Source organism: Pecten maximus, chromosome 6 (genome assembly GCF_902652985.1).
Source record: "Pecten maximus chromosome 6, xPecMax1.1, whole genome shotgun sequence".
In the NCBI taxonomy this organism is placed as follows: Eukaryota; Metazoa; Mollusca; class Bivalvia; order Pectinida; family Pectinidae; genus Pecten; species Pecten maximus.
The window spans coordinates 37,154,244-37,226,332 of NC_047020.1; the positions used below are offsets into that span (position 1 = coordinate 37,154,244).

The 72,089-nt window shown below is 38.3% G+C and overlaps 2 protein-coding genes across 4 annotated transcripts in view; one reads left to right on the plus strand and one right to left on the minus strand.

The window, feature by feature from the left end:
* The first annotated feature begins 251 nt into the window (after nt 1-251).
* LOC117329688 (telomeric repeat-binding factor 2-interacting protein 1-like) lies at nt 252-31,654 on the plus strand. Of its 2 annotated transcripts, XR_004533251.1 has the most exons (13): nt 252-394; nt 2,798-2,844; nt 3,189-3,293; nt 4,320-4,433; nt 5,844-5,961; nt 7,261-7,387; nt 10,862-11,439; nt 26,168-26,312; nt 27,385-27,432; nt 28,537-28,643; nt 29,436-29,550; nt 30,182-30,839; nt 30,890-31,654. XR_004533251.1 is itself a non-coding variant. In XM_033887761.1 (12 exons), the coding sequence occupies exons 1-12, from the start codon at nt 275-277 to the stop codon at nt 30,310-30,312; spliced, it is 1,755 nt and encodes a 584-aa protein (XP_033743652.1). In that variant the 5' UTR covers nt 252-274; the 3' UTR covers nt 30,313-31,654. The 2 variants fall into 2 exon arrangements, 1 of the variants encoding a protein (XP_033743652.1); XM_033887761.1 differs by having other exon boundaries at nt 30,182-31,654.
* A 28,287-nt stretch (nt 31,655-59,941) lies between these two features.
* Nucleotides 59,942-72,089, minus strand: part of LOC117329689 (circadian locomoter output cycles protein kaput-like) — a 19,956-nt gene continuing 7,808 nt past the window's right edge. Inside the window, exons 8-15 of one of the 2 annotated variants that reach the window (XM_033887763.1) lie at nt 71,709-71,883; nt 71,021-71,127; nt 70,012-70,159; nt 68,963-69,090; nt 67,794-68,044; nt 67,247-67,333; nt 61,508-61,715; nt 59,942-60,482 (exon numbers count right to left, since the gene is read on the minus strand). In XM_033887763.1, coding sequence (XP_033743654.1) covers nt 60,289-60,482; nt 61,508-61,715; nt 67,247-67,333; nt 67,794-68,044; nt 68,963-69,090; nt 70,012-70,159; nt 71,021-71,127; nt 71,709-71,883 — 1,298 coding nt within the window. In that variant the 3' untranslated portion in view covers nt 59,942-60,288. Of the gene's footprint in view, nt 60,483-61,507; nt 61,716-67,246; nt 67,337-67,793; nt 68,045-68,962; nt 69,091-70,011; nt 70,160-71,020; nt 71,128-71,708; nt 71,884-72,089 lie in introns of both variants that reach the window. The other variant, XM_033887762.1, reaches the window with a different exon arrangement.

Consider the following 72,089-nt stretch of genomic DNA (forward strand, 5'->3'; position numbering starts at 1 on the left):
ATTTACTGCACTGTACAATATGTTAACTTTATTTTTTCTCTCTCATTCTGTCGTTAACATTGATTCATTTTTTTATATGAGCTCCATTAAGTATAATATTAAAAAATAGTGGAAGTTCAAAAGGAAACATCAATACAATAACCTATAGTTTAAAAATATACAGTTAAACCACAAATCTCTTTTATTTCCGGAGTTAAAAACCGGAACCTACATCGCTACAGTTTATTAGAATCATTCAAACGTCCCATTGATGCTGATCACTCTCTTTAAAAAGATGGCGGCAGAAAAGAAAAAGCCTCACAGCAGATTCTTGTTTACCGATGATAACGGAGAACCCATCGTATTTTACATGAGGCCATGTGCCCAAAAAATAACACTCAAGCCTTTGATAGAGGTAACGACCAGTAATGCTAACAACGCCAAGTTCCTAATGAAATTATATTGAAATATTGGCAAACAAATTTTTATACCTAAAATAATTGTCTATAAGAAAAAATCTCTCGTAGATTGTTTAGTCGAAATCGTGCAGTCATCATAAGTATGTTTCGTGAATGAAACAACGTTTATTACCATCGTAACAACAATACACGGTTCTGATAGTGCTGCTATGAAAGATTTTAAATACTATGGAATCTCGTCCCAGTAATACTGTACACTACACTTGAACTTAGTTCAGTACACTTGTACCGAGAATCGAAAGATTTGAGAAATAACCTAACAGTTTGTAATCAATGATGAACCCCTCCACAAATGACTTAATGTTTTGATGTGATATATCTTCAAGTATGTTACAAAAACATTAAAACAGAAATTTTATTATAAAATTATTTGAATTGGATAAAATGAGCTAGTTTATAATTGGTATATATTATATAATCAGAAACTATAGATTGAGAGAGCTTACCTAAAATATTTCTTAGTGAAACAGTTGCAATGATATCATTTTATTAGTGTTTATCTATGTCGTGCTAGGCTTGCTTTTGTTCAGGTGATCAAAATAGTGTTGTATTGATAATTTTCATAATAAAACGTCTATTTATATTCATGTACAACCATATAAGCTGTCTAAATTCGAGCTTTTTCACATTTTTTTTTTACATTACACACAAAAAAGGCGTGTAAGTTAACCAGACAAAGGTAAGCATGTGGCTAACCTGTGTAGACTTAATCAATGTGTGTCTCTTGATATAGTCCCATTCAAACCCAACGTTCTTCGGCAAGTCAACTTTTCTCAAATTTTTGTACAAAAGTTTTTTGCCAATTACTAATCAACACCAGGCATTTATCAATATCAACTAATTGGCATCAATATAATAATTGTATACTCTTTTAGGATTTCATCATTGTATTTGATGATATTGAATATCGATAGTGTTGTAATAGGGGAGTACAAGTCATTATCCACCTTAAGGCGTATTCCATACACTTGAAGACTCCATATACTGTCCTTCGACGTTATACATTATAACACACTGTCACATACACTTTTATATAACCATTATCTTACTGTACAGCACCTAAAAACCATAAATAATCCCTCCTTTCAGTGATTGGGACTTGTATATTTAAAGAAATCAGATCAGCATTCTTTCCGGCAAAAGAAAGGAAATTCATGGAAATGCAAGCTGAATAATTTTCTGCAAATAAATGATATATATATCAAAACACTTCTGTTTTATGACATACATCACAACACATGAATGTGAGTTTCAGTGCATCCTCTCAAATATGAGACAATATTCCCAAATTGTCTGGCATGGGGTACATTCAACCTGAGTTTCCTCTGGCCCTGATATCAGCTGATCTGATGATAAGCTTGGACATACTCGAACCTTCACTAGACATCTCTCTGTCAGATTGTGCAACTCTAGTGTCATGGCCAGAGGAATTTCAGAATACCTAGAACCCATATAGAAGAGCCTGAGGTCTAAGTCCGCATCAGTAGATGTTACACTGCATGCACTGTCAAAATGTTTTTTCACCATATGGAACCTCTTACGTTGTTGTACCTGGAAACTTGCTAAAGGTTACCTTTTGCTTGATTAGTAAAGTGACAGACTGGAAATTTTAAGGGATGAAACTGAATCTTTATTAAATGCAAGCCAATCCAACCCATTCCTTTTAAACTTCTAAGGCTTGACACACTAGTCATGACTACACATGCACAGTATTCACTATTCCAGTACATATAAGCGATTACAGGTATGGGGCTGGCCGGCAGGCAGTCAGTGCTACAAGTTTGATCCCATGTGAAAGCAAAATAACTCAAATTCCTATTACATTTGGTAGCATTGATTGACCAATTCATGTTAAGCTGTACGTAGTAGTGTGAGAGTTGATGTACATGTGTTTGGATGTGATGGACAGTGACATTTAAAAAGGGAGGGAGGGATCAAATTATGGCAGAATTTTGTGTAAGTGTATAGGACTGGATCTCGTTTTCCTGTGGAAGTACAAATTGTGCTGTACTACACATTGTCACAATGAATTTGTATGAATGCAAAAGAATTGTACAAAATATTAGTAAACTTGTAACTAGTTAAAAAAAATCTGAATTTTTCATGCATGGTGTATTCGAATTTGTGGATGAAAGTGATGGTCTTAACATATCTTGAATGACTGGTAAATTGTCAATATGGTAGAACAAAGAAAGCTATTGTACATTACTTTATCATTTTAATTTTGTTTTTTTGGCCTGTGTATAATGTTTATTTTCCCTTTTTTTCTTATGTTACATATATAGTGTACTACACAAAGTTCCTTCTCATATTTCGTCTAATTGTGAATATTTTTGCAGGATGGAGGTGGAGGAATGACAGTGAAGGTAACAAGGAAATGCATCAAGTAAGTAGTCTGCTATATGATTTTCCAGGTAAAACTTTATTTCTAGGATTTTTTAGTGAACCTATATTTCTAGGATTTTCCAGGTAAACCTAGGATTTTCCAGGTAAATCAATATTTCTAGGATTTTCCAGGTGAACCTTTATTTCTAGGCTTTAATCAAAGCTTTTGAAATTTTCCTTTTTGATTTCACTAAATATGATGATGTAGCCTCATTGTAATGTAACAAATGTCTTCATCTACATTGCCATTCTCCAACAAACTTTGAACTTTTAATTTAAAAGAAAAAAGGCTTTGGTTCATTCATTGCTTCAGTATGTGTACCCAGTACATTTTCTGTTGTACAGACTGACTGTGGAAAGCGACCAAATTTCCTCTGATGATTATATATCTACAAAATACATCCTGGATTGTGTGGAGAGTAATAAGCTGCTGGCTATGGATAAATACAGGTGAGTTCCGAAAGACAAATACAGGTGAGTTCTGATGGACAAATACAGATGCGTTCTGATGGACAAATACAGATGTGTTCTGATGGACAAATACAGATGCGTTCTGATGGACAAATACAGATGCGTTCTGATGGACAAATACAGATGCGTTCTGATGGACAAATACAGATGTGTTCTGATGGACAAATACAGACAAGTTCTGATGGACAAATACAGACAAGTTCTGATGGATAACTACAGACCTGTTCTGATGGACAACTACAGACACGTTCTGATGGACAAATACAGACGCATTCTGATGAACAAATACAGACAAGTTCTGATGGACAAATACAGACGAGTTTTGATGGACAAATACAGACGAGTTCTGAGTGTACAGAATCCTCAGAAATTATACCGACTCATTTTACCATAGAGGGATCAATTCATGATAGAAAACATTTTTCAAAGATTTTCTTAGTTTTTGTTTTTGTTTTTTGACATAATCAATTTATAATTGCCTAAATATTTCAGATATATTGATTCAATTACCAACATATTAATACCAGTAAGAATGATTGATAAAGGTGATATTACTTTTATGGTATAAATATGATATTGATGTTCTTAATTGGAGTTTAACAAGTATATTTCGGATTTACACAAATGGCCTTTTGACTTTTGAAATTAGATTGATGAACTATTATGTGACCAATATTCTATCAAAAAGTTCACCATCTTGTATTTGTTTTAAATTTAAAGTAGGGGCCGCGGTGGCCGAGTGGTTAAGGTGTCCTGACACTTTATCACTAGCCCTCCACCTCTGGGTTGCGAGTTCAAAACTCACTTGGGGCAGTTGCCTGGTAATGACCATAGGCCGGTTGTTTTTCTTCGGATACTCCGGCTTTCCTCCACCTCCAAAACCTGGCATGGATTTAAATGACCCTGGCTGTTAAAAGGACGCTAAACAAAATAAACCCAACCAAAGAATTCAAGGTGATAACAGGGTAATTGATTAATCATACTTAAATAATGTTTTGTTTTCAGATTAAAACCAAAGAGATGTAGTACTGATCATAATTATGCTGTTAATGAAGTGGACCCTGTAGATGACCTCAGTCCAGCCTCCAAGATACAGAGGACAGAAGCTCTTCCATTAGGGTAAGCATGGCAGAACTTTCTGTAAGGCCTTAGGCCACACTAAACAAATGTTTGTTTCAGTAAGGCCTAATTAGGCCACCCTTAAAAATGTTTGTTTCTGTTAAGTCTAATTAGGCCACCTTGAACAAATGTTTGTTTCAGTAAAGTCAAAAAAAGCCCAGGCTTAACAAATGTTTGTTTCAGTTAAGATTTATTAAGCCACACTTAACAAATGTTTCATTCAGTAAAGCCTAATAGGGCCACCTTTAATGAATGTTTGTTTCAGTAAAGTGTAATTATATAAGCCACGCTTAACAAATGTTTGTTTCAGCAAGGCCTTATTGGGCCACCCTTAACAAATATTTTTTTCTGTAAGGCCTAATTGGGCCACCCTTAACAAATATTTTTTTTCTGTAAGGCCTAATTTGACCACCCTTAACAAATGTTTGTTTCAGTAAAGCTTAATTAGGCCACCCTTAACAAATATTTGTTTCTAATTCCTAATTAGGACATAGGTCATGCTTAAAAATATTTGTATCAGTAAGACCTTAGGCCACCCTTTATCCAGTGTTTGGTACATCACCAGACAGCGTTGTACAGTGTATATACTTTACACAAGCTCTGATTTTTGGGTTGAAATATTGTGTTCAATGTTGACAACATAAAATATATTAAACCTGCTTGGACAATGATTCTATTTTTAATAGCACATTCTTTATAATTCGCCAAGTTCTTCAGAAAAATTTATAAGTCTTTTCTTCCACATAATACTGGAATATATTTTAATATACCATCCTGTATATATAAAATATGTGTATTTTGATAACCTTATCTGAATATTTTACAATATTGAGAAAGAAAAACTATCCTTACTTTCGTGATAGGACGATCTCTGATTTATGCCTCAACATTTCAAAGTAACAGAAGCCAGAATGAAGTGTTAATCTTTCATTCCAACACCCCAACTCAGATAGCATAGTTTCCAAAAAAGAATTTTAAAACATTACCACAGCAAAAAATGGTGTATAGAAGGGTACACAACTAAAATCAAAGCAAAGAAAAGAAATTTGGATACTACAACCTAGCTAGGTCAAGTTTTCAGAATTAATGACAAGAAATCCTCCAAAATACATATAACAGATGTTGTGTAAATTTTCTTAAGTTTTATTTTTTTAAATTTTTTTTTTGAGGGGGGAGGGGGACATTTTCGTCCCAGTGATGGAGGAGAGTTATATAATTGGGTGGAACTCTTGTGTAAATGATGGAGGTTATATTCTCACTGGGATGATACAGGTTGAGAAATTTAGAGCAAAGAAGAAAAGATGCAAAATTATTTCATGATTTTCATTGAAATTACCTTACTGGTAATGCATCTTGGTAAAATTACTTAGTAACTTTAATTGAATAAGAAACATCTTTTGTATTTTTTAGACGCACCAAATATTCCTTGGCAGATGACTTAGCTATTTTAAAACACTTTGAGAAGAACAGAGAATTGGTTTCCATGTGCAGTGGCCTAAAGATTTGGCGAGATATGAGTTTGGTAAAGGTAAGTTTGTAGCTTATGTTAAGAGATTCCATCTTATGAAAAAATAAGTTAAAGTGTAGTAAAATGCAAAACATTTCTGAATGTTACCCTTTGCCCCATCTCCTTATAAGGAATACATAAAATTGTCTTCCTTTGACATTTGTGTTAATATATCAAATTTTTAACACAAAAACAGGGTATCATAATATTATACACTGTGTTGTTGATCGGAAAGTTCAAGATTAAAATTTCCTGTGTGTACAATTAACATCTGTCTACTGTTAGACATACTCGGTTTATACTCAGTACAATGTATATATATTGTGGTCCAGATACTCATATAGTCTAATAAAGGATTTGAATGTGCCAGAGTTTCGGGGCCATTCATCATTGCAACATTGAAACATCCTTTTTTGAGGATGTGGACTTGGTGCAGTGGTGTATAAAGCTTCAGGTGTTTTTGGCTTGGCAACCAGGTGCAGCAGAACGTGAGTTTGTGGCCCGGTCAGGGTATACGTATGGGTTATCAAATTGTCTTCCTTCATCATTTGCATTACTAATATATCAAAACAAGAATTGATATATACATACATATTCATCAACAGCGCAAGTATACCTCCTAATTACTGAAAGCGAGTTTATATAGTAATTCCTTTGTGCATTAGTGTGCACATGCATGCGTCCATGCAAAGCTTGTTTATTTTGTGAAGCTTCAGACAGATTAACACCATATTTACACTTTAACAACACACCATCAAGTTTGTAGGGAAAACTGGTGTAGGGTTATCACCGGCCTTCTCTAGAAGACTAATTAATGCTCCCATACATTGTGGTGACAAGTACTCACGTTTAGTGGCTTCATGTTCACATTGTGGGGTTCAGGATCAAAGAGACTGCTCTCTGACACCCGGCAGGATTAAATTCTAGCTCATGTGCGGAATGAGTTCCAACCAAGGGAGATAACTCCCCCGATTTTCACTACAAGTTCCCCTGAATAGATTTTGGTGATTATCATTCAGTTTAAACATCAAAGATCACACTTAACCACTATTAGGGGGTGAGGGGTATGTGAGCCTTCACTCAATTTGCTATCCAGCAATTTATTAGAAATCTTATATAAATGTATCTAGAAATGTTGAATTTTATAATTTGATTTAATTCCATAATGTATATATATACTGGTAAATCAGGACTTCCAAGACTAGATCTTAATTTTCTAACAAATCTTTCATTACGAAACCCAAAGACAATTTACCATGTAAAGGAAAAGGAAAATGTTGATTTACCTTTTTTTTAACCTGATGCACATATCCATTGCAGGTGACAGACCACTCAGCTGAGTCCATGAAGGACAGATTTAAGAAGCGAATCCTGCCGAACATTGATTCATATGACGTGTCCAGAAACATAAAGTTTCTGTTAACCAAAAATGCAAAATATCTTGCAGGTATGTACCAACATTTACGATTTTTATAGTCATCTATATTGTTGAATCTGTACATCAAACCCGCCTCAGGACTCCAGGTTTTGTTAGGGGGTACCACATATAGAATTTATTTAATAAATTACACAGAGATGATATGAAGGAAATCCAACCATGGATAGAAAGGATTTATTTTGGAGTCCCGGGGTCAGGTAGATATTTAATAATAGCCCTTAGGTGACATTTACTGACAGTTTGTTTTCATTAAGAGAAGCGATTAAGATATTTTCATCAAGGGAAATAACTCTGACATATTTAATAAATTACATTGCTGTTTTGGTTTTTGCGGTCCAAGCGGTTGGACCAGTGTTATTTGTTTATGAAATAAAGACAGACCTGGTGATTTTATATTGTTTTCAGACGAGCCTTGACAAAGACTTCTAAGGCCTGTATTAACATTTGCAAGTCTGTCTAGATATATGTTAGAAGTACATGTATTACATTTAAAAACTGACAAACTGGTTTGTCCGCATAAACAAACATGCCTTATACAGTGGACCCGCGATAATCCGGACGCCGATAGTCCGGAAAACTCACAGTCCGGACGGAAATGCACGGGAACGGATTTCCGTAACGTTATTTGTACTCACCAGTCCGGAAATTCGGATTCCGATTCCGGAAGCCCATTTTGGGAACGGAATGTACTTTTCATTAGTAAATTTCCCTCAATAATCCGGACGATTTTTCACCACGAGGAGAAAAAAATGTCGGGGCAAGTCACCCGTGTTGACAGCTGTACAGACTATCGCTTGACACTGTGCGTAGTCATAGCGACCGCTGCCAGGTCATAGCCCCGGGTGTTTACCTGTGATACAATGTGTAGCTTTTGTTTTTATAACGGTACAATGCTTTTTCTCTACGACCTAAATGTTACAGAATTTATGCACAAACATACAGTACGTGATACGATAATTAATCAATCTCAAATACATGTAATACATTTATGATCGGTAATTAACATCATTAACACGGCTTTGTAACACCGTTACGTGAAACGACGACTCATTGAAAGATGCATGTTATTAATTGCATACACATTTACGTATTAAGCAGTGATCACAAGAACTGGGTTGATTACACAAAAATTAGTCATTAGTCGTCTGATACTTAACTAAGCTTCACATGGTTAAGTGAATACGGGTTTAATAATTATCGAACATCTTGGGTAGTTCTCGCTGGTGTCGCATACTTTTAAATAGATAGCTTGGGGTTTCTGATACGTAAAAATCATTAAAAAAAACATGGACTGATGGTAAGTTGTAAAATCCGGGTATTTTATTTAAGGTATTTAACGTTTGTAATTTCTACTTGTTTGTGAACCTCCGGGACGTGACACATGTGTGTTGTTTGTAGGTCACATATGCCCTCTATAAATAAAACAACTTTCACTTTACATGTTCTTTTAAAAACATAGTTTATTTTTTACTTTCTACAAAACAAAACAAGAATCATATCAGAAACATAAGTATATTTATTGTTAAAAAGTCTGACAATTAGACGTGTTTATGAAACGTCCCGGATTGTATATAATCAAGGGAGATAACTCTTACACGACAATTTTTTTGACCTGGTACACGAAATTCGGCAGTCCGGAAAACTCGTAATCCGGACGGTTTGGACTGGGAACGAAGGTGTTCGGATTATCGAGGGTCCACTGTATATGAGTCAGGACTTAATCAAGGGAAATAACTCTAACATACTGAATTATTACAGGTATGAGTTGGGTAACATACATCCTTAAATCATTAGTAACAACCATTGTTGTTTTGATGGACTATTTTGGAATAACTGTAGCAAAGCAGGGCATTCATACTCTTAAGTTGTTGCCTCTTTATTTTGTAGCATTTATATTGTCGTTAAATCTCAAATCTCTTTTGGTCTGTTATATTGAAAAATATTTCACACTGTATACTTTTCTTGTTACTATTACCCGTAGTGTAAATGTAAAAATTAACACACGGTGGGATTTTTACTTAATACACAATGGCAATTTGGCCAGAAGATATGTGAAGTATTTATTGAACAGCTGCTTAACAATTTACAAAAATAACCCCTACGTGTATATTTTACTGATCAAAATTGCGAAATTGGGAAAATAATCATGCTTACAGTATACCAGACACAATTGTGAATTAATTCCAATTTGAAGCAACAAATCCATATAGAAAACAAAGTACATGTACACCAGTATACCAAAGATATAGTCTAGTGGGGATATACCCTAGTAGACATGTAAATGAAAGTGCTAGCAAATGAAACTGAACTCTTCATCTTTAATCATTTGTTTTATATGAAAGCCATGACAAGCTAGCTTAGTCAAGACGTCAGTTTTACAATGTTCAGTGCCATCTTTTCAATCAGTTTTAAAAACAGCTTCTTTATTCTTTTATTTTCCTAAATTTTCTGGTGAAATTTCAAATTGAAAACTGGCTTTACCAGAATTCTCAATAATTTATGTATCAATATTTACATTCTGTGTGACAGTCTTTCATTACTCCTGTGTTAAACCAGATGGTATTAATCACAGTATAAATGCAGCCCAGATCACATGACGTCACTTCCGTCAGCGTCAAAAAAATGTTTGGCAATGCGTTGCGGGTGAATCAAACCTAGCAAAGATTTGACATAGAACAATCGAGTAAATATGACGTCATTTTGGTGCTTTGTTGATCATAGTCACGACGAGGCTTTGTATTACACATCAATTTGAATGCAAACCAAGCACTACAATGAAATAGATTTAACATGTGTCATTCTTTCAATTGAACAAACAGGAGAATAGCTGAACTTCAACCCCAGATTTAGATTTATCTTGATGTAAATATAACAATTAACCCTAACAGGAGTCATTCTATTTATCTGTCACCCACATTGCATTGATCTTGCCAATAAATACAATCTACCAAGCGTTTAATTGTTAATTCAATCATCAGTGTTAATGTCCGATCCTTGAAATATCTTCTTTTGCTCAAATTTAATATGGATATACAAATTATTTAAAAAATACTGAATTCAGTATTAATGCTAAACACTTTCATCCATGTTGTTTTGCAGTCCTGATGCTTTCGTCTGACATTTTTTATTATTGCAGAAAAAAGCATGTCACATTTGTTTCGCAGGAATAAAAATAAACCGTAAGAGATCTGCATTTCACATACGTATGTAACATGTACAGTCTGTTGATAATTTGAATGAGTCGACAGTACTTACGATATACATACGGTCACAACTTTTTACCGCAGTATACTGATAAAGTGGGTTTTTATCAGTGATTTTAATTCCTCAAATGAAGGACTCACAAAATGGTATTTTTGGAAATTCACAAAATTTGTGCTTCATGAAAAATATATGATTTTCCAGTCTTCATTGACAATAGCCCTGTATTTTATAGAACTGCATATAAAAATCATATCTGAATATTCTCCTTTCATATTACAGATTCAGATCACCTTATAGAAGAAAATAAAGAAGTTTCGAAAAAGCCTGCTACAGAGAGTTCTCGTGAGCTAAATCAGACTTTGAGTGACCAAAGAGATTCATTTGATGAATACTTATTGGGTAGTATTGTCATTTCTCGTAAAAAGCGAAGTAACTCTCAGAAGTCTCTTCAGGTTGTGTTAAGAGACTTAAGCCTAGAGTCTGATAAAGGAAAATCCTCTCCAGTTAAGCAAGCCGTACCTAATTCTCCATCACTGAAGGAAAATAAAGCAATGAAAGAAAAACAATTAAAGCCGAATTTGAAACCACATTGTGATAAGTCAAATGACAATGAAAAATCAGAAAACATTTCTAAGGAAGGGTTAAGAAATTCCTCACAAGCATCCAAATCGCCAAAAGTCAAGTGTCCCAGAAGACCTGAGGAAGCCGATAGACATAATGGTATTGACTTTAAGAAAAGAAAGTTAACTGTTGTCGAGCATTCAACAGACTCGGATTCAAAGCAAAATAAGGAAGGAGATCGGTCCAGCACTAGATTGAAAAAGAAACCCAAGACCGGGATGAATCAGCCCAACATGGTAGGTTTTTAGGTGCTGTGAAATAGCAACCTTAAGCGGTCATCACCAAATTTCGCTAGAACATATTCATTCGGAATTCTTGGAGGAATCAAAATGTTGCTTGTTTCAATGATAAATCCAGATGAGTTCAGGATGGGACCAGAAATAATTTTGCCCAAAAAATGCTAAACAACACACTAGACAATCTTATCTCCTTCCGCAAAGTATTTGTTTGTGATTAAGTAATATGATATACGCTTTTATATATTTGAAGACATTTGTTGAATTCAAATAAGTTAAAGAAGAACGGCTTGAATCATACACAATTAAGGCCCATGGGTAAAAATCTCAAAGTTCTGGAAAATCAAAATTAAGGTTTTGCGTTTAGCACTTGCATATATAATGGGCAGTTTCTGACAAACTATAAAACCTAGAGCAGCCAAATTTGGGTTATAGGTGTATTGTGGGAACAATCTATTGTTTAGATCTAGCGAAGGAGGTAAACAACCTATTGTTAGATCTCGTGAAGGAGGTAAACAACCTATTGTTAGATCTCGTGAAGGAGGTAAACAACCTATCGTTAGATCTCGTGAAGGAGGTAAACAACCTATTGTTAGATCTCGTGAAGGAGGTAAACAACCTATTGTTAGATCTTGTGAAGGAGGTAAACAACCTATTGCTTAGCTCTCGTGAAGGAGGTAAACAACCTATTGCTTAGCTCTTGTGAAGGAGGTAAACAACCTATTGCTTAGCTCTTGTGAAGGAGGTAAACAACCTATTGTTAGCTCTTGTGAAGGAGGTAAACAACCTATTGTTAGATCTTGTGAAGGAGGTAAACAACCTTTTGTTAGATCTTGTGAAGGAGGTAAACAACCTTTTGTTAGATCTTGTGAAGGAGGTAAACAACCTATTGTTAGATCTTGTGAAGGAGGTAAACAACCTTTTGTTATATCTTGTGAAGGAGGTAAACAACCTTTTGTTAGATCTAGTAAAGGAGGTAAACAACCTATTGTTCAGATCTTGTGAAGGAAGTAAATAACCTATTGTTAGAACTTGCGAAGGAGGTAAACAACCTTTTGTTAGATCTTGTAAAGGAGAGAAACAACCTATTGTTAGATCTTGTGAAGGAGGTAAACAACCTATTGTTAGATCTTGTGAAGGAGGTAAACAACCTTTTGTTATATCTTGTGAAGGAGGTAAACAACATATTGTTAGATCTTGTGAAGGAGGTAAACAACCTTTTGTTAGATCTAGTGAAGGAGGTAAACAACCTATTGTTATATTTTGTGCAGGAGGTAAACAACATATTGTTATATCTTGTGAAGGAGGTAAACAACCTATTGTTATACCTTGTGAAGGAGGTAAACAACCTTGTGCTAGATCTTGTGAAGGAGATAAACAACCTTTTGTTATATCTTGTGAAGGAGGTAAACAACCTATTGTTAGATCTTGTGAAGGAGGTAAACAACCTATTGTTAGATCTTGTGAAGGAGGTAAACAACCTATTGTTAGATCTTGTGAAGGAGGTAAACAACCTTTTGTTATATCTTGTGAAGGAGGTAAACAACACACTAGACAATCTTATCTCCTTCCGCAAAGTATTTGTTTGTGATTAAGTAATATGATATACGCTTTTATATATTTGAAGACATTTGTTGAATTCAAATAAGTTAAAGAAGAATGGCTTGAATCATACACAATTAAGGCCCATGGGTAAAAATCTCAAAGTTCTGGAAAATCAAAATTAAGGTTTTGCGTTTAGCACTTGCATATATAATGGGCAGTTTCTGACAAACTATAAAACCTAGAGCAGCCAAATTTGGGTTATAGGTGTATTGTGGGAACAATCTATTGTTTAGATCTAGCGAAGGAGGTAAACAACCTATTGTTAGATCTCGTGAAGGAGGTAAACAACCTATTGTTAGATCTCGTGAAGGAGGTAAACAACCTATTGTTAGATCTCGTGAAGGAGGTAAACAACCTATTGTTAGATCTTGTGAAGGAGGTAAACAACCTATTGCTTAGCTCTCGTGAAGGAGGTAAACAACCTATTGCTTAGCTCTTGTGAAGGAGGTAAACAACCTATTGTTAGATCTTGTGAAGGAGGTAAACAACCTATTGTTAGATCTCGTGAAGGAGGTAAACAACCTTGTGTTATACCTTGTGAAGGAGGTAAACAACCTTTTGTTAGATCTAGTAAAGGAGGTAAACAACCTATTGTTCAGATCTTGTGAAGGAAGTAAATAACCTATTGTTAGATCTAGTAAAGGAGGTAAACAACATTGTTAGAACTTGCGAAGGAGGTAAACAACCTTTTGTTAGATCTTGTAAAGGAGAGAAACAACCTATTGTTAGATCTAGTAAAGGAGGTAAACAACCTTTTGTTAGATCTTGTGAAGGAGGTAAACAACCTTTTGTTAGATCTTGTGAAGGAGGTAAACAACCTTTTGTTAGATCTTGTGAAGGAGGTAAACAACCTTTTGTTAGATCTTGTGAAGGAGGTAAACAACCTATTGTTAGATCTTGTGAAGGAGGTAAACAACCTTTTGTTATATCTTGTGAAGGAGGTAAACAACATATTGTTAGATCTTGTGAAGGAGGTAAACAACCTTTTGTTAGATCTAGTGAAGGAGGTAAACAACCTATTGTTATATTTTGTGCAGGAGGTAAACAACATATTGTTATATCTTGTGAAGGAGGTAAACAACCTATTGTTATACCTTGTGAAGGAGGTAAACAACCTTGTGCTAGATCTTGTGAAGGAGATAAACAACCTTTTGTTATATCTTGTGAAGGAGGTAAACAACCTATTGTTACATCCTGTGAAGGAGGTAAACAACCTATTGTTAGATCTTGTGAAGGAGGTAAACAACCTATTGTTATATCTTGTGAAGGAAGTAAACAACCTATTGTTATATCTTGTGAAGGAGGTAAACAACCTATTGTTAGATCTTGTGAAGGAAGTAAACAACCTATTGTTATATCTTGTGAAGGAGGTAAACAACCTATTGTTAGATCTCGTGAAGGAGGTAAACAACCTATTGTTAGATCTCGTGAAGGAGGTAAACAATCTTTTGTTATATCTCGTGAAGGAGGTAAACAACCTATTGTTAGATCTTGTGAAGGAGGTAAACAACCTATTGTTAGATCTTGTGAAGGAGGTAAACAACCTATTGTTAGATCTTGTGAAGGAGGTAAACAACCTATTGTTAGATCTTGTGAAGGAGGTAAACAACCTTTTGTTATATCTTGTGAAGGAGGTAAACAACATATTGTTAGATCTTGTGAAGGAGGTAAACAACCTTTTGTTAGATCTCGTGAAGGAGGTAAACAACCTATCGTTAGATCTCGTGAAGGAGGTAAACAACCTATTGTTAGATCTCGTGAAGGAGGTAAACAACCTATTGTTAGATCTTGTGAAGGAGGTAAACAACCTATTGCTTAGCTCTCGTGAAGGAGGTAAACAACCTATTGCTTAGCTCTTGTGAAGGAGGTAAACAACCTATTGTTAGATCTTGTGAAGGAGGTAAACAACCTATTGTTAGATCTCGTGAAGGAGGTAAACAACCTTGTGTTATACCTTGTGAAGGAGGTAAACAACCTTTTGTTAGATCTAGTAAAGCAGGTAAACAACCTATTGTTCAGATCTTGTGAAGGAAGTAAATAACCTATTGTTAGAACTTGCGAAGGAGGTAAACAACCTATTGTTAGATCTAGTAAAGGAGGTAAACAACCTTTTGTTAGATCTTGTGAAGGAGGTAAACAACCTTTTGTTAGATCTCGTGAAGGAGGTAAACAACCTTTTGTTAGATCTTGTGAAGGAGGTAAACAACCTTTTGTTAGATCTTGTGAAGGAGGTAAACAACCTATTGTTAGATCTTGTGAAGGAGGTAAACAACCTTTTGTTATATCTTGTGAAGGAGGTAAACAACATATTGTTAGATCTTGTGAAGGAGGTAAACAACCTTTTGTTAGATCTAGTGAAGGAGGTAAACAACCTATTGTTATATTTTGTGAAGGAGGTAAACAACATATTGTTATATCTTGTGAAGGAGGTAAACAACCTATTGTTATACCTTGTGAAGGAGGTAAACAACCTTGTGTTAGATCTTGTGAAGGAGATAAACAACCTTTTGTTATATCTTGTGAAGGAGGTAAACAACCTATTGTTACATCCTGTGAAGGAGGTAAACAACCTATTGTTAGATCTTGTGAAGGAGGTAAACAACCTATTGTTATATATTGTGAAGGAAGTAAACAACCTATTGTTATATCTTGTGACGGAGGTAAACAACCTATTGTTAGATCTTGTGAAGGAAGTAAACAACCTATTGTTATATCTTGTGAAGGAGGTAAACAACCTATTGTTAGATCTCGTGAAGGAGGTAAACAACCTATTGTTAGATCTCGTGAAGGAGGTAAACAATCTTTTGTTATATCTCGTGAAGGAGGTAAACAACCTATTGTTAGATCTTGTGAAGGAGGTAAACAACCTATTGTTAGATCTTGTGAAGGAGGTAAACAACCTTTTGTTAGATCTTGTGAAGGAGGTAAACAACCTATTGTTAGATCTTGTGAAGGAGGTAAACAACCTTTTGTTATATCTTGTGAAGGAGGTAAACAACATATTGTTAGATCTTGTGAAGGAGGTAAACAACCTTTTGTTAGATCTAGTGAAGGAGGTAAACAACCTATTGTTATATTTTGTGAAGGAGGTAAACAACCTATTGTTATATCTTGTGAAGGAGGTAAACAACCTGTTGTTAGATCTTGTGAAGGAGGTAAACAACCTTGTGTTAGATCTTGTGAAGGAGGTAAACAACCTATTGTTCAGATCTCGTGAAGGAGGTAAACAACATTGTTAGATCTCGTGAAGGAGGTAAACAATCTTTTGTTAGATTTTGTGAAGGAGGTAAACAACCTATTGTTAGATCTTGTGAAGGAGGTAAACAACCTTTTGTTAGATCTTGTGAAGGAGGTAAACAACCTTTTGTTAGATCTCGTGAAGGAGGTAAACAACCTATTGTTATATCTTGTGAAGGAGGTAAACAACCTTTTGTTAGATCTTGTGAAGGAGGTAAACAACCTATTGTTAGATCTCGTGAAGGAGGTAAACAACCTTTTGTTAGATCTCGTGAAGGAGGTAAACAAACTATTGTTAGATCTCGTGAAGGAGGTAAACAACATATTGTTAGATCTCGTGAAGGAGGTAAACAACCTTTTGTTAGATCTCGTGAAGGAGGTAAACAACCTATTATTAGATCTCGTGAAGGAGGTAAACAACCTTTTGTTAGATCTAGTGAAGGAGGTAAACAACATAATGTTAGATGTAGTGAAGGAGGTAAACAACCTTTTGTTAGATCTCGTGAAGGAGGTAAACAACCTATTGTTAGATCTTGTGAAGGAGGTAAACAACCTTTTGTTAGATCTTGTGAAGGAGGTAAACAACCTATTGTTAGATCTTGTGAAGGAGGTAAACAACCTTTTGTTAGATCTAGTGAAGGAGGTAAACAACCTATTGTTATATCTTGTGAAGGAGGTAAACAACCTATTGTTATATCTTGTGAAGGAGGTAAACAACCTATTGTTATACCTTGTGAAGGAGGTAAACAACCTTGTGTTAGATCTTGTGAAGGAGGTAAACAACCTATTGTTATATCTAGTGAAGGAGGTAAATAACCTTTTGTTAGATCTTGTGAAGGAGGTAAACAACCTATTGTTAGATCTCGTGAAGGAGGTAAACAACCTTTTGTTAGATCTCGTGAAGGAGGTAAACAACCTTTTGTTAGATCTTGTGAAGGAGGTAAACAACCTATTGTTAGATCTTGTGAAGGAGGTAAACAACCTATTGTTAGATCTCGTGAAGGAGGTAAACAATCTTTTGTTATATCTCGTGAAGGAGGTAAACAACCTATTGTTAGATCTTGTGAAGGAGGTAAACAACCTATTGTTAGATCTTGTGAAGGAGGTAAACAACCTATTGTTAGATCTTGTGAAGGAGGTAAACAACCTATTGTTAGATCTTGTGAAGGAGGTAAACAACCTATTGTTATATCTTGTGAAGGAGGTAAACAACATATTGTTAGATCTTGTGAAGGAGGTAAACAACCTTTTGTTAGATCTAGTGAAGGAGGTAAACAACCTATTGTAATATTTTGTGAAGGAGGTAAACAACCCATTGTTATATCTTGTGAAGGAGGTAAACAACCTATTGTTATACCTTGTGAAGGAGGTAAACAACCTTGTGTTAGATCTTGTGAAGGAGGTAAACAACCTTGTGTTAGATCTTGTGAAGGAGGTAAACAACCTATTGTTCAGATCTCGTGAAGGAGGTAAACAACATTGTTAGATCTGGTGAAGGAGGTAAACAATCTTTTTTTAGATTTTGTGAAGGAGGTAAACAACCTATTGTTAGATCTTGTGAAGGAGGTAAACAACCTTTTGTTAGATCTTGTGAAAGAGGTAAACAATCTCTTGTTAGATGTAGTGAAGGAGGTAAACAACATTGTTAGATCTCGTAAAGGAGGTAAACAACCTTTTGTTAGATCTTGTGAAGGAGGTAAACAACCTATTGTTAGATCTTGTGAAGGAGGTAAACAACCTTTTGTTAGATCTTGTGAAGGAGGTAAACAACCTTTTGTTAGATCTCGTGAAGGAGGTAAACAACCTATTGTTATATCTTGTGAAGGAGGTAAACAACCTTTTGTTAGATCTTGTGAAGGAGGTAAACAACCTATTGTTAGATCTCGTGAAGGAGGTAAACAACCTTTTGTTAGATCTCGTGAAGGAGGTAAACAACCTATTGTTAGATCTCGTGAAGGAGGTAAACAACATATTGTTAGATCTCGTGAAGGAGGTAAACAACCTTTTGTTAGATCTCGTGAAGGAGGTAAATAACCTATTATTAGATCTCGTGAAGGAGGTAAACAACCTTTTGTAAGATCTAGTGAAGGAGGTAAACAACATAATGTTAGATGTAGTGAAGGAGGTAAACAACCTTTTGTTAGATCTCGTGAAGGAGGTAAACAACCTATTGTTAGATCTTGTGAAGGAGGTAAACAACCTTTTGTTAGATCTTGTGAAGGAGGTAAACAACCTATTGTTAGATCTTGTGAAGGAGGTAAACAACCTTTTGTTAGATCTAGTGAAGGAGGTAAACAACCTATTGTTATATCTTGTGAAGGAGGTAAACAACCTATTGTTATATCTTGTGAAGGAGGTAAACAACCTATTGTTATACCTTGTGAAGGAGGTAAACAACCTTGTGTTAGATCTTGTGAAGGAGGTAAACAACCTATTGTTATATCTAGTGAAGGAGGTAAATAACCTTTTGTTAGATCTTGTGAAGGAGGTAAACAACCTATTGTTAGATCTCGTGAAGGAGGTAAACAACCTTTTGTTAGATCTCGTGAAGGAGGTAAACAACCTTTTGTTAGATCTTGTGAAGGAGGTAAACAACCTATTGTTAGATCTTGTGAAGGAGGTAAACAACATTGTTAGATCTCGTGAAGGAGGTAAACAATCTTTTGTTAGATCTTGTGAAGGAGGTAAACAACCTATTGTTATATCTTGTGAAGGAGGTAAACAACCTATTGTTAGATCTTGTGAAGGAGGTAAACAACCTATTGTTAGATCTCGTGAAGGAGGTAAACAATCTTTTGTTATATCTCGTGAAGGAGGTAAACAACCTATTGTTAGATCTTGTGAAGGAGGTAAACAACCTATTGTTAGATCTTGTGAAGGAGGTAAACAACCTATTGTTAGATCTTGTGAAGGAGGTAAACAACCTATTGTTATATCTTGTGAAGGAGGTAAACAACATATTGTTAGATCTTGTGAAGGAGGTAAACAACCTTTTGTTAGATCTAGTGAAGGAGGTAAACAACCTATTGTAATATTTTGTGAAGGAGGTAAACAACCCATTGTTATATCTTGTGAAGGAGGTAAACAACCTATTGTTATACCTTGTGAAGGAGGTAAACAACCTTGTGTTAGATCTTGTGAAGGAGGTAAACAACCTTGTGTTAGATCTTGTGAAGGAGGTAAACAACCTATTGTTCAGATCTCGTGAAGGAGGTAAACAACATTGTTAGATCTGGTGAAGGAGGTAAACAATCTTTTTTTAGATTTTGTGAAGGAGGTAAACAAACTATTGTTAGATCTTGTGAAGGAGGTAAACAACCTTTTGTTAGATCTTGTGAAAGAGGTAAACAATCTATTGTTAGATGTAGTGAAGGAGGTAAACAACATTGTTAGATCTCGTAAAGGAGGTAAACAACCTTTTGTTAGATCTTGTGAAGGAGGTAAACAACCTATTGTTAGATCTTGTGAAGGAGGTAAACAACCTTTTGTTAGATCTTGTGAAGGAGGTAAACAACCTTTTGTTAGATCTCGTGAAGGAGGTAAACAACCTATTGTTATATCTTGTGAAGGAGGTAAACAACCTTTTGTTAGATCTTGTGAAGGAGGTAAACAACATATTGTTAGATCTCGTGAAGGAGGTAAACAACCTTTTGTTAGATCTTGTGAAGGAGGTAAATAACCTATTATTAGATCTCGTGAAGGAGGTAAACAACCTTTTGTTAGATCTAGTGAAGGAGGTAAACAACATAATGCTAGATGTAGTGAAGGAGGTAAACAACCTTTTGTTAGATCTCGTGAAGGAGGTAAACAACGTATTGTTAGATCTTGTGAAGGAGGTAAACAACCTTTTGTTAGATCTTGTGAAGGAGGTAAACAACCTATTGTTAGATCTGGTGAAGGAGGTAAACAACCTTTTGTTAGATCTAGTGAAGGAGGTAAACAACCTATTGTTATATCTTGTGAAGGAGGTAAACAACCTATTGTTATATCTTGTGAAGGAGGTAAACAACCTATTGTTATACCTTGTGAAGGAGGTAAACAACCTTGTGTTAGATCTTGTGAAGGAGGTAAACAACCTATTGTTATATCTAGTGAAGGAGGTAAATAACCTTTTGTTAGATCTTGTGAAGGAGGTAAACAACCTATTGTTAGATCTCGTGAAGGAGGTAAACAACCTTTTGTTAGATCTCGTGAAGGAGGTAAACAACCTTATGTTAGATCTTGTGAAGGAGGTAAACAACCTATTGTTAGATCTTGTGAAGGAGGTAAACAACATTGTTAGATCTCGTGAAGGAGGTAAACAATCTTTTGTTAGATCTTGTGAAGTAGGTAAACAACCTATTGTTATATCTTGTGAAGGAGGTAAACAACCTTTTGTTAGATCTTGTGAAGGAGGTAAACAACCTATTGTTAGATCTCGTGAAGAAGGTAAACAACCTTTTGTTAGATCTCGTGAAGGAGGTAAACAACCTATTGTAAGATCTCATGAAGGAGGTAAACAACATATTGTTAGATCTCGTGAAGGAGGTAAACAACCTTTTGTTAGATCTCGTGAAGGAGGTAAACAACCTATTATTAGATCTCGTGAAGGAGGTAAACAACCTTTTGTTAGATCTAGTGAAGGAGGTAAACAACATAATGTTAGATGTAGTGAAGGAGGTAAACAACCTTTTGTTAGATCTCGTGAAGGAGGTAAACAACCTATTGTTAGATCTTGTGAAGGAGGTAAACAACCTTTTGTTATATCTTGTGAAGGAGGTAAACAACCTATTGTTAGATCTTGTGAAGGAGGTAAACAACCTTTTGTTAGATCTAGTGAAGGAGGTAAACAACCTATTGTTATATCTTGTGAAGGAGGTGTAAACAACCTATTGTTATATCTTGTGAAGGAGGTAAACAACCTATTGTTATACCTTGTGAAGGAGGTAAACAACCTTGTGTTAGATCTTGTGAAGGAGGTAAACAACCTATTGTTATATCTAGTGAAGGAGGTAAATAACCTTTTGTTAGATCTTGTGAAGGAGGTAAACAACCTATTGTTAGATCTCGTGAAGGAGGTAAACAACATTGTTAGATCTCGTGAAGGAGGTAAACAATCTTTTGTTAGATCTTGTGAAGGAGGTAAACAACCTATTGTTATATCTTGTGAAGGAGGTAAACAACCTATTGTTATACCTTGTGAAGGAGGTAAACAACCTTGTGTTAGATCTTGTGAAGGAGGTAAACAACCTATTGTTATATCTTGTGAAGGAGGTAAACAACCTTTTGTTAGATCTTGTGAAGGAGGTAAACAACCTATTGTTAGATCTCGTGAAGAAGGTAAACAACCTTTTGTTAGATCTCGTGAAGGAGGTAAACAACCTATTGTTAGATCTCATGAAGGAGGTAAACAACATATTGTTAGATCTCGTGAAGGAGGTAAACAACCTTTTGTTAGATCTCGTGAAGGAGGTAAACAACCTATTGTTAGATCTCGTGAAGGAGGTAAACAACATTGTTAGATCTCGTGAAGGAGGTAAACAATCTTTTGTTAGATCTTGTGAAGGAGGTAAACAACCTATTGTTATATCTTGTGAAGGAGGTAAACAACCTTTTGTTAGATCTTGTGAAGGAGGTAAACAACCTATTATTAGATCTCGTGAAAGAGGTAAACAACCTTTTGTTAGATCTAGTGAAGGAGGTAAACAACATAATGTTAGATCTAGTGAAGGAGGTAAACAACCTATTGTTATATCTTGTGAAGGAGGTGTAAACAACCTATTGTTATATCTTGTGAAGGAGGTAAACAACCTATTGTTATACCTTGTGAAGGAGGTAAACAACCTTGTGTTAGATCTTGTGAAGGAGGTAAACAACCTATTGTTATATCTAGTGAAGGAGGTAAATAACCTTTTGTTAGATCTTGTGAAGGAGGTAAACAACCTATTGTTAGATCTCGTGAAGGAGGTAAACAACATTGTTAGATCTCGTGAAGGAGGTAAACAATCTTTTGTTAGATCTTGTGAAGGAGGTAAACAACCTATTGTTAGATCTTGTGAAGGAGGTAAACAACATTGTTAGATCTCGTGAAGGAGGTAAACAATCTTTTGTTAGATTTTGTGAAGGAGGTAAACAACCTATTGTTAGATCTTGTGAAGGAGGTAAACAACCTTTTGTTAGATCTTGTAAAAGAGGTAAACAATCTATTGTTAGATCTTGTGAAGGAGGTAAACAACCTTTTGTTAGATCTTGTGAAGGAGGTAAACAACCTATTGTTAGATCTCGTGAAGGAGGTAAACAACCTATTGTTATATCTAGTGAAGGAGGTAAACAACCTTTTGTTAGATCTTGTGAAGGAGGTAAACAACCTATTGTTAGATCTCGTGAAGGAGGTAAACAACATTGTTAGATCTCGTGAAGGAGGTAAACAATCTTTTGTTAGATCTTGTGAAGGAGGTAAACAACCTATTGTTATATCTTGTGAAGGAGGTAAACAACCTTTTGTTAGATCTTGTGAAGGAGGTAAACAACCTATTGTTAGATCTCGTGAAGAAGGTAAACAACCTTTTGTTAGATCTCGTGAAGGAGGTAAACAACCTATTGTTAGATCTCATGAAGGAGGTAAACAACATATTGTTAGATCTAGTGAAGGAGGTAAACAACATAATGTTAGATGTAGTGAAGGAGGTAAACAACCTTTTGTTAGATCTCGTGAAGGAGGTAAACAACCTATTGTTAGATCTTGTGAAGGAGGTAAACAACCTTTTGTTATATCTTGTGAAGGAGGTAAACAACCTATTGTTAGATCTTGTGAAGGAGGTAAACAACCTTTTGTTAAATCTAGTGAAGGAGGTAAACAACCTCTTGTTATATCTTGTGAAGGAGGTGTAAACAACCTATTGTTATATCTTGTGAAGGAGGTAAACAACCTTGTGTTAGATCTTGTGAAGGAGGTAAACAACCTATTGTTATATCTAGTGAAGGAGGTAAATAACCTTTTGTTAGATCTTGTGAAGGAGGTAAACAACCTATTGTTAGATCTCGTGAAGGAGGTAAACAACATTGTTAGATCTCGTGAAGGAGGTAAACAATCTTTTGTTAGATCTTGTGAAGGAGGTAAAGAACCTATTGTTAGATCTTGTGAAGGAGGTAAACAACATTGTTAGATCTCGTGAAGGAGGTAAACAATCTTTTGTTAGATCTTGTGAAGGAGGTAAACAACCTATTGTTAGATCTTGTGAAGGAGGTAAACAACCTTTTGTTAGATCTTGTGAAAGAGGTAAACAATCTATTGTTAGATCTTGTGAAGGAGGTAAACAACCTTTTGTTAGATCTTGTGAAGGAGGTAAACAACCTATTGTTAGATCTCGTGAAGGAGGTAAACAACCTATTGTTATATCTAGTGAAGGAGGTAAACAACCTTTTGTTAGATCTTGTGAAGGAGGTAAACAACCTATTGTTAGATCTCGTGAAGGAGGTAAACAACATTGTTAGATCTCGTGAAGGAGGTAAACAATCTTTTGTTAGATCTAGTGAAGGAGGTAAACAACATAATGTTAGATGTAGTGAAGGAGGTAAACAACCTATTGTTAGATCTCGTGAAGGAGGTAAACAACCTATTGTTAGATCTTGTGAAGGAGGTAAACAACCTTTTGTTATATCTTGTGAAGGAGGTAAACAACCTATTGTTAGATCTTGTGAAGGAGGTAAACAACCTTTTGTTAGATCTAGTGAAGGAGGTAAACAACCTATTGTTTTATCTTGTGAAGGAGGTGTAAACAACCTATTGTTATATCTTGTGAAGGAGGTAAACAACCTATTGTTATACCTTGTGAAGGAGGTAAACAACCTTGTGTTAGATGTTGTGAAGGAGGTAAACAACCTATTGTTATATCTAGTGAAGGAGGTAAATAACCTTTTGTTAGATCTTGTGAAGGAGGTAAACAACCTATTGTTAGATCTCGTGAAGGAGGTAAACAACATTGTTAGATCTCGTGAAGGAGGTAAACAATCTTTTGTTAGATCTTGTGAAGGAGGTAAACAACCTATTGTTAGATCTTGTGAAGGAGGTAAACAACATTGTTAGATCTCGTGAAGGAGGTAAACAATCTTTTGTTAGATCTTGTGAAGGAGGTAAACAACCTATTGTTAGATCTTGTGAAGGAGGTAAACAACCTTTTGTTAGATCTTGTGAAAGAGGTAAACAATCTATTGTTAGATCTTGTGAAGGAGGTAAACAACCTTTTGTTAGATCTTGTGAAGGAGGTAAACAACCTATTGTTAGATCTCGTGAAGGAAGTAAACAACCTATTGTTAGATCTTGTGAAAGAGGTAAACAATCTATTGTTAGATCTTGTGAAGGAGGTAAACAACCTTTTGTTAGATCTTGTGAAAGAGGTAAACAATCTATTGTTAGATCTTGTGAAGGAGGTAAACAACCTTTTGTTAGATCTTGTGAAGGAGGTAAACAACCTATTGTTAGATCTCGTGAAGGAGGTAAACAACCTATTGTTATATCTAGTGAAGGAGGTAAACAACCTTTTGTTAGATCTTGTGAAGGAGGTAAACAACCTATTGTTAGATCTCGTGAAGGAGGTAAACAACATTGTTAGATCTCGTGAAGGAGGTAAACAATCTTTTGTTAGATCTAGTGAAGGAGGTAAACAACATAATGTTAGATGTAGTGAAGGAGGTAAACAACCTTTTGTTAGATCTCGTGAAGGAGGTAAACAACCTATTGTTAGATCTTGTGAAGGAGGTAAACAACCTTTTGTTATATCTTGTGAAGGAGGTAAACAACCTATTGTTAGATCTTGTGAAGGAGGTAAACAACCTTTTGTTAGATCTAGTGAAGGAGGTAAACAACCTATTGTTATATCTTGTGAAGGAGGTGTAAACAACCTATTGTTATATCTTGTGAAGGAGGTAAACAACCTATTGTTATACCTTGTGAAGGAGGTAAACAACCTTGTGTTAGATCTTGTGAAGGAGGTAAACAACCTATTGTTATATCTAGTGAAGGAGGTAAATAACCTTTTGTTAGATCTTGTGAAGGAGGTAAACAACCTATTGTTAGATCTCGTGAAGGAGGTAAACAACATTGTTAGATCTCGTGAAGGAGGTAAACAATCTTTTGTTAGATCTTGTGAAGGAGGTAAACAACCTATTGTTAGATCTTGTGAAGGAGGTAAACAACATTGTTAGATCTCGTGAAGGAGGTAAACAATCTTTTGTTAGATCTTGTGAAGGAGGTAAACAACCTATTGTTAGATCTTGTGAAGGAGGTAAACAACCTTTTGTTAGATCTTGTGAAAGAGGTAAACAATCTATTGTTAGATCTTGTGAAGGAGGTAAACAACCTTTTGTTAGATCTTGTGAAGGAGGTAAACAACCTATTGTTAGATCTCGTGAAGGAGGTAAACAACCTATTGTTATATCTAGTGAAGGAGGTAAACAACCTTTTGTTAGATCTTGTGAAGGAGGTAAACAACCTATTGTTAGATCTCGTGAAGGAGGTAAACAACATTGTTAGATCTCGTGAAGGAGGTAAACAATCTTTTGTTAGATCTTGTGAAGGAGGTAAACAACCTATTGTTAGATCTCGTGAAGGAGGTAAACAACATTGTTAGATCTCGTGAAGGAGGTAAACAATCTTGTGTTAGATCTTGTGAAGGAGGTAAACAACCTATTGTTATATCTAGTGAAGGAGGTAAACAACCTTTTGTTAGATCTTGTGAAGGAGGTAAACAACCTATTGTTAGATCTCGTGAAGGAGGTAAACAACCTATTATTAGATCTTGTGAGGGAGGTAAACAACCTTGTGTTAGATCTAGTGAAGGAGGTAAACAACATTTTTGTTCAGAGTTTCCCGTGTCCATTGGACCTCATTTTGTTACATTTATTGCAGATTGAAACACAAAGGGACAATAGCTCCACAAAGACAACTTCAGCAAAAACAAACCTACCTTTAACGAGGAACAATGTGGCAAATTGCAATGGACGAAATCGCACATCTGATAGAAAAGGGAATACAGCCAATCAAAATGAGAGAGGTATGTTAGCTTATTGCAATTGATTGGGTGGGAAGTTGTCACATCAACTATGTTCTTCTCTTCTGTACACAAGTTTGGTTAAAAATTTGATGTAGTTCTAGCATAAGCCAATCCTGATACAGTACAGTGAAAAATAAACATATATTTTATTTTTATATAAAATATATAGTGACGGCGGCGGGCAGGTGGGGCAAAATTGATTTACATACAATGATCGTTGTTAGACTCAAAAACGATACTTTGAGTTATTTGATCATTTCAAGAGGGAATTTTATTGTTGGGACCAAATTTTCACTTCGTATTATCCAAGTTTTTCGAGTTTTCCGAATATAAGTTTTCCAAGTTTTTTTTACTAGGATAAAGAGCAAATTCAGTAGGGACTGACGTAGTACTTCAAGTTAAGCGGGGTATTTGAGTTTTCCGAGTTCGAGTTAACAAGTTCCACTGTAGGTTCCATTTAATGTGACTATAGCTGTGAAAAATCAGTTAGAAAATATTATGTGGCTGAATATTTTTGAATAATATATAAAAAAAGATAAGACTTTCCCCTTATTATTAAAATTAAAAGTGTCCGCGTTTTGTTAATACCTAAATCAGGACAAAACAAAAACATTACAATTCGGTAGGTCTTACAAGAATGCATACATGTTATCGCTCGTAAGCAGAATGCAGCACGGATTTGGCCACATTTCCCTTTAATTCAAGCAGATATTATTGTGGTAGAAACAGATTGCACAACTCGTGATTTTTGGATATGGAATTTATTTCAAATGAGTGAGTTATTTTTTAAAAGTTACAAAAGACACTCACTAAAGCTTGTCTTTTGTAACTTTAAAAAAATAACTCATTTGAAATAAATTCTATATCCAACAACCACTCGTTGTGTAACCTCTATATCTTAAACCTATCACACTATTTATAAGAAGAAATCTACAGTTGTAGTCACTTTAAACAGAAGATTATCCCTGAATCACACTGAATCTAGGGCGATTTATTCTACTATTTGACGATTGTCTTATATATGGAACAAAACAGTACCTTTACGTTGATTTCTTTGTTTACTTTCTTTCAGCTGGACGGCTTGATTATGTTATGGAGAAATTCTTAGAATCCCAAAATGGTAAGATTTTTCAACTGCAGTATCTTGGTAAGAAATTGTTTCACTTGTCTTCGTTATAAAAACTGAAATTCACGTTTCCAACACTGTCATATCAGTATTTCCCTAATGTTCGACAAGTGAAATGGTATTCAATTAATATATCGTTAATGTTACATATTAATATGCCGATGTTCTTAAGTGAATATGGTGGAACAGAAAAAATTGAATGTAGGACCCATTACTTCTATCTTCAGATTCTGATCAATTTCCAATTTTCAAAATTACTAATAAAAAGAGCCTTGTCTCTTGTGTTGTTTCACGGCTGACTGGCCAGACCTTGTGTCATGATAACTCATGGTAAGTAAGGCTGCTTTTCAGATGTAATTTTTGGTATATTTTAACAGAAACCGGACACAAAATTGGTCCGGTGTTCGAAATTCAGAGGGATCGGTATTTGGAAGGTTTTTAATACTATAATAAAGAAGGACCAATTCCATACAGTGACAATTCGTTCTGTATTCAGATGTGTTTTCAGTTTATAGAAGGTTCGGTTTACAGAAGTTGCACTGTATATCTTTTAGTTTTTGGACAGGGCATCCAATTTACTCTTGATTTTTAGCAATTACAGAAGTCTAAGATGGGTGAAAACATGATGTCAAATAGACATGTTCCTTCAAACCCAAGATCTGGCACATCCTTAATGACCCTGGTTGTTAATAGGACGTTAAACAAAAACAAACAAACATCAAACCCAAGAGTCAAATCTGATTTTGCAGAGTCAAAAACATACTCTCAAGGGTCTTTTTGATGCCCTGGTGGACTTACGAAAATTTTGGAAACGGTTTTATGGACTGGACTGAAATTCCTTACAAAATTCCTGGTTGCTGCACTCTCATACTTAATCACTTTGTTAGTGCTAAATATCTATCCTGTAGTTGCTCCTTCCACCAACTCGACTTTGAAATCTGGCTGAATAAGAAACGTGTGTGATGTCTAATATAGAGCTCTTAAATGTATGGATATTTGTTAATTGTTTAACATTTGTATTGTTCTATCGTGAACATAAATGAAAGAAAAACAATTTTTTTAAAATTGTAAGATCAGAGAAATACTGTTAATTTGCAGATGAAGTCGCTTCGCAAGAGCACATTGTCAATGATTCAGAGAAAGAAGACAGTGAGCAGGAGGAGGTAGAAGAATGGGAAATCGATGAAACTGTCGAGTTAGTCCAGGTACAAAAAACATTGCTACGATACTAACCAATAATAGACTATTAATATTAACAAATAATAGAACATTAATATCAACCAATAATAGAACATTAATATAAACCAATAATAGAACATTGATATCAACCAATAATAGAACATTGATATCAACCAATAATAGAACATTGATATCAACCAATAATAGAACAGTAATATCAACCAATAATAGAACATTAATATAAACCAATAATAGAACATTGATATCAACCAATAATAGAACATTAATATCATCAAATAATAGAACATTAATATCAACCAATAATAGAACATTGATATTAACCAATAATAGAAAATTGATATTAACCAATAATAGAACATTGATATTAACCAATAATAGAAAATTGATATCTACCAATAAAGAACATTAATATATACAAATAAAGAACATTAATAAAACATTAATATCAACCAATAAGAAAACATTTGTTATTATTAAGTGCTCACACTCACTAGGGTCATATTGAGACAATGGTCATGGAGAAGGATCATTGAATGAATATTCAAATAGAAATTATTGATATTTTCCAAAACATTTTTGTCTGATTGACTATGTGGAAAAACCTCATTGCAGGTGTGTTTCAGTTCTGCAGGGGTGTTTTATTTCTCAGGCTAACACGCAGGCTTAAGACTAAAACACTGCTAAGATAAGTTGAGGGATATACTAGTAATCAATATAACCGGTTACTTCTATAAAGAATAAAAAATGTAGAGGTACATTTAATACGAGTCATAAGACATCTGATTGTGTCTTAACAGGAACTGATGGAGAGGTACAGTCTGACAGCTAAACAGGTTCTTCATGCCTTCTATATCAATAATGGCTCTACCGAGGACGCGATTTGCTGGATAGAGACGGGCCTCGACACAGCAGGTATGCATTGTAATTTGTTACCCTGATTATGTCTGTACTACACCATGATCACAAAATGCACAGCTTTTATGGGTTTATATATATAAATCATTTTTTAGCTCACATGGTCCGACGGACCATTGAGCTTATCTCATTGGTCGGCATATGTCTGTCTATCCATGAACTTTTCCTTTAAATCAGTTCTAGCCCTAGCCCTCAGGGCCTTAGGGTAGGGGTGGGGCCCAATAGGGAAAATAAAGGTAAGTCCTTTAAAACATTACTAGTCATAAACAAGTGAATGGATTTTGACCATAGGAATTTGTAATCACTATCTTTTGAGAAGTATGTATATATATATATATATACTGGAGAAATATTCCTCAAACCTTACAAGTGGCTTCCTTTTGGTCACTAGTTTTGCCCATTTTGGATTTTTGACAGTAGAAATTTGTTGTCAATATATCTAACAAAGTTCTTCGATTCTTATCTTAGACTTCATATGTAGGTTCCCCATGTTATTAAATGATATAGAGGAAGAGGGAAAAGAAAGAGAAAGTAGAGAAAAGATCAGTCTTTCATTGGACTGATAAAGATCATACAGTGGTTGGTACTAAGATTCCATTAATATTCTCGACTGATTTGCATATTGCAGGTTTACCGCCCTGGGATTACCGTGACGACGACAGACTGATGTCAGGTAATTGGAACGAACTGGAAACACTTAAGGGAAAGTATGGTATAAAGGTAGTCAATAACAGAATGCTTTTCCTTGAAGGAGTTTGATTGTTGAAACCAAAACTCAATAGGGATAAGGACAGTCACTTTCTAGGAAAATGAAGGACTCCACTAGTTTTCGCTTGATTACCAAGCCTCAGAAAGGAAAATGTAAGACTTGCATGACTCCACTGGTGTTCACTGGTTACTGAGTCTTGGGAAAGTGTAGGTCACACGACAAAGGTGGTCAACAACTATTTGTTCCTAATGGAAGCATTTGGACACATGACTCTAGAGTGGTCATCGACTATACTGGCCACAGGGAATTTAGGTCACATGACAAGTGATAATCAACTATTTGTTCAGAAGGAAGAGATAGGTTACATGATTCTGCAGTGATCACGGCTTCTGAGCCTGGATGGTAGGAGGTCATAACTTACACTTGTTTAGGCATCTGTAGGTCACAGGAAAGAAAAGTTATCAACATGTATTTGTGGAAGTGTGTAAGGAAGTGTGGGGCCACATGACTCTGCAGTGATCACCGACTACTTGTAGGTCAAATGACTTCACCAGCTGCCAGACCTCAGCAACTGTAGGTCACATGACTCAACAAGGATCACAAGCCGCCAGAACTCAGCAACTGTAGGTCACATGACTCAACAGAGATTACCAGCCGCCAGAACTCAGCAACTGTAGGTCACATGACTCAACAGAGATTACCAGCCGCCAGAACTCAGCAACTGTAGGTCACATGACTCAACAGAGATTACCAGCCGCCAGAACTCAGCAACTGTAGGTCACATGACTCAACAGAGATTACCAGCCGCCAGAACTCAGCAACTGTAGGTCACATGACTCAACAGAGATTACCAGCCGCCAGAACTCAGCAACTGTAGGTCACATGACTCAACAGAGATTACCAGCCGCTGTGCCTCGGGCAACTTTAAGTCAAATAAAAATTAAACAATTTTTATCTTTGACTTGGCTTGAGAAGCTGTTGGTCATTTGATTGAACAATGAGTGATGGCTGCATTGTCCTGATTCTTAACAAAGGAATCAACATCACAAGTGATGTATGATGCAGTTATCATTAGTAAATTGGTTGTGATTTTTTTGTGAACTGTTTTGAAGATTGTTGATCATGCAGAACATAAGGTTAGGTAATATAATCCCACCATGAATCTGAAATTAAACTTTATATTACCGTGTCAAATACAGAATAATCTGTCTGATCCTAATTCCTGTTCATAACATCTAGGAATTTTGGTCCAAGAATTTTCCCTCTAAAATCATTCCGTATTCATCCTCAAGTAAACCCTGTCCCCTAGTGAGATAGTGTTAGTGTAAAAGTTTGGGATAGGCTTTTTTGATTCTAGAAAAGATGAGTATGCAAAAAAAAAAAAAAAAACAGGAAGAAAGGGGCTTATTTGTGGACAGGGCCCAGAAACCTGATATTAGGTCTGTAGCATGCTTGGGTGAAGGGCAACCAAGTTTATTCAAATAAATGACCTTGACCTATACTATAGTATCTTATATATGTTAAACTGGAAAGTCTAGTTTCCGTGAACATTGATGAACATCCTATTAACACAGGAAGGTCTAGTTTCTCTCGAGATTATTTCAAATCATATCAAATCAAAAGTACATGTATTATTCTCTTTATTTCCTCCAAAATGAAGATTTTATAAACAGAATAAATACATAAGTGTATATACAAATACATTTGAATGACATGCATGTAGGAATAATTAAATGTGCATAATTTTTTACAAGTGGAATTAATAATAGACTTGTGCATTATAGTCGATTAGTGGTACTATGTACATAATCTACGATAATATGTCTATAAACAGACATTACATGGTTTCTGTCAATATTCGTTGACTTTTGACACAGAAAGTATGGTTTCTCTCAAGATTAATTGACTGAATAGAAGTGGATGTCCTAACAACACAAAAAGGCTTTTTTCATGGCTATTATTTGATGTCTGATCGACACAATAAGGTGTAATTTCCTTTAGTATTAATTGACCCTCTACTCATCTAAATAATTTGGTACTGGTGACATCCCAATTAGACAGGCTATACTGTAGTTATTGGTAATCCAATTTAATATTATATACATCATGATAACTGGTCCTGTATATAATTGTGTAAAATCATGTTTTTATTAAATTTGATTGTTTTATAAAATGTTTGAGTATAATTTGTGAAATGTATGCTGCATTGTTGATGGTTGTTCAGAATAAATCATGTTCACTCCCACCTTGAGTTTAGTTTGGTTTGTTTTGTTTAACGTCCTATTAACAGCCAGGGTCATTTAAGGACGTGCCAGGTTTGGATATGGAGGAAAGGGAAGTACCCAGAGAAAAACCACCGGCCTATGGTCAGTACCTGGCAACTGCCCCACGTAGGTTTCGAACTCGCAACCCAGAGGTGGAGGGCTAGTGATATAGTGTCGGAACACCTTAACCACTCGGCCACTGCGCCCCCCTTGAGCTTTTGGCTTTGTGAATCTTTACGTTTAACTTTATTTCCATTGAAGCGGCTAGCTGTTTGGATGTGTGTTTACACAGTTTACTCTTGTTCGTGGAGGTTCACCAGATTACAGAGTCGATCAATGTCCTGATGACTTGAATGAGCAATATCATATACACTAAAGTCTTGAGATACAATGTCGATATCATCAAAGATAAAAGGAAAAGGAGCCCACACATGTCACATTACCCGGATACAGGGTACTTTTAGCTCGCTCAGACACAGAGGGAGTAATTGCTATACTCTTGGCGTTGACAGCGCAATATCTGTAGACAGTTATGTTTAAGTTTTATTCAAATCGCCCTGCGTCCGTGGTCCATCGTCCTTCCGTCCATCCATAAACAATTCTTGTTATTGCTATTTCTCAGAAAGTACTGAAGGGATCTTACTCAAATTTTATATGTAGGTCGCCCTTGTTCGCCAGTTATGCATATTGCATTTTGGGACCAGTCAGAAAACAACCTGGCCGACAGGCAGCCATCTTGGATTTTGACAATTGAAGTTTGTTACCGCTATTTCTCAGAAAGTACTGAAGGGATCTTTCTCAAATTTCATATGTAGGTTCCCCTTGCTCCCTCGTATTGCATTTTGGGACCAATTAATGCAATCTGAAAACAACAAGGCCTACAGACAGCCATTACTGCTAAATCTCAAATGATTATGTAGGTTCCCCTTCAATGGTGGGCGCCAAGATCCCTCTGGGATCTCTTGTTATGCAATAGTGCTGTGCCAATACTAATGAGGATACAGATTATGCAAAAGTATTTGATATGTATGTTCCTTGTGACAAGACCTTTTTATTAGTAATTTATTTGCTGATGTTGACGGTGACCTTTGACCTACTTTTAAAATACTTTTACTTTGACCACTATGTTAATTCTATCAGATAGGGCTTTCATATTTGACATTTGTGTTCCTGAACTTGTGACATGACCTTTATATTGGTACTATTTTTGTGTACCTGCTGACCTTGACCTTGACCTTCACCTATCATTTAAAAGATTGACTGCAACTTTTAACCCACTTGGCAAGCTATGTTGTCTTCTGACAACTCTTGATAATTTATTGTTGCCCTGGCGATGCAAAGGTTTCTGGTGACAAACCTTTCTATTGGTACTAAATTTGCATACCTTCTGACCTTGACTGTGACCTTGAGCTATTTCTAAAAAATCAATTACAAGTTTTAACCAACTTCGCAAGCTATGTTGTCTTCTGATATTTTATTGTTGCCTTGATGATGAATAGGTGATATTATGTATATGATGATAAGTTTTCTGACGATGACCGCTGACATATATTTCTGAGATAATCCTTTAAGAGGTCATCGTATATAAGGAATTGCAAACATTTTAGTCTGTGTTCTGCTTGGAAACCAGTTGGCTCTTCCGAACCTTTGACCTATAAAAACATTTTTATGTGTAAGAATTAAACTAGAACTGTCGCCAGGATGGCTGACTAATACCCCCGCAATCTGCACGAGTCAATGGTGAATTGGAACTGTTAATTAGAGGCTAACTAAGATAACCCAGTAATATAGTGACCAGTTGCCATAACAACCATAATTTTGAGGGAAAAAAAGTGGCATGCACATCTACCCATGGTTCTCTATATTTGTGTGAAGTTTCATTGAAATCGGCCCTTCGGTTTAGGAGGAGTTGTCCGGACAAGCATAAAGTTATGGTTCCTATCGGAAATCCTGTTTATAGTGACCAGTTGCCATAGCAACCATAATTTTGGAAAAAAAAGAAAGTGGCATGCACATCTACACATGGTCCTCTATATTTGTGTGAAGTTTCATTGAAATCGGCCCTTCGGTTTAGGAGGAGTTGTCCGGACAAAGTTAAAGTTATGGTTCTTATTGGAAAACCTGTTTATAGTGACCAGTTGCCATAGCAACCATAATTTTGAGAAAAATAAAGTGGCATGCACATCTACATGATCATTAATATTTGTGTGAAGATTCATCGGAATTGGCCCATCGGTTTAGGAGGAGTTGTCCGGACAAAATGCGTCTACAGACAGACGGACGGACAGACAACCTGATTCCAGTATACCCCCCTAACTTCGTTGCGGGGGTATAATAACAAGCCAGTTAAACTGGTCAGATGAAAGAGCTAAAGTCTTAAGAGCAAAAGTAAAACATGTCGAGTAGATTATGTAAAACCAGTTATCACTATTTCAATATATGCGCAAAGCGACACCTCTCAGCTATACGTAAGTTCTCGGTTTCGTCCGTTATCCAGTATAACAATAGATGCTTTTCTCTAGTGTCTAAGCTGCCAAACTGGACTAACAAACAAAAATGACTGTCTGTCTACACCAGTACAGTTCAGTACACCAGTAAACCTCATCGTAAGATGGCATACCAAAAAACAATAATGTTATGGAATCTAGGTTTATCTAGTCCATTTTAAAATTCTCAAGATGATTTTCAATTAACTACAAGCCAAAAATCTTATATCTTGGAACAGTTCTAGTCCTTTCTTAGTTATAGAAAATAATTTATAAAATCTGGAAATAAACATTCATCCCACCAAACACCTGTACTGGGGTTCTCCAGGGATCTATTTTTGGCCCTTTGTTTTTTATAGTTTACATAAATGATCTGCCTCTTATGTAAATGAATGTACAACAGAGATGTATGCAGGTGATGCTAGCCTTGTAAAAACTACAACTTGATTTATATCATGTAGGAGGAGATAGTGACTGATGCCCCATATCACAGATTCTCTTCCGTCACAGGAATGAGCGTGGGCTTGAGAGAGTGAAACAGGTGGATCAATGATCAAGTCTGGACCAAGCAGCCAACCGAGGCTTCATAAATGACCCACAGGTGCCTGACTCGTTTTATAAAATAATAACATATAAGAGTACATATAAATGAGATATGTACTCTTATATGTTATTATTTTATAAAACGAGTCAGGCACCTGTGGATGACCTTACGTCAGTGGAGTAGCTGCCATGTATGCTTGCATTCATCCACATTTTTTTCCGAAAAAGTAAAGAAAACAACTGAGGAAGAGATTTAAGTTAATAAAACATCCGTATAATGTTCACCTAGCGACACCACTGGCCGTCGTAGCAAGATTTATGGGTACTAACTACGCTAGAGGAGACGGTCTTATGGCACGTTACCTTGGTAACAGCAGTGCATGATCATAAAGAAGGGAAGACTAGGGGATCTACAAAAAGTTTACGCTGATAGTTAAAGGAGGGCAAATCCCTTCAAACATTGGCAACTGGTCCAAGGAGGGCAAATCCCTTCAATCATTGTCAACCTGTCAAAGGTGTCATTGTCTATCCCGTCAATGGAGGCAAAATTCCTACAATCATTGTCAACTGGTCCAAGGGCAAATCCCTTCAATTACTGTAAAAGTGGAAATATTCGCGGTGTGGAAATTTTCGCTAATTTCGCTATCAGTAAATCTCCGCGAAATATCCACAGGCGAATATATTAACACATAAAAATACTAAATATAAAAGATACAAGTTAGCGCAAAAATATCTTGACGGCGCGAAAATATCCACACCGCGAACACTTTGGAAGCTGGCTAAGCGAACATTTCCACACGCGAAAATATCCACTTTTACAGTATTGGGAACTGTTTTGACAACCTAAAGAACAAGTCATGATAAGGAAGTACAAAGCTCGGATGTACCAATATGGCATGGTGATACAAACCAGTGCCGTCATCGGTACAAAGCTCGCCTCATATTGTATATCACTATACCTCACACTAGAATTCTGAGTTCATCAACTATATTGCAATAAAATATACATATTTATATATATACCGACACTTTAACAAAAACTACAATGTCTAAAAGTAAAATAGTTGAATTAAGTTTTAACATTGAAAATATCATTTTAATGAAACATTTTTCGGATGGTAGGGTTAACCTCAACAGCAACTCTAAAACCAAATATTAGTACCCGAGTACAATTATAAAGGAGTTTGCAGATGACTTTTAAAACTTGCCCCAAAGGAACCGACGCCTCGGTGACAACGCAAGCTTCCTCTTTGTCGAGGGACGAGCTAAAAAAATTGAAGATAACCGCTACCTCAGAATTGGGAGTTTTGTGCAATAAACATGTTATTTATGTCATGTGAAAGTGTCGTCACTGCGGTAATTCCCGCCTTTGCCGAAATCAAAAATTAAAACCTCTTTATAGAGAGCGTGAAAGATGCTTCCCGTTACCAACGCGCTGTCCAGAGAGAAGGATTTTATCAACCAAACCTGTTGGGTATGATTTTCACAAATCATGAGGATATGGAAACGAATATGGAGCATCAAAGTCCCCCTGGAATAACGATCATTGTGTCTTGGCTTTTCTTCTTAAGTGTTATACGATTGTCAATAAATCTGTTTCCCTACGGCTAGAGCGTCGGCCATGTAGCCTCACGTGAAGATCCGAAGTGTCTGGTTCGACGCTCCCTACAAATGTCGGTTTGGCGTTTCTCGGAAGCTGAGAAATGGGACGGTCTGTGCTGTCATTTGGCAAGATACTTAACCCTAATTGCCTTGGATGGCATTCAACGGGCCTTCGATATGTTGTTCAGTGAGGTAGTCACCAAATACTACAGGGAGACTCTGCCTCAAATTGACCCTGGCTGTTCATGAGTCGATAAACCAAGGGAAACAAAACAAACCGCCATATGCAAGAACTGATGAACAACATAAAGTGGTCAGAATGGTTTTTGAATGATTAAATGAGCTCTAGCTGGAAATATTTCTATCTATGATAAGATTAAGAAATTCAGCAAAAACATGTTCACCTATGAAAATCAAACAATCGAAACAAAAAGAATGGGTGCCGGATGGAAAATAATACCAAATAACACGTGATCGGGGAAAACCCGTCATTGTCTCGGATGACCAAACTATCGGACAAGAATATTGCAAATTAAGAAATAAGATTTGAAAGCCAACAACGAAAATCAGAAAAGATTTCAAGATGAATCTAGCAGTCGAGACTACGTAATTATTAGATAAAAGATGTTATTTTCCTCATTTAAAAATTGGGAAGAAAGAAAGAAAGAAAAAGAAAATATCGTTTATAATTTTATATCTATAGTTTATAATGATTTTAAGTCATACAGTCAACCCTGTATTAAGCGGCCACCCAAGGGACCGACAGATATTGGCTGCTTAAGACAGGTGGCTGCTTAAACCAGGTTGGCCAGAAACGGCCTGTTGCCCAATTCTTTTTTCAACAGTTTATTGAATTTGAGGTTTTTAAAGTAAAACCAATTTTCATGAGGTAATACTTACCATAACTTTAGTATGCATATTCATCACTTACACCCATCTTTGTATCCCCAAAAAACAAGATTCAAAAATCCCGCCCTCCCTACCGTCACGTGACCTGTATCTTAATGATTACGCAACAGAGTGATCTCCCATCCTCAAAAACCTTTATGGAGCCACATGGGCAGCCAGGATAATGAGTTAAGGGGAGGAATAAAAGGGTGGGACTCCATAAAGTTATGGTAAGTATTACCTCATGAAAATTGGTTTTACTTTAAAAACCTCAATTTCATTTCAGTAATAATTACCATAACTTTAGTATGCGAATTCGTCTTACCGTAGTGGAGACTCGAAGCCAGGCAGCCCATAACGACGGCACAGCAACCCAGACGCAACTCCAGGTAGGTAGGGAGATAAATAGGTTCAAGAACCCCCCAATTTTAGCCGACAATGATTAAAAAATGGCAACTACCTCCGCGTATGCAGAGCAGGTGTACCATTGTGATGCCTGATCGCATGATAAATTAAAAAACCCTACAGATTACTGTGGAGGCACAGCCACAGACTGTGCCACCACCACCGGACCAAGAGAGTACAACCCATCTGAATGCGAAGCCAATGACCGGAGATAAAAATCTGTAAAGGTATTCTGCCCACGCCAGAAGGCAGCGGACATGACATCCTGAAAGGAGGAGCCATTGAGAAGAGCCCATGATGTAGCAAGGGCCCTAACCTCATGAGCTCTCACCTTGTAACGAGCCTGAACCTGATCATCAGAATGGTCATAAGCAAACTTGATAACCTGACAGATCCATCTGGAAATGGACTGGGAGGAGATCTCCTGCTGACCCTGCTTGATGGACAAGAAAAGCCGGGATCGAGTACCCCGCCCCCCCTTGGTTTTCTCAAGGTAAAACCTAAGTGCCCGACAGGGACAGAGCAGTTTATCCCGCTCCACAGAACCCATTGAGCCCTGCAAGGAAGGGATCTTGATAGGCTCAGGCAAGAAACCAGGAACCTGATTCTTAGCCAAAAAGGCAGGATCAGTGAGAAGGGTCACGGCAGAAAAGTTCCTAGCCCAACGGAGGCAAGAGGGGTGAGAGGACAAAGCATGGATCTCACTTCTCCTACGACCAGAAGCCAAGGCGATGAGGAACACCACCTTGAAAGTAAGAAACTTCAAGGTGGCCGACTCCAAAGGCTCATAAGGAGCACGCGTCAGAGAATCGAGCACCAGAGCCAGATTCCATTGAGGAGCCAACTGCCGTATTCTAGGTCTGTCCAACCCAAACCCCCTAATCAGGGCAGATAGAGAAGAGGATGAGCTCACCTCTGATCTACCCTGAAAGGAAAGCACACTGGCTATCGCCGTACGATAACCAGCAATTGTGCCCGGGGCAAGATTGCGATCTCTGAACAACCAAAGCAGAAAATCAGCAATCAGTTGTACAGATGCCTTGACCGGATCAACCTTCCTGCCGACACACCAATCACAGAAAATCTTCCATCTTGATTGGTAGACGGCAGAAGAGGAAGACCTAATCGATCGAGCGATGCGAGCTGACACGTCTCTAGAAAAGCCCGCCTGAGCGAGGCCTCCTGAGATAGCCTCCACGCGTGAAGGTGGAGTATCTCTGGACGAGAGTGCATCGTCCTGGACCGAGGCTGGCGAAGGAGATTCGTTCTGAGTGGGAGAATCAGAGGATCTTCCACCAGAAACGACAAAAGCTCCGGAAACCAAGGCTGCCTCGGCCACAGGGGTGCTATCAGGAGCAGGGAGCAATGATGCTTCCGAAACTTCTGCAACACCCTGCCCACCAAATTGAAGGGGGGGGGGGGGGGGGAATGCATAAGCATGCATCCCCTCCCAGTCCAGAGATAGAGCGTCCACGGCCCAAGCCCTCGGATCTGGAACCGGAGAGACAAACGTTGGCAACTGATTGTTCAGGGATGTGGCGAACAGATCTATGTGAGGTCTGTCCCACACCTGACAGACTCCCTCGAAAACCGAAGGATTCAGTTGCCATTCCGTCAACACCGGTTGGCGGCGCCTGGACAGAGTATCCGCCAACACATTCAATCTGCCGGAAGATGCTTGACAAGGATAGTTAATTGCATCTCCTGGCACAGAAGAAGAACACGGATAGCGAGGGCACACAGGATGTGGGACCTGGTACCCCCCTGCCTCTCCAGATACGCGACAACTGTTGAGTTGTCCGTAGCCACACAAATCACCTTGGATTGCAAGATCCCCCGAAGAGACTGCAATGCCAATAGAACAGACCTCATCTCGAGCACGTTGATGTGCTCGGAGAGCTGTTCCCCAGACCACTCCCCCGACCGGCAATGCCCGTCGAGGTACGCCCCCCAACCCGTCATGGAAGCATCCGTGAACAGGGTCATAGTGGGAACGGGCTTGGACAAAGGAACCCCACGGAGAACGTTGTCCTGAAGGGTCCACCAACGGGCAAACTCCTTGACCGACTGGTCCAGAGGAATCCAAGCTTCCCAGTCCCTTGACGAAGGGACCCAATTGCCAAGAAGGAACATCTGGAGAGGTCTGATGTGAAGTCTCCCCAAGGGGACCACATCTGCCAGGGAGTTGAGAAATCCCAGGAAACTGAGAAACCAACGCACCTGGACCCGAGACCAGCCGATGAAAGTCAGGGCGAGATCCCTGGCTTTCTCGAACTTCTCCATTGGTGGAAGGGCAATGCCCTGAACCGTGTTGAAACGGTTTCCCAGGAAAACGAAATCCTGAGATGGGGTCACCTCCGACTTCTCCCTGGATGGAATGAAACCGACCTTTAGGAAGAGTTTCAGGACCAATCGGGTGTCCTGCAACAAGGATCTCCTCACTAGGTGAAGCATGAGGGAATCGTCGAAATAGATGTGAACATCTATTCCCCGAGAATGCAGGAATCCCACGACCACCTGCAGCAGCTTGGTAAACACCAAAGGTGCAGTCGTGAGCCCGAATGGCATGGCCCGGAACTGAAAGACCTTCCCGTTGCAAGTGAACCGGAGGAACTTCCGTGCCGACTTCTTGATGGGGATGTGGAAGTAGGCATCCTTCAAATCTATTGAAGTGGCCCACATTCCATCTCTCACGGAGGCGATTATGCCCCGAGGAGTCTCCATCTTGAAGTGAGGAGAATCTACGTGCCTGTTGAAGGCACTTAGATCTATGATCGGGCGCCACGCCCCGGACTTTTTCCGTACCAGAAACATTCTGGAATAGAAGCCGGGGGTGCACTCCGCCAAAGGTACCTCCTCGACCGCGCCCTTGACAAGCATGGTCCTTACTTCCTCCTGGAGAGCCAAAGCCTTTCCTGGATCCCCGGGAGGAGGAAAAAAGATTGGCCTTGACGCTAACGGCGGATCCCGCAAAAGCGGAATGCCTAGCCCCTCCTTGACCACAGACAAGGCCCAGGCGTCCTCCGTGATCTCCCTCCACTCTGGGAGGAAGGCGGATAGACGTCCCCCCACAGGAAGATCTGGCCGTGGCAGATCGAGCCCTTGCCAAGCAAGAGAGTCGTCTGCCAAGCCTGATCCTAATCCTGCGAGAGACGGACCGGAATCTGAAACGGGAGGACTGCACTCCTCCCGTACAAACTCCTCGTCTGAAAGGACCAAGGAGGGTAGAAGAGAGTCAGGAACTCTTCTTCTTACCCCCAGGAGGGTTCTTCCCTTTCTTACCTTTCCCTTTGTTGCCCTTGAAGGAAGGCTTCGCCTTTGGCTGAGCAAAAGTTTGCGTAGCCGAAGGTTTTGCCTTCTTCTTAGGAGGCGCTGACCCCTGCGAGGTGCGGGCCTTCTCAGCCTGAATCCTCTTCACCAAAAGTGCTGAGGCGACTGAGTCCTCCTTCAAATCCTTCTGAACAGAAGGAAGGGACCCTCCAAAAAGAGTGGACCCAGAGAAGGGGGCAGTCAACAACCGGGAGCGGTAAGGTTCATCGACCGGGCGGTTTTTCAAAACTGAAAAACGCCTAGCCAACAAGACATTGACCAGCAAAGACACCTGCAAGGCTGCCAGAGCTCTCAATGCCCCGTTCAGGGCAGAGGTCATCCTGTCCTGGATGTCGGCCTGTTCTGTCTCGGAAATCCGACCCTCAGGCACATCGGAAACCCTATACAGACAAACTGTCAGAAAGTCTATATATGACAGAATCTGGATGGAAAGACGCAGCAGTCTCTCCATCTTGTGGTGCTCTTTAGATCCAAACACCACCTGATCCACTGACTTACCGGGCCAAGCCGCCAGCTCTCTCGATTCCAGTCTAGCTGGTTGAGAAACAAGCAGGCCATCATGTGTGGCATAGTCAGAGGGATGAACCTCAGACAGGTCACCAACACTGAGCTGCAACCCAGCAAACCCAGGCGTACGGGTTGAAGATGAATTCTTCTCCAGAACCCGTGACTGGGCAGTGGCCAGAGCTGAAGACACAATAGTGCCTTCTGGCAGAGAGCGGTCCGACTGGGCGGATGCTCTAGGAGCCACCAAGGAACCCAAAAGGGTGGTGGACTCCGGGATAGATGACGCAGAAGGAGGTGGGCAAACCTTCTCCCCGAGAATCCGGGAAACGTCGGCCCTAAGGGCCCGCATACCGGACAAGACGTGCTGGGCCTCAGCCTCCGCAGCCTCAGGGTCACCCTCATCCTGGGAATCCCCACCTAGAGGATCGTCATCAGACGACCCGGACAGACCAGCGTCTATGTCCGAGCACCCAGGAGAGAGATGAACGACATCCTCCTCATCTGCCATACCCGCGTCCTCACAGTCCATAGCCTCCACACTAGCGGGACATGAAGTCTCGACTGCATGGAACGGGCCAGCCATAGGAACCAATTCAGGAGAATCCTGAAGGGGCTCCACAAAACGGCGTTTAGGTGCAGATCGCCTAACAACCGTGGCTGCAGGCTTAGACTTAGAAGTCACAGCCCTGCCCTTGGACCCGGAGACAAACGAGTCCGCACGCGAGGCAGAAGTCCTAAAGGTGCGGCAAACCTTCTTAGGACCGGCCACAGTGGCCCCCGAAGAAGCAGAGCGCTGGAGGGGGTCAGCGGAACTGCCAAAACGTCTCCGTGAGGGGGGAGACCAAACCCCAAGGGTTCCAAGCAGGAAAAGCCATAGGGTTAAAACCATATCCCTGAGGAAATGGAAAAGGTCCCGCGGGTTGGGAGTGACCCCAGAACTGGTCAAACTGACCCGCCTGAGACTGGGGCTGGCTACCCAGTCCGAAAGACATGGGTGGACCACCACTCCCACCAGGTGGAAACCCGGACATGTGCGGGCTAGGCCCGCAACTGCCGGGATGCTGACGATACCCAAAACCATCCGCAGTCGCCTGTCCAGCAAAACACTCCCGTGGGAGAACACCCCCTGGGAAACCCGAACCAGCACACTCCGGGCTGGACCTAATAGGACCAGGGCCGGGTAACTGGCCAGGATGAAAAGCCGGACCAGAATTGATGCAGGAATAAGACAGCTGCGCATCCCTTACCCCAGTGGAAGTGGACAATCCCGCAAGAAAATCCGTAACCCCTGGACCTGAACTCGGAGGAACAGGCCCTGCATCAAAACTGCCCCCATCGACAACACCACCTGGATTGCCGAGATCACTGACCAAACCAGTGACCGGCGGCTGAAATTCCCTACCCAAAGGCAAGCTCGAAAGCTTACGGGAATTGTCAGCCAATTCGACCCTGGGCAGAGTTAAACCAGGGTCGGGATGTCCCTCCCCTACTCCAGGGAGTTCCTGAATGGGAAGGACCACCCTCCCGTCACGAGAAGAACCCGACGACACGGGAGCTCCCGAGATAGGAACAACAGAGTTGACAACAGACTCAGAGCCGGGAGCAACATTCTTAACATGCTTCCCTCTCTTGCCGGAAGATAAAGACGAATCCTTCCTACGGGAAGAAGAGGGTCGCCCAGGTGCTAGAGAAACCCCGTCATGAGGTTCGTCATGAGTAGTAACGCACGGCAAATCCTCATGACCGGAACGATCAAGGGAACATATCTCATTAGAATCCCGTTCTCCGTAGAGATAGGAACGCTCATGAGACGAACCCCGTCGTAGTCCCGAACGAGACATACTACCTACTAGCACACGACGTTTGTATTCAAAAAACAACAAACACGTAAAAAACAAACTAAAACATACAACGTACGTAAACAAGAATGAACTTTACATGCAGTGTAAAACAGGAACGATGTCAAAAAAAACCAACGAAAAACTGCTACAAACGGCCGAACAAAGACCGGCGATTTACAAACGACAGCGACTGCAAAACAATGGCGGACCACGTGGTACACCGCCCGCACACGTGGAATGTAAACACCGGCCGAAAACGGCACAAAACAAAAATATGTATATACAAAATGTATGTAACTCAACACAAAAGGGGAGATAGGCAAAAAGCAAACAAGCGTTGCCAAAATTTGACCAAATAGTCAAAACAAACAGCTAAATAACAATGTCGGGATATCCACAAACTATGAGCCGTCAGCTATCAGCAAGCGCCATAAAGGAAAGAGGATGGGAGATCACTCTGTTGCGTAATCATTAAGATACAGGTCACGTGACGGTAGGGAGGGCGGGATTTTTGAATCTTGTTTTTTGGGGATACAAAGATGGGTGTAAGTGATGAATATGCATACTAAAGTTATGGTAATTATTACTGAAATGAAATTATCAAATTATAATGCACTTATTGATAGTGATAGCAATATACCATGTACAGTGGATTTTGAAATAAAAACCAACAAAGATCAAAGTTTTGATGAATTTGATAAAATATCTGGTCATGTGATCATCGCGGATGTCTACTTCAGGACAAAATGGCCGCTTAATACAGGACGATACAACGACTCGAGGCAGATTTTTGTGGCCGTTGGCCGCGTTAGACAGGTGACCGCTTATTTAAGGTTCATTATATAGTGTTTTCCATTGGGCAGACCACAGACTGGCCGCTCAACGGAGGTGGTCGCTTATTCAAGGTGGCCGTTAGAGTAGGCTTGACTGTATTTATAGTCCATTATTTTTCAATTCAACACCCTAACTGAAACACTTTGGCAAATCTGTGTTGTGTTTTAGTTGGACTTACTTTGTTGTTAAGTTTCCCAACCCATCGTTGAATAAAAGTTGGATATAACACTTTAAAGAAGGCCGAAAACGTGATTTTCTCTTATTTTCGTGATTTCTAAGAAGGCCTGTAAAAACATTTTCCAAAAGGTCGATTTTGGTAGACTTTTACCCCGTTATAATGTAGGTACCCGCCATTCAAAAAAAGCATTCTGTAGCAATTATGTTCCGCTTAGGGCTATATGTTAAGTAAATCGTCTTACCTAAACAAAAAGGAATCAACATTTTGAACAAGAATCACAAATTTGTGTTTGAATTACCGGTATTGACATTTTTTTTTTCAACAGGAAATTGCATTTGGAATTAAGTGGCCAACGTTACGATCAGTCACTCTGACCATGAATAACACCAACACCTACATACAGTACGTCTCCCAAGCAGGTACAAATGTAACTATATATGCAAGTCCCCCCATAATACCGTCTCGAATGCCGTTTTTGATGCAGATTTCGTTATCCTAATGACTGAAATACACACCCTGTTGGTAATGGTGTTGCAATATACTGGATAGGGAGAGGGCTTATATAGGCTTTTTGCCTGTTGCCCAATATATATATACCCATTGAATTCAATTCAATGTTTGTGAAAAACATGCTATATACTGGATATATGGTACTCTTTTCAGTAAAATCGCGGACTGATATAGATATACATATAGATCTATTTCTGAGTATTTGTTTCGAAGCAAATGTTTTGAAGCCGATCATATTGGATTGAAATCAACGCTATCGTATTGGTGAAATAGTCTTCATACATGCATATAAACAGCCTTTCTACACTGGATTCTTATAATGTTGCATGTAATTCCGCAGTTTTACATCGAGAGCGGAACCCTTATATTTCAAAGATGGGGATTTCCTGCGCAAATCCAGGCCAACGAAAGTGTTATATAAAATTAAGAATAATATAAATTCACAATAAAACGTTTTTAAATTTGTGGATTGTTAAAACAAATCCTACAACCCGGAACACAGAGAACACAATCGGATATTGCAGGGTGCAAATGGTCGACACCATCTGGTGAAAACAGGTTATTCAGAAAACATGTCTATTTCCACAGGGGCTTGGCACGATTTTCCAAATGATAGTCCATATATATATGTATTATAGTGTCACTATAATACATATATATATGGACCATCATTTGGAAAATAGTCACTATAATACATATATATATGGACCATCATTTGGAAAATCGTGCCAAGCCCCTGTGTCTATTTCCACACAAAAATAGTTATTCGCTGACGTTAATAGAGTATAAAATAATGGGGAATGTTGGAAAAAATGAAAATTGTCATTTTCCTTATAAATCATTACATATTTTGTCGATGTTCACAGGGCTGCATCCTATTGGACAGTTGGTATATATGGTGACTGTCTATTAAATACCGAAGGGAATTCCCAATCCACGGTCCATAGCCTAATGTTATAGATATATACCGACCGAAGGTAATTAATTCGTGCCAAGTATCTATTATAGACAATGTAATTTGATTGAAGCAGGTTCCTGATGCAAAAGATAGGAAAATAATATGTTATACATATGTAGATATATGTATTACATATTATTTTCCTATCTGATGCGCCAGGAACCTATGATTAAAACATCCGGGATTTTTTTTTAAAACTAGTAATATTCTATAACGTATGTAGTTTGCCGTGGGGTAGAGCTGTTTTGGTAAGCAGATTGCCTCATGCCAGCAGACACAGGTTATTTTATAAAGAAATTAATCAAATTCGTATACATCTACAAAAATCTTTCATTTTTAAAACAAGCCATCATAATCAGATAACAATATCAGGTAGATCTTCTGTGCTTATTGAAGTACGAAGTTTATCATTTGGTTAGTCACAGATTTTATGTTAGTTGACAAGCGTGCTCATTTTGCTTTGATTTCCAACGAATGTCAGCTTTTTACCCGGCGGAACTCTAAATATTCTATTGAAGAACATGAAATGCAAATTGAAGAGGTGATTTTCACAAATGGTTACACAATTTGTCAATTACGGAAAAAAATTATACAAATAATATAAAAAAAAAAATTAAAAAAAAATGAATTGAAAAAAAATAGGACAAACTCACCTACCTTAGTCTTTCCGAAGAATAGTATATCCATAATTAGCAAGGATGTGTAATAAACAATAACTCCAGTCATATCCAGCAGAAACAGACACTCCTTAAAAGTTAGTGACACGTGTGGCTTTACAGTGTTCAATCTGCACGTGCTTTACAAGTTAAGCAGGTATACTACCTTCAGCAAGCGCTTCATTGACGCCCCGTAGTGGCACAGGGTCTTGTCCTTAGGATCCGACTCCTAGATCACTACAAGAGGCCCAATGGGCCTGTATCGCTCACCTGGTATTAATCCGACAAGTGGGTTTAATTTGAAACATTTGTTTTCTACGTTATTGAGTTTGTTTTGCAAAATAGAAGTCATTGATACCGTACTTTTGGATATTTTGGTTTATTTGGCGCCTGGGGTGAATGAGCCAAAATTAAACACACCAAAATTTCACGAAAAAAAAATTGTCGGAACAATCCCAGATTATAGCAACCGTCTTTCCGTTCAATTACTACATACCCATTACTAGCTAGGTAGATGGTGTTGTGAGTTGTATTTCCAGATATACTGTATAAACATGATAATACACATTGATGACATAATTACATATAAGGCTGCACACATATATTGTATGCATACAGTTGGCAACAAGTATATTCTATAGAACACAACTTGATATTTTGGTTAAGAAGAAGTTGTTAAAAAATTCTTTAATTAAATGACATTGAAAAATATGTAAAGATCATTCATTGCGATATCAACGTCATTCATCCTAGCATATTACCCTATGCCTTTTTAAAACAAATTGACCCTGGATATAAGTCAAGGCCATTCTTTGGACAAATCAGGAAGCCCTTCATTCCATGTCTCTGAGTTATTGATAAGTCGTTTGACAATTTTGGAACGTTTGACTCAAGATCAATCGTTTGAGCAAATTTGGTAGCACTTCAGTACAGCATGCTACAGGCCCATTATCAGGTTTGTGGACCTCCTGGATATTGGGAAGAAATCGTTTGATCCTCTGGACCCGGAAAGTAGGTAATTTAAACAAACTTGGTAGCACTTTAAACAGCATACAGCTGGCCCAATCCCAGGACTATGAGTATTGAGAAGAAGTCATTGGTATCACCTTTACTCTAGCATACTACTGGACCAATATGCGGTCACTAGGCCTATTGCCATTCAGAAGAAATCAGTTTAAGATTTCAGCACATTGGACCTCTGTGACCTTGAGTATAAAACAAGGTCTCTGGGCCACTTGGTTATCAAGCACTTGTTTAAAAGATTTTAGCGTATTTGACCCCCGTGACCTGGAAAGTAGACCAAGGTCAACCATTTGAACAAACATGGTAACCCTTCATCCTAGCGTACTACAGACCCAATATCAGGTATCTTGGGGATATTGAGAAATCTTTTTAATATTTCTAGCAAACAAACTTGCAAGTGCTTCATCCCAAAATGGATTTGAACAAAGTCTATGACCTTGGATATGATTCATGGTAATATATATTTTCACAAACTTTGTTGTGTGTTATCAAAGGAACCTACCAGCCAAACATGATTCCAGGCCTTTATTTGTGAGACGTCAGTTGACCCCTGTGACCTTGAACATGGGTCAAGGTCATTTCTTCACATATTCTTTGTGGGGCTCAGTTTTAGGAAAGTACCAGCCAAATATCATGAATATAATTTTTATGCAGCTTGTTTGTCGAGTAGTTGTTTAGAGGCTATTACAACTCATGTGACCTTGAATATGAGTCAAGGTCATTTCTTTTTGCAAACTTTGTCAGGCCTCATGAAAGGAACCTATCAGCCAAATAGCATGACTCTTGATCTCTTGGCTAATGAGAAGTTGTTCAAATGGAAAAATTGATACCAGATGGATGACGCCTCAAAGCATAAACTCACTTGACTCTTCTGGCCAAGTGAGGTAAAAATACTGAAATTTTAGTGAATTTTAAGTTTGCTTAATACCAATTATACTGACAAGTTGGAACAGAAGATACATATAATTAGGTGTATATCATGTCTCGGTTGGTTGATCATGTTGTGTGGTGGAGAATACTTATTACATGTGTGTTTGCACATATGTATCACGGTCAAACACCGACATGCGTGTGCTTATGCTATGCTGGCTCCCTCGTGTAGCTTAAGCACAAGCACATTAGTTTTTGCCATGGCCTAAATCTCTCTGATAAATCTTTTTATATCAATCTACATGACCAGATAGCTACCGGGACGGACATGGGAGCTGCGAGTCGGTCCTTCTCGGTCCTGTGTCGAACACCATATGTGACTGTCCTGTGTCGAACACCATGTGACTCAGTCCTGTGTCGAACACCATATGTGACTCGGTCCTGTGTCAAGCACCATATGTGACTCGGTCCTGTGTCGAACACCATGTGACTCGGTCCTTCGTCAAACACCATGTGACCCGGTCCTGTGTCGAACACCATATGTGACCCTGTCCTGTGTCGAACACCACATGCGACTCGTTCCTGTACAAACACCATATGTGACTCATTCCTACCATACGTGACTTGGTCCTGTGTCAAACACATATGTGACTCGGTCCTGTGTCGAACACCATATGTGACTCAGTCCTGTGTCGAACACCATATGTGAGCATGTGTTTAATTACTTGATTAATGGTGCTAACATTCTTGTTCTGGTTATAACTAAGCCTAGAACACTAAGGGAGAAGGAGAGTTATCGCCAACGAATCAAATTAGGAAGGTCAGACAAGCCTTTATCTATTCCTTTTTTTTCTAAGGTAAAAACGCCAAACTGCTTTACTCAGGTGAACTCATGCCATAGCCAAATTCAGGTACAAGTTATGTATGCAGACAAGCTTTTTCTTTTGGTGTAGGTCCAATCACAGGAAGTGTAATGTATGATAAAGTCCGGACGGACAGACGGATGGATGGACGGGACAGAGGGACAGACATTCCAAGAAGTCGAGGGTTATGGTGTTTAATATGTAGTAACTAATAGCAAACTGGGAAGAATTGGTCATAACATCATTGACCCATGTCAAATAGAATAAAATCTTCCAACAAAGTTGTCTTTTCAGATTAACGATACAGGCTCATAGGGCCTCTTGTTTTGATAATATACATATGACAAATAAAATACTATCAATGTCTAGGCAAAGTGGGAATACATAGAGGATATCCAACAGTGTCTTCAGTAATACCCAATATATTTCACGAGTGTTGCCAATATTTTGATATTTTTCACGAGTGTGCAGCACGAGTGAAAAATATCAAAATATTAGCCGCACGAGTGAAATATGCTTGGTATTACTGAAGATACTGTTAGATATTCTGTTTATTGCATTTCTATAGCTTTTAATTTTCCCCATCGACTTTTGTAAGGAGCATTTTGATCAAATCAGAGAAAAAGTGATCACTTTTTAATTTTCGAAAACTGTAATCAAAACAACACACAGAAAGTACATTAAACTGTTTTAATAGTCCTTCACATAGATACTCTTACTGTGATTCAGAATAGTAACATTGCATTGATGCATACATATATTTCTTACATATATCTCTTCAAAAACATCTTAATTTCGTAATCAGAAAATAAATTTCAGTTGTCAATATTCATTGGAATCGATGCAGTTCATCTTGACATATTAGAATAACTACAACATAATAACAACAAGACATGTTAGAGAAGCTAACGATTCTAAGATCTGTATGTACATGTAAGTTAAAAAGAATTTATAACAACACAGATTTATTTTCGTCTCTTCTGTATAATTAGCACAATATCGTAATGCCACGAGGATTAGCCCAAGTTTCCTCTGACCCTGACACCAGACTTAAACATTCCGACAGACAGATACATGTACCTAGTGTCCAAAGTTTTGTCCCAAGTTTCCTCTGACCCTGACACCAGACTTAGACATTCTGACAGATAGATGTCTGGTGTACCAAGTTTCCTCTGACCCTTACACCAGACTTAGACATTCTGACAGATAGATGCCCCTAGACTAGATATCCATCAGTCAGAATATCTAAGTATGGTGTTAGGGCCGGAGGAAACTCTGGCTAGAGCAGAGAGTACTGTTATAGACTAGGGCCGGAGGAAACTCAGGCTAGAGCAGAGAGTACTGTTCTAGACAATGTATCTAGCATTTTTTAGGCAAAATCTATTAATAAAACTCATTCAATGTTAATAGTGCCCATCAAACCAGAAAAAAATTAAAAGCAGATAATAAGCTGTTAGTCCAAGTTTCCTCTGAACCCAACACCTGATGTTGAACATTTAGATGGACATATACTGACATCTGGTGTAAAGGACAGAGAAAACTTGTGCTAGGCTAGCTGTGCATTACACCGTTTTTTTCTTCTTTGGCACAATATTTTGAGTAAATTCCGACAGTTCATCCATTGCCTTGTTTCTTTTTTTAAACATTTCTATTAATCAAATGACCTGATTTTCATACAAATACATGCACTATGTAAATCACAAATGAGCATAACATATGCGAAATGAAAATTTGCCCGATATCTCTAACAAAGGCAAAAACAATACCTATAAGACCAGTTTTAATTGTCTCATCCATATTCCAATACAATACAATCATACTGGAATGTTAACTAAATATTAAGATTGAGAAAACAATATAACTTGCACACATATTCGACACTCACAAAATAACAAAGCACTTTTTCTTCAAGCCGTTATCAACTACGTACATTGCCATCTATAAATACCATATACATTCTTCTGACTTAAATGTATATCATAAACGCATAAGGAAATCCATATTTGTAGTTTATTAATTTGTCAGTGACAATCGCAAATTCTTTGGAAAATAGCCCACCTCCAGTAGGGAGTGCCAAGGAGTGCCAAGGAGGATCAAGGCAGGGACCATCTTCGATTCTCTAGAGGTTTAAGATCAGGGAAATATTTTATATATAAGATACAATGTATTAGAAAAAAAATATATATATATATATATATACACATATATATACTTTTTATAAATACAATTTCATTCTGTGAAAAATGTTCATAATATTGCAATTGTTGCATTTTGAGGATTTTTTTTATTGTCAATAACCATTTTGATTATTGATCAAGTATAAGTGTATCATGGTTTTAAGTTTCCAGACAACAATTACAATATACAACTAATTAATAAAACAGATTAACTGAATTATTTTTTAAAAAAAAAATTCAGTTAAGCATCTAAAGAACTTATGGATAGCATTGTACCTTAACAACCAATAACAGTAAAAATACATCGGCATTCTGCTACCAGCTAGCTAGCTCTCTTAATTTGGCGTAAATTTCCCCTCACATTAATATCTATTTTTACAGTACATATGATGTAAAAAATTAATCCTCCCTCTCTGGGTACAAAACAAAGTTAACCTATGGGCGCATGTATACCTCTAGTTATAAACCACCCAACAGCACTGGTTTGTTTTGATTTCAAGGTGCTCTGACCGGAACTACTTGTGTTAAGGTCTTTTGGGTTTCGTCAATTTACAGAAGTAATTTGAAGCATATATTTTCACTATTTCAGACACAAAATTAGTTTGCTAAACCAGTATTACAATGATGAAACAAGAGGCCCATGGGCCTTAACGGTCATCTGACAAACACTTACACTTACAGCAGGGACACACCCCTCAATCCAGCATTATTAAATGTACCATAAATTATTTATCGCAGCCAGTTATGTTTTGGATCAAATTTGGTTTTTATCCATTTAGCTTGTCCAGGAAGAGCAGCATCATAAAGCAAAATTTTAGCCAAGTTCCCATTTTTGGGGCATGCCCCTCTGTCCCAATGGGTCAGAAAAGACTCATTTATATCAATTAGGATTGCCTTTCCCCAATGATGTTTCATACTAAATATGGTTGTAATCAATTAAGGCATTAAGGAGGAATTGCATTTTTAAGAAATGTTTAACCTAAGCGCTCCTTTTGCCCCATCTTTTTTTCCCCAGGGGTCAAACCTGTCTCATTAAAAAATATGATTGCCGTCACCTTATGTTTCACATCAAATTAGGTTGTAATCCACCAGGGGTCACACTAGCCTCGTTTATATGAAATATGACCACCCTTCCCAAAGGATGTTTTACACCATATTTCGTATTAATCCACCCAAGGGTTAGAGAGAAGTAGGATTTATAGCAAAAATTCACCAAAGTTCACCTTTTGGGGCCCCGCCCCTCTGGCCCTAGGGGTCAAACCAGCCTCATTTATATAAAATATGATTGTCCTCCTCCAATGATGTTTCACACCAAATTTGGTAATAATTCACTATGGGGGTTAGGAGGAGTAGTATTTTAAAGCAAAATTTCATCAAAGTTCCCCTTTTGGGGCCCGCCCCTCTGGCCCCAGGGGCCACACCAGCCTCATTTATATAAAATATGACCACCCTCCCCCAATGATGTTTCACACAATATCTGGTTGAAATCCACCAAAGGGTTAAGGACGAGTAGGATTTTATAGCAAAATTTCATCAAAGTTCCCTTTTTTGGGCCCGTCACTCTGGCCCCAGGGCTCACACCAGCCTCATTTATATAAAATATGACCACCCTCCCCCAATAATGTTTCACACCAAATTTAGTTGTAATCCACCAAAGGGTAAAGGAGGAGTAGGATTTTATAGCAAATATCCACCAAAGTTCCCTATTTCGGGCCCGGCCCCTCTGGCCCCAGGGGTCAGAGGGGCCTCATCTATATAAAATATGATTGTCCTCCTCTAACGATGTTCCACACCAAATTTTGTAATAATCTACTTTTGGGTTTTGGAGGAGTAGTATTTTAAAGCAAAATTTCATCAAAGTTGCCCTTTTGGGGCCCCGCACCTCTGGCCCCAGGGGTCACACTAGCCTCATTTATATAAAATATGACCGCCCTCCCCAAATGATGTTTCACAACATATCTGGTTGAAATCCACTAAAGGGTTAAGGAGGAGTAGGATTTTATAGCAAAATTTCATCAAAGTTCCCCATTTGGGGCCCCGCCCCTCAGGCCCCAGGGGTCACACTAGCCTCATTTATATAAAATATATGACCGCCCTCCCCAAATGATGTTTCACAACATATCTGGTTGAAATCCAAAGGGTTAAGGAGGAGTAGGATTTTAAAGCAAAATTTCATCAAAGTTCCCCATTTGGGGCCCCGCCCCTCAGGCCCTAGGGGTCACATCAGCCTCATTTATATAAAATATGATCACCCTCCCCAAATGATGTTTCACACAATATCTGGTTGAAATCCACCAAAGGGTTAAGGAGGAGTAGGATTTTATAGCAAAATTTCATCAAAGTTCCCCTTTTGGGGCCCCGCCCCTCAGGCCCCAGAGGTCACACCAACTTCATTTATATAAAATATGACCGCCCTCCCCCAATGATGTTTCACACCAAATTTAGTTGTAATCCGCCCAAGGGTAAAGGAGGAGTAGGATTTTATAGCAATATTCACCTAAGTTCCCTTTTTGGCGCCCCGCCCTTCTGGCCCCAGGGGTCAGACCAGCCTCATTTATATAAAATATGACTGCCCTCCCCCAATGATGCTTCAAACCAAATTTGGAAGTAATCCACCCAAGCGTTAAGGAGGAGTAGCGTTTTGAAAGAAAAAGTTTACGGACGGCGCACGGCGCACGGCGGACGGCGGACGACGACGGACGAAACACGATGACTATAGGTCATCCTGACCCTTTGGGTCAGATGACCTAAAAAGAGTATTACTGTTTGTTCAGAGTAAAGAGGTGGTCAATTTTGAGAAGGGTCAGTTTTGGGAAGTTGACGATTAGGCCATTGCTGGAATCCAAGATGAGGTAGCTGGACTACTTGCCAGGAACCATGTTGGGTGTCTGGTATTTCTGTATCTACCATACCCAAACTAGTCATACTGAAAATAATACTCTATTTTATTAGATATATAATGATTGAACTGTTGCATGTCAGTTACAAAATAGTGATTTGCTTTAGAAAATCTGTTAAATATTTTAAAGAAATTGAAACAAAACCAAAAAGATTGAGCTTTATCATCAAACACCTTTGATGCAGAGAGTTGAAATTCACAACCAATTTTCCTCACATATAACTGTGAAGTTACCCAAACACATATAAATATCATTATGATTATAGTTTATATAATTACTATACAGTGTTTCTCATATTCACTTTCATACAAATAATTGATTGCACATGACCCATTAGACTATTTATGTACAAATGTGTGAAGCTCAACTTTACTATACAATGTCATTTATGTACAAATGCGTGAAGCTCAACTTTACTATACAATGTCATATTTTCCAGAGCCAAAATGGAACTGTTCTTTCAAAACATAAAGACCAAGGCTCCTCCGTTGGAGAATAAATAAAAGGAAATGTTCGGACAGCTGAGAAATATCTCCAAAACAGATGTTAAGTCTTTACAGACAAAACAAATTGGAAATGGAAAAGTAAAAAAAAAAAATTGCTTCTAGACAGATGGACTTGAGCAGCTTCTTGCTTCTAGGACCCTACCCATATTGGTTTGTGTTTCTTGGGAAGCTGAGATATGGGGCCAGTCTATGATGTCGGGTTGTATCAATGGACAAGACACTTTACCCTATTTGCTCTTGGTGGCATGCGATGGACTTCCCATATGTCGTTTAGTGAGGTAGTCACCAACTACTACAATGAGAACCTGCATCAAAATGACCCTGGCTGTTCATAGGGCAATTAACTGAGCAAACAAAAAAGCTTCCAGATCTGGGACAACTGCCAAGAAAAAAGAAGATTTTTTTTTCCTGAAATTGTACCAAGACATAAAATGTAAACCCACAAATGAACACATCAATGATAGGTATTATTAATACCCGTTTCCAACAACCTACCGACACTGTCACAGTACAGATGCCCTAAAGTCTGTCTTAAGTAGAAAAACATCTAGAATTGTAGTCTCGGGACTTCATAACAAACCATCGTCTTCTACCTTGAATTCTAGTGCAAGTGGCAACGTCAGTGCATCGATGACAATTTTTCTTTATTTATGAGAAATTAAAGGATCTCGCTGACAAAGAAAATAATTTTCTTAATTCATATGCACCACTTAAAAGAATAATTCATCTGAATACAAAGGTAATGTAAATATTATTTTTTCTTGATATAATAAATGTATAACATTTAAGTTGAAGTTTGTGAAATTAAATATACAATTTCCTAACAAGCATAAATACAAATCCTTGATCAGAATAAATCTGAAATGCAATTATCTATTTGATAACAAATAATTAACCGGATTAAACACAGAGGTTAATTTATATCTCATGATATTGGGATATGTACATGTGACAAATTTAAGTCTGTAATTCAGTTAGATTGATGAATAATTCAAAAAAATAAACTTTATAACAAAAACTTTGAAGTAAAAGACCTGCTTCTATACTTCAATAAATACTATACAAATCTAAGAACAAGTTTGAAAATATTATTCAAAAGTTCAAATGAAGCTTTGAATTACATACAGGAGGTCTGTTGTATGCTATCTAGAGCAATTAAGGTATAGCATCCTGCCCAAAGAAACAACTACGTCAGTATACAGACTAATCTGTGCTTAAGTGGTTGTGTCCTATGGCAATATACTTTACCTTAACTTCTCTGGATGGCATACCACAGGCCTCTGGTATGTTGTTCAGTGAGGTAGCCACAAACTACTACTAGGGGACCCCGCCTCAAAACGACCCTGCTGTTCAAAGGTTGATAAACTCAGTGAACAATCTTTGGATTAGCTAGAACAGAATTGATATGTTAATATGATTGGTTAATTATACAATTATTATTCAATTATCATGATAATTTGTCGAGATAAATTAGGTACCATGACAGATTGCTTTGGGTATTCAATGCTTTGATGACTTAGACATTTCAGCTTCGTTTCACAAGCAAGGACCATATTAACTAAATATCCCAATTTTAAGTCATTTGTTTGAACAGATGTCCTTTGAGTAACACCTGGGACCATGAATATGGGTTAAAGTTATTTCATTCACAAACTTTGTTGGTCGACATCCGAGGAACCCACTGGCCTAATATTACTACTACTTGAGCTTCTTGGCTACTGAAGTCATTTGGAGGAAGAGGTTGATGCCAGATAGACAAACAATAAACAAGATAGTACTCATCACAGCACATTCTCTTGGGGCCAAGTGAGCAAATATTGTTACATTTGAAATTTGGGCCAAGACAGCAAAAATGTTACATTTGAAATTTGGGCCAAGTGAGCAAAGAATGTTACATTTGAAATTTGGGCCAAGTGAGTAAAAAATGTTACATTTGAAATTGGGGCCAAGACTAGAGAGCAAAGAATGTTACATTTGAAATTGGGGCCAAGTGAGTAAAAAAAGTTGCATTTGAAATTGGGGCCAAGTGAGTATTCAAAAAATGTTACATTTGAAATTGGGGCCAAGTAAGCCAGAAATGTAACATTTGAAATTGACAAACTGGTTATTTTGAATTAACAATACCCTTTGGCCCTGAAGTTCTAGTCCCTACTAGATCTCAGATATTATAGAATGACAATTAGTAATAATGAAAAAAAATCTACATGTCTCCCCATCTGTGACTTTTATAACCATCACTTTTGACTAAGTCAAAAAACATACACATACAAATATGTACTCGTATGTAACACTTTAGTATTTACATATGTACAAAGCCTAGACACTTATATATAAAACAATAAAGTGTAGCATATACACACACAACTTTCACACCTACTGGTATACATAGTATACATTAATTTGCTCTGCATTCTATCAATCTCCCATCCTACTGTTATGATCACATGATCAACACCATTGGATCACATGTTTAACACTGTTTGATCACATGATTATTATTGTGACATCATCAACCTCGTTGTGAGAATACTGACTTTTCAGTTCCAGGAACTAAACTTGAAGCTGGGAAAGTAACGGAAACTGCATAAAAAATATCATAACCATAATACACCAATACTTAACGATAAATATATGTTAATTATTGTTTTAGTAAAAACCTGATTTTGTTATGTTTGTCAGCAATAGTACAGCATGATATAAGATGATTAAAATCATTTGCTAAACAAGAGGCCCAATGGGCCTGTATCGCTCACCTGGCTTTACAGCAACTTTGAAGTGGATTGAGGTCGTTTCTACAGATACTATGCTGATTACCACTTTTTCAAATATCAGAGTAGGCTAGGTTTATTCATGTCAATAAATATTCTAGTCCTTCATTCCAGCATACTATTGGCCTAATATCAGGTCTCGTAGACTCTTGGCTATAGCAAAATCATTGTAAGCCTTCAGGCAGTTGAGCTTAAATATTCATTGCTGAATCGCAGGCATTTGAATTCATAGATACTGTTGATAAACTTAACATAATTGAAAATATTGACAAACATAGCAAAATATCTGGTTTTGCACTGAACACTAGAGCTAAGAAATGGACAAAGCAAGTGTCAAGACAAGGCACATACAAGGTTATGCTATTTCAGAGCACAAGTCAACCCATGTACCCACATACACCAAAACATTAACCCTTTTACTCTACATAGGTACAGTTCACACAATCGGGGAATCCATGTACCCACATACACAAAATATTAACCATTTACTCTACATAGGTACAGTTCACACAATCGGGGAATCCATGTACCCACATACACTAAATATTAACCCATTTACTCTACATAGGTACAGTTCACACAACCAATGTACCCCACATACACTAAATATTAACCATTTACTCTACATAGGTACAGTTTACACAACCCATGTACCCACATACACTAAATATTAACCATTTACTCTACATAGGTACAGTTCACACAATCGAGGAATCCATGTACCCACATACACTAAATATTAACCCATTTACTCTACATAGGTACAGTTTACACAACCAATGTACCCCACATACACTAAATATTAACCCATTTACTCTACATAGGTACAGTTCACACAACACCGTACCCCATATTCACTTTAAAATACACCAATGTACCCTACAGTACACACAAACTTAGTATCCTAAACACACTTCATTGTACAGTAGGCCAGTCTTCACAAACACACACACACACATGTACACATGTACACCAAGGCTATCCTATATCTTCACTAAGGCATACACACATACTGTTGTTCAGTCGTTGAGGACAATTCAAAATGCATATTCATAAAAACATTTGATCACAGTTGAAAACTTGTGTCATGTTTGTCCTCTGAACCAGCAGAAATGGGCCGTCAGACATCCAATGATGTATTCCGATACGCAGTTGAGTCAACACTTTCACCACTGCATAACTTGTAACGTGGTATACTCCTCTCGACAGGGGTGGGGATAAGAATTTCATTAACCAAAATGTTCATCTCATTACCCGACACTGCCGAGAGAGGGGGCAGTACATAATGGGTGAACTGTCTCCCGGTTATTTTCTGGTCACATCTGAAAGCATTGTTAAGCTTTTCACACCAGAGACCCAATTATCTGGATCACTAACTGGGTTTCACTGTTTTGATAATTCTCACCCTTTTCTGTTAATCCAAACAAAAAATGTTGCTCGAGTGTTTTACAAAGTTGACATCTGTAATCTTGAGGATGGGTCAAGGTAATTTCTTTTTGCAAATTTTGTCCGTTGCCATCTCGGTCAAATATCAAGGCTCTGAAGCCGACAAGATTAAGCAGCCATCACGTTCCTGGAAGTCTCATCCAACTTTGCTGCAATATTTGTTTATCAGCTGACGGAATAGTTTTCTGTCAAACCTCTCGGGAACTATCACACTGATAAACTTACTGTCAGATGTTGTATTTTACTGAGAAGGCAGATGTCTGTGGGTTGACCAGGTTAAACCAAACGTTCATACTGGTGCCAATTTTCCACAACCATGCTTTGGACGTTTCTGAGGTAAATACTGGCTGAGTGGCAAATACATCCATAGGAAGGAGTAGTTTCTTTGTGAATCTAAATTTATTACAAAGAGACACGAAGAAGTCAAAATTTCTGACCACTCCCGAATTAAATTGTGGTACTGCAACAGGGTCAAGTTAGTGAGAAGACTGTATTTGAGGTATCATTGGAAAAGAGTAGCTCGCTGTCCTGCTGGAGAAACTGTAACGGTATGAACTGCTGTTGGTCAAGTGTTGACTGGACAGGGGTGTGCAGCGCCGGCTGGAAGGTGAGGGGTGCCTGGGTAGATTGCGTTGGTATGCCCGTTGTCGTCAACATATTTGTACCTATCAACAATAACATATCATATAATTCTTAAAATCTGAGCGTGATGAGCTTATCTAAAAGACCCAAGGGGCCTGTAATTGTCATCTTTTATTAAACTCCTTAATTTATCTTTTTGAATTATTTCACTGCTCAAAAATATCGTGCAAAAAGTTCCAGAATTTCTCCTTTTTTTCCCCAGACATCTGCTAGTAACACCATGTAGACCTAATTTTTTGTTCTGTGGTAAATTCAGAGGCCTATGAGCCTCAAAGGTCAACTGATTTTTGATATATTTCAGTCAATTTGACCATTTTGGCACCACCCATCAGCTAATGGGGGTCAGTCAGGGCCAGTATTTGCATACCATCAAACTGCGACCCCATAGGCCATACTGATACTTCAAGCTGTGTTTGAATTTATTCCAATGGAAATTCAACAAATGATGCTCAAAATGGTGATGTTTCTACACAACAATTAGTAAATTTTACTCCTTTCCCAGGAGGAAACGTGAGACCCCAGGGTTATGACACTGACAATTTTGGTAAAGCACCACAGATTATGATTCTCCCATATTGGGGTATTGAGAAGAATTTTGAAATATCAGTCAATTTGGCACCTGGGGTGTTAGGGACCATATAATTCACAATTTTGGTTGACCTTTGGCCATGGAAGGTTTCTGCTAAATTTCACCGAAATTGATTTCAGGTTTTTTTGGAGAAGAAGTCAAAATTGTAAATTGTTTATAGATGGACGATGTACGATGACAGGCAAAAGGCAATCACCAAAGTTAACCTCTGATGATTTGTTTAACCTGAACATCAATTAATTTGTGTGAAAAGTAGTTAAATCAAAGCTTGGGTAACAATACTACTTACTTTGCACTGATTCAATTAAACTCAAATTTCAAACAACACCTGCGATTGCTCTATTTATGCTTGTCAAATCCTTGTATCATGAAAAACAATTTATTGTAAAAGCAAGGTCTCTATGAAAATAAACATAATTTAAAGAATGGAAAAGATTAAAGGTGTCTAGTTTCCTGTACCTGGCATTGTTGAGACAGATGTAATGGAGGCAGCGACTGGGAAAACTGGTACGACTGTCGACTGAAAGAGCGATAGCTGCTGATTGATAATCTGTAGCTCCTCCTGCTGTTTTAGGATAGCCTGCTGCAGCAGCTTGTGTTTTTGTAGGAGTTGGCTGTGGAGCTGGAGCTGAACTGGTGTCAATTGTACCTGTTGTGTCTGGACAGCCTAAATAGAGAGGTTCATCAATATAAATATCTGTCTGGACTGCCTAAATAGAGAGGTTCATCAATATAAATATCTGTCTGGACAGCCTAAATAGAGAGGTTCATCAATATAAATATCTGTCTGGACAGCCTAAATAGAGAGGTTCATATATATAAATACAGACAAATGTCTGGACAGCCTAAATAGAGAGGTTCATTTATATAAATACAGACAAATGTCTGGACAGCCTAAATAGAGAGGTTCATATATATAAATATCCGTCTGGACAGCCTAAATAGAGAGGTTCATCAATATAAATATCCGTCTGGACAGCCTAAATAGAGAGGTTCATCAATATAAATATCTGTCTGGACAGCCTAAATAGAGAGGTTCATCAATATAAATATCCGTCTGGACAGCCTAATTAGAGAAGTTCATATATATAAATATCTGTCTGGACAGCCTAAATAGAGAGGTTCATATATATAAATACAGACAAATGTCTGGACAGCCTAAATAGAGAGGTTCATCAATATAAATATCTGTCTGGACAGCCTAAATAGAGAGGTTCATCAATATAAATATCTGTCTGGACAGCCTAAATAGAGAGGTTCATTTATATAAATACAGACAAATGTCTGGACAGCCTAAATAGAGAGGTTCATCAATATAAATATCTGTCTGGACAGCCTAAATAGAGAGGTTCATCAATATAAATATCTGTCTGGACAGCCTAAATAGAGAGGTTCATTTATATAAATACAGACAAATGTCTGGACAGCCTAAATAGAGAGGTTCATTTATATAAATACAGACAAATGTCTGGACAGCCTAAATAGAGAGGTTCATCAATATAAATATCTGTCTGGACAGCCTAAATAGAGAGGTTCATCAATATAAATACAGACAAATGTCTGGACAGCCTAAATAGAGAGGTTCATCAATATAAATATCTGTCTGGACAGCCTAAATAGAGAGGTTCATCAATATAAATATCTGTCTGGACAGCCTAAATAGAGAGGTTCATATATATAAATACAGACAAATGTCTGGACAGCCTAAATAGAGAGGTTCATTTATATAAATATCTGTCTGGACAGCCTAAATAGAGAGGTTCATCAATATAAATACAGACAAATGTCTGGACAGCCTAAATAGAGAGGTTCATTTATATAAATATCTGTCTGGCCAGCCTAAATAGAGAGGTTCATCAATATAAATATCTGTCTGGACAGCCTAAATAGAGAGGTTCATATATATAAATATCTGTCTGGACAGCCTAAATAGAGAGGTTCATCAATATAAATATCTGTCTGGACAGTCTTAATAGAGAGGTTCATCAATATAAATATCTGTCTGGACAGTCTAAATAGAGAGGTTCATCAATATAAATATCTGTCTGGACAGCCTAAATAGAGAGGTTCATCAATATAAATATCTGTCTGGACAGCCTAAATAGAGAGGTTCATCAATATAAATATCTGTTCGGACAGCCTAAATAGTGAGGTTCATCAATATAAATATCTGTCTGGACAGCCAAAATAGAGAGGTTCATCAATATAAATATCTGCCTGGACAGCCAAAATAGAGAGGTTCATCAATATAAATATCTGTCTGGACAGCCTAAATAGAGAGGTTCATCAATATAAATATCTGTCTGGACAGCCTAAATAGAGAGGTTCATCAATATAAATATCTGTCTGGACAGCCTAAATAGAGAGGTTCATCAATATAAATATCTGTCTGGACAGCCTAAATAGAGAGGTTCATCAATATAAATATCTGTCTGGACAGCCTTAATAGAGAGGTTCATCAATATAAATATCTGTCTGGACAGTCTAAATAGAGAGGTTCATCAATATAAATATCTGTCTGGACAGTCTAAATAGAGAGGTTCATCAATATAAATATCTGTCTGGACAGCCTAAATAGAGAGGTTCATCAATATAAATATCTGTCTGGACAGCCTAAATAGAGAGGTTCATCAATATAAATACAGACAAATGTCTGGACAGCCTAAATAGAGAGGTTCATCAATATAAATATCTGTCTGGACAGTCTAAATAGAGAGGTTCATCAATATAAATATCTGTCTGGACAGCCTAAATAGAGAGGTTCATCAATATAAATATCTGTCTGGACAGCCAAAATAGAGAGGTTCATCAATATAAATATCTGCCTGGACAGCCAAAATAGAGAGGTTCATCAATATAAATATCTGTCTGGACAGCCTAAATAGAGAGGTTCATCAATATAAATATCTGTCTGGACAGCCTAAATAGAGAGGTTCATCAATATAAATATCTGTCTGGACAGCCTAAATAGAGAGGTTCATCAATATAAATATCTGTCTGGACTGCCTAAATAGAGAGGTTCATCAATATAAATATCTGTCTGGACAGCCTAAATAGAGAGGTTCATCAATATAAATATCTGTCTGGACAGCCTAAATAGAGAGGTTCATCAATATAAATACAGACAAATGTCTATAAAGCTGGGGAAAATATAGAGAACAAACACCCAAACAGCTTATAGAATTTCAAGTACCAGTAGTATTATACTTTTGTGCTCACTATGGCATGTGTTAAGTGAGATTGCATGGCATGGTGCTTGAATCAGCTGGCAGTTGGTTGGTTGAGCTGGCAGTCTCGCCATGACATGGTACTTCAGTAAGCTGGCAGTCTCGCCAAGACATGGTACTTCAGTGAGCTGGCAGTTTCACCATGACAAAGTACTTCAGTGAGCTGGCAGTCTCGCCATGACATGGTACTTCAGTGAGCTGGCAGTCTCACCAAGACATGGTGCTTCAGTGAGCTGGCAGTTTCACCATGACAAAGTACTTCAGTAACCTGGCAGTCTCACTATGACATGGTGGTTTGGGTGAGCTGGCAGTCTCACCAAGACATGGTACTTCAGTGAGCTGGCAGCCTCACCAAGACAAGGTACTTCAGTGAGCTGGCAGCCTTGCCATGACAAGGTACTTCATGAGTGAGCTGGCAGTCTCACCATGACAAGGTACTTCAGTGAGCTGGCAGTCTCGCCATGACAAGGTACTTCAGTAACCTGGCAGTCTCACTATGACATGGTGGTTTGGGTGAGCTGGCAGTCTCACCATGACAAGGTACTTCAGTGAGCTGGCAGTCTCACCAAGACATGGTGCTTCAGTGAGCTGGCAGTCTCACCATGACAAGGTACTTCAGTGAGCTGGCAGCCTCACCATGACATGGTACTTCAGTGAGCTGGCAGTCTCACCATGACATGGTACTTCAGTGAGCTGGCAGCCTACCATGACATTGTACTTCAGTGAGCTGGCAGTCTCACCATGACATGGTACTGCAGTAACCTGGCAGTCTCACCATGACATGGTACTTCAGTGAGCTGGCAGTCTCACCAAGACATGGTGCTTCAGTGAGCTGGCAGTCTCACCATGACAAGGTACTTCAGTGAGCTGGCAGTCTCACCATGACATGGTACTTCAGTGAGCTGGCAGCCTCACCATGACAAGGTACTTCAGTGAGCTGGCAGCCTCACCATGACAAGGTACTTCAGTGAGCTGGCAGTCTCACCATGACAAGGTACTTCAGTGAGCTGGCAGCCTCACCATGACATGGTACTTCACTGAGCTGGCAGCCTCACCATGATAAGGTACTTCAGTGAGCTGGCAGTCTCACCATGACAAGGTACTTCAGTGAGCTGGCAGCCTCACCATGACATGGTACTTCAGTGAGCTGGCAGTCTCACCATGACATGGTACTTCAGTGAGCTGGCAGCCTACCATGACATGGTACTTCAGTGAGCTGGCAGCCTCACCATGATATGGTGGTTTGGGTGAGCTGGCAGTCTCACCGTGACAAGGTACTTCAGTGAGCTGGCAGTCTCACCATGACAAGGTACTTCAGTAACCTGGCAGTCTCACCATGACATGGTACTTCAGTGAGCTGGCAGTCTCACCAAGACATGGTGCTTCAGTGAGCTGGCAGCCTCACCATGACATGGTACTTCAGTGAGCTGGCAGCCTCACCATGACAAGGTACTTCAGTGAGCTGGCAGTCTCACCATGACAAGGTACTTCAGTGAGCTGGCAGCCTCACCATGACATGGTACTTCAGTGAGCTGGCAGTCTCACCATGACATGGTACTTCAGTGAGCTGGCAGCCTACCATGACATGGTACTTCAGTGAGCTGGCAGCCTCACCATGATATGGTGGTTTGGGTGAGCTGGCAGTCTCACCGTGACAAGGTACTTCAGAGAGCTGGCAGCCTCACCATGACAAGGTTCTTCAGTGAGCTGGCAGTCTCACCAAGACAAGGTACTTCAGTGAGCTGGCAGCCTCACCATGACATAGTACTTCCGTGAGCTGGCAGTCTCACCATGACATGGTACTTCAGTGAGCTGGCAGTCTCACCATGACAAGGTACTTCAGTGAGCTGGCAGTCTCACCATGACAAGGTACTTCAGTGAGCTGGCAGTCTCACCATGACATGGTACTTCAGTGAGCTGGCAGCCTCACCATGACATGGTGCTTCAGTGAGCTTGCAGCCTCACCATGACATGGTACTTCAGTGAGCTGGCAGCCTCACCATGACAAGGTTCTTCAGTGAGCTTGCAGCCTCACCATGACCTGGTACTTCAGTGAGCTGGCAGCCTCACCATGACAAGGTACTTCAGTGAGCTGGCAGCCTCACCAAGACATGGTACTTCAGTGAGCTGGCAGCCTCACCATGACAAGGTACTTCAGTGAGCTGGCAGCCTCACCATGACATGGTACTTCAGTGAGCTGGCAGCCTCACCATGACAAGGTACTTCAGTAACCTGGCAGTCTCACCAAGACATGGTACTTCAGTGAGCTGGCAGTCTCACCATGACATGGTACTTCAGTGAGCTGGCAGCCTCACCAAGACATGGTGCTTCAATGAGCTGGCAGCCTCACCATGACATGGTACTTCAGTGAGCTGGCAGCCTCACCATGACATGGTACTTCAGTGAGCTGGCAGCCTTACCATGACAAGGTACTTCAGTGAGCTGGCAGCCTCACCATGACAAGGTACTTCAGTGAGCTGGCAGCCTTACCATGACAAGGTACTTCAGTGAGCTGGCAGCCTCACCATGACAAAGTACTTCAGTAACCTGGCAGTCTCACTATGACATGGTGGTTTGGGTGAGCTGGCAGTCTCACCAAGACATGGTGCTTCAGTGAGCTGGCAGCCTCACCATGACAAGGTACTTCAGTAACCTGGCAGTCTCACCATGACAAGGTACTTCATGAGTGAGCTGGCAGTCTCACCATGACAAGGTACTTCAGTGAGCTGGCAGCCTCACCATGACATGGTACTTCAGTGAGCTGGCAGCCTTACCATGACATGGTACTTCAGTGAGCTGGCAGCCTCACCATGACAAGGTACTTCAGTGAGCTGGCAGCCTCACCATGACAAGGTACTTCAGTGAGCTGGCAGTCTCACCATGACATGGTACTTCAGTGAGCTGGCAGTGTTTGAATAGGTATTTACCAGTGAGAGGTAGACACCAGTAGGTCATCATGTGAGGAATTTACCTGTGGAGGATGTTTGGTGGGGATGACAGTCACTACAGGCAGGTTACAGTGGGGGGACGGTACAGACTGTGTCTTCACTTGTTGAGCCTGCTGGAATATAAATGTATAGTAATAATAATCCCTGTTACTCAAGTTCTGTGTACTGGAGCCAAAATCTCACACACCAACTTGTAAAATTTGTTATAAATGGCTCTTATAAAGTTCAACATATAATATGATATCGTATTAGGCAATAATAACATAATTATATATGACAACATGGAATTTTGAAAGGTTAGTCCTGGCTTGAATAGGGAATGTATTCCAACCAGTAAGTCACAAATAACAAATTTGAACATGCGAATAATTTCTAGAATGTTTACTAGTATTCATTTCTGTTTCTATACATTTAATGAACAAGCATGATGAAAAAGAATACCAATAGTAAACCCCAAATCGACACAGAAAATTTCAACATGAAAATGGTTTCATAAATTTTGCCTTAGATGTGCTCATGTTTGTATGTTGAAATTTTTTTAATGAACAAAGATGACAAGAGAGTGCTTACCCCCAATCCTGATGGAAGGTTGGATATGGTAGCCACTTTTCCAGTTAAGAGACTTGTCACCAAGTTTGGCTTAGGGAGCAGTTGTATCTGTGTACTTAACTGTTGTTGCTGCTGTTGAAGCGCCTTATGCTGATTGATGCGTTGCTGCAGTAACTGTTGTAGTTGCGGTGTTACTGACCCCGTGGGGTCTTTTCGACAGGTGGAATGAGGTATAGGTGCACTCTCCACACTGTCTTTGTCTGACGTCTTACCTGAATTACAGAATGTAATAAGAATTTCTCACATACAGGGTTATCTGGCGGTTGCTAGGGAAAAGATAAATCGATCTTATACAGGGGGGGGGGTAAAAACAGACGGCACATGCTATATGACGCTGCTCATAACATAACGTCATCATTTTTACATTGAGTAGCCAAGTTGTAAATGATGTCATAAATTTTGACGCACATTCCAAGGAGCATTGAAAATGGCGCAATGAAAAACTTTCATAAAAAGTATGTGAGAAAAATAATCAATCATGGGTCTGTTCTGTGAACAAGAATATCTCAACCCTCGTGTAAGAGTTTGGCTGGCCAGCAGAGGCTTGCCAAGTGCTGGCCAGCCAAACTCTTACACGAGGGTTGAGATATCCATGTCCACGGAACAGATCCAAGATATATTCTATTAGTATAATTACTCTCGGAAAACACTTTACGCTCAATATTTGATATCTATCATCAATATTACCTATAAAGTATAAACTTGATCTATTTTACAGCGATTGCAAAACAAGTCAAATTAATATCAAACCACTATTGTCCCAGAGTACCAAAAGAAAATACATGTGGTTAGGCAGGCGAGACCCAAAACTTTCCTGATCTTGTCCTAGCTTTTATTGTAATTCAGCTTATTAGCATACCCTTCATATTGAAACAGGACGTTATAGAAATATTGCAAGAAATGAACATCTGTGTAGAGTCTGTATCTCTGCCGACATAGAAGACGTCATTGTACCACCAAATTCATAAAGGGCCACAACTCCAAAAATACGCTCATTTTATCAAAGTTGTCAAAGCTTTTATGATAATTCAGCTTACTTTAACGGCCATTGATCAATTATTGGACACATTGTATACCAACCCCTCACCCGCTCTTATCATACAACATAGACATAAATTGGTTCTACTTACCAGACTGACTTGAGAGAACGGAGGACATTGATGGACTCTGTGATCTCTTTCTATTCTCCACTGCTGCATTCATATTTTGAGCTCCCGAATTGTTTTCCTGTCTCACATGGGCACGAACATCAGCATAGCTATTCAATAAATATATCAGCATCAGTTTAACAATTCCACGGAGATGTAGACATTAAGCAAGCTTTAGGGGTACTACAGTTAAACTGGAATTGTGTTAGTGTTATCATTATTGACAGTATTTTTTTAGATACTGTCTGCTGATGAGACTAAACTTGAGGGTATCAACCAAAATGTTTAAAATGTTATCATGTCTTTCATTCAGGAGTGAAACGATATACCAGTATACTGGTAATAAGTTACTAATAACAACAAAATTCATCAATTATGGACTTTTGGTGAGGTCAATAGCATGTTATATCAACCTGGTAGAATCCAATATTAACCAAGGGCAAAGCCTAAGGTCAACATTTTAGATTCTACCAGGTCGGTTTAACACCATCAAAGGCCCTTAACTTTCATATCAGATATGAAACTTGTTTGCAAAACAGTGGAATTGCATTATATTCATCTTGATTATTACAGGTCATTTACATTGGGACATTGTGACAACACAATGATTATGACGTCAGAAACTTGAGGTCAATATCTCAAAATATCAACCTCTATGTGACCAATGTTTTAGCCAATGGTGAACCAGTATTTCCCCAATATATCTATATGTATAGGTTTTACGTAGTGCACCATACATTACAATATAAAACTGTATTATCACATTACTAACAAATCAGAAAAAGATTGTTTTGGTGACTGCGTCAACTGAAAATGAAAGCGGTGAGTTACATTTGTTTCACCACATTCATACATCCAACGAAATTTCATCCATTATAACACATGTTCTGTTTAATTGTACGACTCTGTGATTCCAAATGCCATTCTAAATTTGGTAAACATACTCAACACTTATCGCAATACAAGTTGGTTGTCAGACAATATATATCAATACATGCATAGCAGTATTGTTGCATCCCTACTAGAATTACCTAACGACTGTATTTGTACAGACAATAAACTCTGGTTTCGAGTTCCATTGATGGTAGGTGATGTAGTAGCGGGACTTCAGCCAGATCCACTGTTGTCCTTTAGTGAGAAATCGGTAAAAACAGGACATTCCTTTTCCTATCTGCATCACTACAACAGAAATATATAGTTCTGCATTCATCTCAAGACAAACATTTGATGTGAACAACCAGGGTTATGATTAGAGATTCCAACAAAAGAAAGTCAAAGGGAAAAGTGAAGAACAAAGTTTACCCTCGAAGAAATGTTTTCTTTTTTTAAATCAAGACCTTTTGAAACCACAGCAAAAAAAAAAGAAAAAACCCACTTCATTGGCACTAGAGGAAGTCTTTATAAACCAAACTTCAAAATGTCTCAAAATACATGTATATGGCACACAGAAAAACTGAAACTGCAGAAACTGACCAATCCCTGACATGCACACATCCTAGTGAAATGACCAGTCACATGACTGAGATGACCATACAGATCAGATGTAACAAATTCTGCCAAGACCACCGTAGTAAGCTAGTAAGTCAAATTTTCCAAATGTTTGTTTGTTTGGGGTTTATGGCCCATCGACAGCTAGGGTAATCCAGACCAAACAATAAACTATCATTTATTTTTTTGAGTTTAAAATCAGATAAAAACCAATTTTTCAATGTTACCCAATTGATCATGATGGCAATGATATTTCATTCAAAAACCTCTTATGCAAATGCATTTAGCATCCTATCAATATTAATGAGTAAATTGTGACCTCTTCAAATTTCTTAAAATAATTTTGTAATTGGGCAGACAGATGACGGCTTGAGTAATAAGAGTACATTTGGACATTTGGTGGTTTATGTTTTCATTTTAACTGTACTTACTGGTAGTATGCATGTTTCACATACAGTGTATGATCAATTACGGTTCTAATCAAACGTTTTTGTCATAAAGACTAAAAATTATATGTCATACAATGATAATAAATCATATATCAATACTTACATTGTTCGTGACATTTTACTAAGGGTTCAAGGTCGTCGGGATGATAGTAATCAAATCCTGAGGTGCCAAGTACCTCAAAGGGGAGATAACCAATAATTGGAGAGGCTCTGCAAATGATGAATAATGGAACTCAGTTTAGACAATGATCTGAAACTTAAGTTTTAATTAATAAAGTTAACAGTTATGATAGGTTACAGCCTTGATGAGATATATGTGAGTTAATTTGTGGCCCTGTAATTATCCTTTAAATCTCCTAGTTAAGAAATCATTACCCTGAATTTGTGCATACTAACTTTAATCCAGAACTGGATATTTGGAGTTCTGGTTCCGAACATAGAAATCAATCTCACTTTTTTTCCAGTAAAATATCTACCTCATAATAGGATTCCAGATTTGTCAAACATATATGAATGACAGAAGAAATTAATTTTGTAAGTGACATGAAGTATTCCATTTTTTTCTCCTATAACCATTTATTTCTTGAGTCCTTCAAAAGGATAAAAGTTTTGTTGGAATAACTTTTAAAAATGAAGTGTATGAATATTACCCCATGACCCATTTCCAAGTAAAAATACAAAGAATAATTTTGATATTTTATTGGAATGAAATCGCTTGAATTTAACAGACATATCCATAGTGTACTGCAACAAAACATTCAGTTTGATGAGCATATCTATATAGCTCTTACCTGTGATCAAGAAATAAGAACTTCCATTCTAAACTGTGGCGAGATGTGAACTCTGACTGAGATTCGTCAATGATGGCCATCTCTCTGATGAATTGGGAGCTCCTAAGTCGTACTGTACAACAGAAACAGTTTGTAGGCGGCTGTAGGCCGGACTGGGAATCATCATCAGAGACCACTGAAAAAATACACAGGCATGGTAATTATGTATGTCAATGTCTTTGATCACTAAAATAATATCTATCTTTCTAGCTGCAAAATTTTGTCATTTGTTTTGAAATATAATACACCACAAATCTCTCATCCAGGGTTTACATGAATTTACAAGGTTATGAATTGGTTATCTTTTTTTTTATTTCTATCGGTTGCTAACGGGAGCTGTTT

Bases quoted from the DNA above. Each gene is read 5' to 3' on its own strand.
- LOC117329688 (XM_033887761.1), top strand. From the start codon at position 275: ATGGCGGCAGAAAAGAAAAAGCCTCACAGCAGATTCTTGTTTACCGAT. The intron at 3,294-4,319 runs GTGAGTTCCGAA...TTTTGTTTTCAG, and splicing joins CTGGCTATGGATAAATACAG to ATTAAAACCAAAGAGATGTA. The intron at 26,313-27,384 runs GTATGTTAGCTT...ACTTTCTTTCAG, and splicing joins AGCCAATCAAAATGAGAGAG to CTGGACGGCTTGATTATGTT.